This window comes from Spea bombifrons, chromosome 1 (assembly GCF_027358695.1).
Source record: "Spea bombifrons isolate aSpeBom1 chromosome 1, aSpeBom1.2.pri, whole genome shotgun sequence".
Lineage (NCBI taxonomy): Eukaryota > Metazoa > Chordata > Amphibia > Anura > Pelobatidae > Spea > Spea bombifrons.
The window spans coordinates 112,659,484-112,731,572 of NC_071087.1; the positions used below are offsets into that span (position 1 = coordinate 112,659,484).

The 72,089-nt window shown below is 38.6% G+C and overlaps 1 protein-coding gene across 1 annotated transcript; it reads left to right on the forward strand.

Annotated features, from left to right (window-relative positions):
- Positions 1-3,294: 3,294 nt before the first annotated feature.
- Positions 3,295-33,690, forward strand: TBX5 (T-box transcription factor 5). The gene is made up of 9 exons (XM_053457089.1): positions 3,295-3,339; positions 5,619-5,779; positions 7,171-7,265; positions 15,956-16,075; positions 18,359-18,506; positions 28,485-28,637; positions 30,627-30,718; positions 30,951-31,180; positions 32,561-33,690. Exons 2-9 carry the CDS (start codon positions 5,633-5,635, stop codon positions 33,133-33,135), a joined length of 1,560 nt encoding a protein of 519 aa, XP_053313064.1. The 5' UTR covers positions 3,295-3,339; positions 5,619-5,632; the 3' UTR covers positions 33,136-33,690.
- The last annotated feature ends 38,399 nt before the right edge of the window (positions 33,691-72,089 follow it).

Genomic DNA, 72,089 nt, shown 5'->3' on the forward strand with positions numbered 1-72,089 from the left:
TTTCTGCAAGCATCTTCCAAGGGACTATCTAAGAGATAACACTGGGATAATATGAGGAGTTAGCAGATTCTGTACCATCCCTTTTCTCAAGGCAGAGAAAATAGACCAGGGAAGGTGGAATGACGTCACGGACTCCTAGAGGTGCAGTGTCTGGTCCCTCAGACAGCACTATGTACGTCTCTTGCCTTTCTTGTAAGCTGCCCATAAACAGCAATATCTCTTGCTTTCTTTTTTTTTTTTTAACCCAGAGATCTTAAGGCATTTTCCCATTTTTTTTTCAGTTGGATGCTCTATTCTAGCATTTAGATCTCTCTCTCAGAAAAGGCAGATTTGAGACCAGAAAGACGGTGGATATGTGTAGTAGGTGAAGAGAGGTTGGAAGAAGAGAAGCTGATCTCAGGAGCCCAGGGTGGGTGATAATATAGCTGGTGCTGAGCGTGTCATTGGGATCATCCGCACCGCTGTTTAAAGGTAAGGTTTCTGGAAACCAGTTCACCCTTAACACATATACATACATAAAGTAGCTTCATTTATAGCGTCAAATATCAGAGTGTCTATACCATTACATCTTTATAAAAGATAAGTGTATGACCCACCATACAACACATACAGCCTATTCTGAACTTTTGTATTTGCATAACTATCCATTGTACGCATTTAAACAGAGAACATGGACGTATAAATACTATAGGTTTTATGTCTATAGAATGCATTTGGGATTCAGTTGCGCGAATGGTCTGCTGTTCATTTGTGCGCTTTCGTGTAACTACTGCAGTTTATATATTGTATTTTCTATATGAATATGTTTATGTTTAAATCATGCTTGCAATTGTGGACAAAATGATCTGAATGTTGTTGTTGCCGTGTAGCACTGATATGTATATATATATATCGGTTGCAATAATTATCGCATGTATCTATTTATGCACGTTTTTATTTAAATACACATGCCTACCTGGTAATTTTCATTTTATATAAAGTCCAGCTCATGGTAAATATGTACCACTATATAATGCATATTACTGAACACGTTATATTTAATTCAAAAGTTTCAATAAAAGAGAGATTCATGGAGATGTTTTGTTCTCCCCTGCTTCGCAAACTAATTCCCTTGTTTTTTTCTGATTATTTTTCTTGTTACTTGTGTCATATAGTTAAACTTGTGAGTTAACACAGTGATGAGTATACCGGCAGTAAGAGAATCCAGGCAGACAGATAATTCTGTGTGGTACTTGTGTACAACTGCCAATAAAAGCAGATGGACTATTCTCCTATATTTATTGTTTGAGATCCACACACATTAGTCCTGTCAGCATGAGGAATGGAGGCAGAGGCTTCACCTGGGATCCCTCTGGGCTCCTTTCCTATAAATAAATATCCCATACACTGGACCAGATCTGGATTTTAGGTGATAATCCTACAAAAAATACATGGAGCTCTTGTTGTTTTATGTTCCATACCGGCAGTGGCAATAACAAACAGGGCCAGGGCAATTTCTAAAATAAACCTTACACTATTAGCATATATATCAGCCATTTGTAATCTAATGCATATATATATATATATATATATATATATATATACACACACACATATATATATATATATATATATCAAATATTTCGTGATCGAACCTATTACCTATTTTGATGATCAAGTCCCTGCTGCTGCTTTATTATGATTATTGACTACAATTACAATAGGCAGATAATTAATTTGTAAGGAGTATAATGTGTTTTTAAATTTGTGCAACATATTAACACCAAGTCAGAAATCGAGGAGCAAGTGTGCTGGGCATTAATCCTTATCAAAAGAATACACTCTGCTAATCTGTTTCCATTCAGATGGGAGAGTGGCTCTGTTTACCTTGAGCTGACCTGTTCAACTTTACCCTCAAAATAATACATTTGACAAAATAGAAAAGGACAGAGACAGAGGAAGAGACAAAGAGAGAGAAGGAGAAGGAGAGCGATAGAAGGCACCCAGATAAAACCAATCTCCTGTGCGCTATGACGGTTTGATTATTTTATATGAGCCGGACCTGCTTCACTGTATACATTGCACCTTCAACTTAAATCGTTAGTGAATTCCATCGGCTGACATATCTATTTATACATCGTTTGATCTACCATATAGCAGATAGCGCAATAGTTCAAGGAGTTAAAGGGTTGGGGTCATCTGCTTGTGGTTTACATGCCTAAATCATGCGTGTAAACATTGCATCCATTTCCATAATATTTTTTAGAGAGAGCGCTCACAGATCCCATAGCGCTATTACAATAGTGGACAGAAAAAAAAATAACAAAAACATTCAAAACAGACAAAACATGAACACACATGAATTATACTGGCAGAGAAGGAGCAGAGTGTCCTGATCTTGGGAGCTTACAATCTACCCTGCATGTATGTTATAAGTAAAAAAAAAATAAGGCCGGGGAGGGAAATTTTATTTTGTGTTGGTTTTTGATGGAGATCGCTTAAGAGGTCTCTGGCACTGAAAGAGTTAATAATGGCAGGGGACTGATCTTAAAGGAGGACGGTGAATTTTAGCTGCTAGATGGGAAGGACTTAAAAGGAGAGAGGTGGATTAAAAAACAACATCAATGGCAACTGGGATGTACCGAAAGGAATATTCGCTATAAGCGAGGATGAGAGGTGAGTGCGAGTGGAGGCTTACTCGGAGTGGACGTGGGACGCAGTGAGTATGTGTGCAGTGCACGTTCAGCGCTGGTTGGACAGTAAGTAAGCACTTCCAGTGTGTGCCCCATCCACTCCCCTCCCCATCATTACACACAGCTCTGTGCAATAGAACAGCTTGGATTTCTCTATCCAACTCACACTGCCCTCCAGAGAGAGATACAGAGAAAGGAGAGAAACACAAGAGGAAAAAAGAGACACAGCGAGCAAGGCTCTCCGCAGCCCTCAGACACCATCGCCAGGCTGCCCTCTCCATAACCCTATCTCCACCAACGTGTCCCCATCGCTTTGTGGAAGAAGATTCTCCTCCATGCTGCCATAGATAAGAGCTGCCGGATTTATCTCTCCTTCTCTGACAACCTGAGTGTTTGCAGCGATCGGCCGTGGCCAGGACTGAGATCCCAGGCTTTTCTGGCAGCTAAATGTGTAGAGGCAAGAGAAAGGCGCTGCATTCCCCCCCGGCACATATTTAATCCCGATCGCCTTTATTACTGAATGATAGACTCTGATAGGGATTGTGCACTCATTCCATGGGAACGACCCAGGTCGGGGCACCCATTTTTGGGAAATCAAAGGACTGAACAATTATCCTTTCAGGAGGAACGGAGGGCCTTTCCCACAGAGACAGCAGGACATTCCCAGGTATTGTACAGCCTTAAATCCACGATCTCTCCCCTCTCCGGGTGAGACACACGGGAAACAGGGTACAGCTGTGGGCTTTTCTGGGCTTTGGCTTCATCACGATTTCTGCTGGGGGTTTACTGCATTCTAGAAGGGTCCTGTTTACCCCAAATTGCATTATTCCTGCTATCTTTCGTTACAAAGGCCTGTGATCAGGCTCCAGTTGCAAATAACAAATGATTTGCGAGCCTGTGTGTATACTCTTATTGATTATACATATATATATATATATATATATATATATATATATATATATATATATGCACACATTTAACTGTATACACTTACACATAAGTGCATGAATGTATATGTGCATTCACACAAAGATACGCGTTTGTAGGTAAACACAGACTTCTGATCACTGGACGACTATATGTCAGAATATTATTTTATGTATATGTAACACACACCTACACATCGCACACACACACACATATATAAATATGTATATATATATATATATATATATATATATATATATATATATATATATATATATATTGTCCCATACTAATAAATAACTACAAGGCCCAGTTCTTGCAGTTGGGTGCACCTGTAGAATAACAGTAACTCGAAGACCCAGACACATCCTTCTAATGCAGAAACACAATAAACCCGGAAACCAGTTGGATACCTTGCTATTACAATGTTATTATGCTGTGCATGTGATCATGGAAATATACAGTGTATATTTTCATGAAATATGCGCATTTTTTAAGTATATCAATATCACTAGTAAATGCAGGGGAGTTTGTTTAAACTACTTAAATTAAATTCCATCAATACAAAATTTTAATATATTCATGTCATATATAGTATAAACATGGGATTAAAATAAGCAAATACATTCTCTCATTCTCTCTGTATCTCTCTATATATACATATACATTTAAAAGTTTCTTTTTTGTGGTAAAAACGTTAATCGTAAATAGTATCATTGACTTTTTGTTTTGAATAAGTGTATTCCAAATATTAGTATCTTTAGGCACAGACACACACACACTATATATATATATATATATATATATATATATATATATATATATATATATATATATACTATATATATATATATATATATATGTACACACTATATATATACTAAATATATATTGTATATATGTGTGTGCGTAAAAATACTAATATTTGTATATATTTATATATTAGTTTAATACGGTTATGCATAATATTACAGTGTTGATATACAGGTTTAATTTCCTAGACGGCTTAAATGTAAAGATGAAATTATCTTCTATGAAAATATGTGTCGATGCTTTATCTTTTGGGGGGTATGCAGTTGAGTTTTGTCTTGTTCTGGAACAGCGTTAACAGAAGGAGAATCAGGGAGAGGTTAAAGTTGATGGGTTTTTTTCTAACTAAGGATTACTAAGTAACTATTGTGCATATTCAGTGAATCTAAAGAGTTGCAGTTTTTGAAGTGTACTGTGTATGAAGTGAAACTGCCCTCATACTTCATGGTTGGAATGCTAGTTATCTGTACAGAGGCTCATTGGAAGCAATGTCAGCTGGAAATAGTTTGGGATTAATTAGGTCGGGGGAAGTCACTGTGAATGTATATACAGTAGAAAAGTACATACACAATCCATGATGGGTTATTAGTAGTGTCCTAGTGCTTCCAAAAAATCTTATCTTTATTGGTCTTTTCAGAGGAGATAGACACGTTTCTTGTACCATTATCTGCAGTCCTAATTACAAAAATTCACTGTTATTATTACAGTTATTAATGGTAATTATTCTGTGCATTTATGTACGTTTACAGCTACTACGAATTAAATTATATATATATATGTGTGTATATATATATATATATATATATATATATACATATATATGTATACATATATATAGATATCTATATACACACACATACACACACACACACACACACAACTGTATAATGATATGGACATTTAGAAAATATATTTTATGTTTTTAAAGTTTGCATATACATGTTTTTTTTTACCACGAGCAAATACATTGTTTTAGTAAGAAAAGTGATCAGTAGATGCAACAGATAATCGTTAATTTAAATTATATTTATGCCAACACAGACAAGCATTTAATGAAACATGGACCCGGAATACCGAAGATCCGTATAAGGCTTGCACATACATATAACCTGTATCGTATTATATATAGTTCCTTACACTACAGCCTCGACTTTATAGTATGTGCGTGCTGCAGAGCAATATATAACAGGATGGCTTCTTTTCATGCAGGCTTCTAATCTAACATGGCTGACACAGAGGAGGCATATGGGATGCCTGATACCCCAGTGGAGCCAGACCCCAAGGAGCTGCAGTGTGATCCCAAACAGGACAGTCAGGTGGGGGTCAGCAGCAAAACCCCCACCTCTCCGCAAACAACCTTTACCCAGCAGGTAAGACACACATAGGGTAGCATTTGCACATATATAAACATTTGCATGCCTTCAGTGTATTATAAAAGTGGCATATAATGAACATTGCAGGGCATGATGATTTATATACCGATATACAAATATACAAAGTGATACATATATCAAAGCTAAAAGATATATTTACTGTAATGGACACCTTACATATGTTGTATATTAAGCTTCCCTTTACACATGCGTTAAACATCTCTAATTGCAATATTATATTTTAAAGTTCGAAAATTTGATAACCCTATAAAAAAATATACAATATATGATAGACACAAATATGCACTCAATATATATAGGTGGGAGATGTCCTGAAGATGTATACTCACTAACTCACTCATGTGTACTCAGTTATTAGTTTTAAAAACATACAAACTGCAAATATTTGAGACTGAATTAAACACGTGTATTTTAAATAGAAGCTTATTCTATCAGCCAGTCCGAATTCAATCTATGCTCTCCTTGTTTCATTTTATATTTTAATATCCAGTTCGTATTAAATCAGGCTCATTAGTATGTCTATAGATTCCTATATAGTTTGCAGCAATCCTACAAAAAAGAAACATGACTGCAAAAAGGCGAATATTTCCCGGGTAACTTTCCAAGAACATTACCAGATTATCCAAATATTTTACAAATCTCAAACCTGGTTAAACCCACTTAGATAATTTACACAAACCGTCCATAAATTACCTATATGTATAATATAGGCGCGTGTTCTTCAATAAGTACACTTTCATGCCTTTTATATAACGGGAACAGATTTAAAGCTAATTATGCCACCCTTAAAATTTTTAAAATATATATATCTGTTGTTAAAAACAGTTGGAGTATTTTCCTAACATCTGTTTTTATAGGTTCTGGATGTTTTCTTCCATATAACTCATGCGATTTCACACAAACTTAGATGTTATATTTAATATATATTACTTACCAGTATGTACTTTTATTTTTTATTTTCTAATTATATTCAAATTAAGAACATATTTTTATTTTTGGACCTATATTAGAAAAACTTTTCAAAATCTAGAATAGAAATACCTGGTTATTCCACAATAATTAAAACTGCTTTTTATACCAGTTTTATACAGAATAAATTAACTTTGTAAAGTGATTTTTGTACATTGCATAAGTTGCATTCAGGCCTCTAGAACAGCGATTTTTCCCTGGAATTTAATTATAAGATATTAAAATGTGAAATAGCGAATAGACTTGCAATAGCTCTCCTAAAGACATAGTTTATATTAATTGTTTTTAACACACACCCACATTTTTTGAAACATAGGGTTGCTTATTGCAACATCGATTTTCTCTTAATAATACACATTTCTTCACTTGTAACGAACATCTTTACGGCTTTTCATTAGGGTATGGAAGGCATTAAAGTTTTTTTACACGAAAGAGAGCTGTGGATGAAATTTCACGAAGTGGGCACTGAGATGATAATTACTAAAGCTGGAAGGTAAGACGATCGTTTTAGATTGTTAGATCTATTGTTACAATTCTGCCACTTTTAATACCGGGTGCATCCTTTAGAAATCCTTTATTAATCACATGTCCCAGCCAATTATTTTGTTCATTAAACTGGCTGTCAGGATATAATAAATATGAAACTAACTCACAAGGGTCTTTCATATTTCTAACTGTAAATGTAGAAATGTCCCAGGCTGGAATCCAGTGCGGGGAAATGTTTGTAGGGGGGAGAGAAAGTAAGATATAGTAAGAGAGAGAAAGAGGAGGGAGTGGGGAAACTAGTAGGGAACAAAAGCAAATTTGGTGAATAATTATTAGCTGTTGTAAAATAGATCATAAGCTTTCCAGGCTGTCTAGTTCTCTTCTTCAGGCATACTACACAATAAGTAAATATACGATTTAGGAACGAAAATATTGGGAATGAGAGACAAAAGAGACCAAAGATCTATGAAAACAAAGGGAAGAAACAGTAAGGGTATGGAAAGTGTGAGCAAAAAAGATTTAAAATATAGAGCCAGCAAATAATGAAGGGGTGGAAAAAGGGAGTCACTTTATGAAGAAAATAAAAGAATTAATGAATATTAAAAAAAAAAAACAGAAAAAGGAAAGCATTGGAAATTTTAAAAATAATAATTAAACAAACATAATTTGTATGTAATATATAATCTAGTAACCTCTAGGCCAGATGAATTACTGCAAACCATGAAGAGAAGAGGGAAATAGAAAGCATGAGTTAACAGATGAAGGCTCCAGAGCTTATTCTGGATCCTGAAGTCTAAAAGTCTAAAAAAGACTGAGGTCTATCCCAAGAAATTCCAGGACACAGCAGATCGGTGCTGGCAGCTCCTTAGGTTCGTGATAGATAGGATTTATCTAATAAAGATATTTCACTCCACCACTCATTTTACAATGTAAATGAATATATATGTGTGCGTGTGTGTGTATATTTATATATATATATATATATATATATATATATATATATATATATATATATATATATATATATATATATATATATATATATGTGTGTGTGTGTGTGTGTGTGTGTGTGTGTGTGTGTTAATTTACATTGTGAAGAGTGGCAGTGAAATTAGATTAGATAAATGCATGTGCTATATATATATGTATATATATATATATATATATATATATATATCTATATATACACATTAACACTTACATTTATCTTGTAGGTTTAGTAGCAAAAACATCAAACACAAGTTTTAACGTTTACAAAAGAAAACCGTGTGCGGTGTTGACAGAGGTTTAAAAACCAGATAGGTAATTGAAACTAAAGGTTGTATATATTTAATACGGACTGTTGTGATTTCTGTATTTCATTAATACATATAAATTGCAGACTGATGTCTCCTTTGATCTATTTATTATTAACCTATGGCATGGATCACACCTCGGCTCTCATCCACAGTCAGTACGGGAAATCGCGGTTATATACATATGCGAACAAAGATGGATAAATACATATATATATATATCCAATGGATGTATTTATATACATATATACATCCATTCTAATCTATGGAGTTTACGTATAGACTACAATGCATTCCACAATTATATTTTTAATAGTACTATAGACTATTTATTTCCGAGGTAGCAAACCAGTAGTTTGTTGGATTACTGGGACGGCAACTCCTATTATCCACGACTGGGGAGCAATGTATTGCCCCTATAATGAATTTAGTTTAGGCCCCATGAAATATTTAGATTGTACTAATGGATTAATTGTATGCTGTAAAATAGTCACATTATACCAGATTATAATCAAAAAATATGACATTATATATAATCTTTTGGTACTGATAACATATCCTGCTATATCTGTTGGATTTCAGCTGGTGTGCTATCTACTTTATTCATTGGTGTTATAAATATAAAAGAGTAATAATTCTAATAATTAAAGGAAGGTTTAACATTTAACATTGGTAGACCTCTGTAAACATTGTATATATATATATATATATTACACGCGTAGTGTTTGCATGTATTGCTGTGTACATATACATGTGTATAGAGTGTACATGCTTTGGTGTTTGAAGTATGAATATGAATATATTTTTAATATAATATAATATATAATTTTAAAATTATGTTTGAGGTTTCAACGGTAAAGTTTATAAGTGGTTAAAGCGAAATTTCTATTTAAAACTTAAAAGTACATTTCGACGCAAAGGTTGTGTATAAAAGCTCAGGACACTGAAAGCTCAGGTGATAAATTGGACTCTCCAAATACTTAGGCATATCTGGTTTCCTTTGAGGAGGAAAAATAGCTTTTACTGCAGTTTTGTTTAAAAGATAAAATAGCAGTATTACTCTTAAACTCTGTGCCAAAACCCAAAGATATATACAGAGGGACACTAGGGCCTCCTTGTCTAAACAGCGTTAAAAAATTATACCATTCTACTATGCATGCTCGATTATTTTGATTCTTTGAAGTGTGTGCAGGCTGTGTAAAACATTTTAAAGATAGGTACAATAATACGATAATGCATACGATATCACTACCAATCTCTATGCATGTATGTTGTGGATACATGTATGTTGTGGATGCATGCAACACTGTCATTTTTAATATGACATTTAATATTATTATTAACAAATATTTATGTGGGTGATTGGTCCCCATTTATGATGTCATTGTACCACTTTTCCATTCCTAACTTTAATTGGCTGATTCCAGCAAATATACTTGCAAAACAATTTATACATACAGTTACAATGTTTCTAGATTCCCTCCTGCATTTGCACCTGTGATTTCTTTTTAAATTACCTCTAATGAACTGTATATTGAGATGGATTTTAGCACAAGATGGGCATATGCATTCCTCTTTCATGTAGTCAAGGCCACAATGGTTGAAACCTAGGTTAGGGGAACCTAAATAGTAATAATGTATCATAAATCTGAATTGTATTAAATCCCTCCAGTACAGTGTTTATTCTGTAGTTATTGCTTATAATTACTATTACTGATCTCATAGACAAATATGATTCATTTGTGAACATTTGTATATAATATAGCCTCCAAAATACTCATACCACTGTGTGCAAATATTAGAGAATTCTTATGTAGCAGGCTCTGTTAATTTGAGCTTGTCATGGGATTGACTCAAAAGGGACTGTATGATGCATAATGCAATGTGTAAGGAGACTTTGGAGAAATCTGGCTGATTTAACTATACATTATACAGGGCCAGCCAAGCTCTGCCTGCAGCAGAAGCTGAGGAGAATAGCAACATAAGTGACAGGGCCATGTTTAAAAAGCGACTCTGGTGCAAGGTTTGAAAAGCAGTCTTATCACCAATGGTACAATCAGCAAGATTGTTGGTATTGGTTGCTAAGACAATAAAACTACTTTTAAAATTGTGCACCAAAATCATGCCTTGTACAGAACCCCTCATATATCACACAGCATTTCATTTACATTTAACTAATATTTAATACTGATGTTAAAACTTTCACATTTATTTTCTGCTGTGCAAAATCTGAGACTTGCTATTTTGCTATGTACATGGATGTACTGTGAGTATATATATATATATATATATATATATATATATATATATATATACACACACACAACTTTCAACATGAGCATACAGTATCATTCTAATGCAGGCTACTCCGATGGGTCATGAGAAATTTATTCCCTGGGCCCTGTGGCATCTAGTCCAACCATTGGAATAGGGCTCCAACATATAGGTATAATGTATAATGTGCTGGATAGACCAGCACTTTTTAAGTGTATAATGACAATTCATCTTGTTTACTCTCATAAGTGTGTGTGTATATTTATATAAATTTGCAACTTAACAGTTTCTGTATAGTTTACGGTTATTTTCAAAATGCATATAATTGGTAATCATATGTTTATATCTATATTATCAGAAATTGAAATATTTGTTTGTTAAATCAAATGTTGTTTTCACATCTGTAGACTGTATTCATAATGGATCGACCAGATATAGCAATTTGGCAGAATTCTGGTACATTTTAATTGGCATTCTCTCCTAATGTTTACTTATATCCAAATTAAATGAGTACATTGTGGTTTTACCTAATTTAACTAGGCCAGAATAAGTCAAACTTGGGGGAATGGGCAACTAAATTAATTGAAATTAATTGTTATTAGGGGTTAGGCATAGAATGTATAACTTTTTAAAATCTCATTTTTTACTGTGGTCTAATTGAGATTTTATCATATTTCTGGGGGATACATTTTTTATGGTAATAAAATTTGGCCCCAACTTATCTGCCCTTTCTGCAATTAACCTAGGAATCACCTAGATTTGCATTTAAAATATTTTGTCCAGTGTTTCTAATAAATTTGTATATAAACTGTGAATGTAGTAGTGAAGTGGTTCCTGAATCTGCTGAGTTAGGTATGTCAATGGGAAACGTGTAATGTGACTGCTTATATGGTGGAAATCAGAACTGAGAAACTGAGTTATAAGCAGTTGAAAAAACAACTTTGATGGTCAGTTAATTTAACATTTGGTGAATATAACAATATTGTTTTATACCTATGAAGCAGTCTTTATGGGGAATGTTAAAAACAATGATGCACATATTTTTGTGTCCTTTTTGCTATGTTTTAATGTAGACTAGTTCTCTAGAAAATGGGGTTTGCCCCCAGATAATTTGAGATTTTTGTGATCTGGAATTATTGAGGCTTTTTGTTAGCATTTCCAAGACTGTATTGTGTTCATGATTCTTAGAGTAAGATTCACAATAAGCTTACATTGTACCGTACTTGTACATCCTTTTTAAATGTGTACAAGTTATATTTCCTTGACTATGACTTGGAATCCTCAATCAGGCATGTGGGGCAATAAAATAACTAATATTTGGTACAATCCCACTTGTACCAACATGGACTAAGATAACACCAACCAACATGTATGACATGAAAAAACTTGCATCTGTCCAAGGAAGGCATGATCCACAGGTTGTCCTCTTCTTTGCATCAAAAGCAAAATAATCACATCATCACGGCTCCTTTATAAAAATAAATGTATATGTTTGTGCCACTGGCTGGACCAGTCTCATTTTGAATTGCCCAACTACTAATTAGCAATGCCAGCTTGAGATTTTTAATATATATTATTTTATCACTTGGCATCACCTGTTCTTAGCTTATTGACATATCTATAAAGATATGTGGGCTATGCTAATCATTGAACAACGATCACCAACTCACTTTTATGACATCATCTTATAATCTACACTTCTCAACCACCAGTCAGGTGCATATCGCCACTGGTAAACGTGTAATGTTATATCCGTGCCACATTTTCAAGCAGACCTAGCTCATTTGATCCAAATTCACAGAGTGCCTAAGGTGCCAGACAACACACACTTGGTGGCACTGAAAGAGTTAAAGATATATTGCTATTCTTATATGAACGAGTACAGAACATGTTAAGGAATATGTTATGTTGTGTTATTTAGGTGATGATATCAGTATAAATTAAGCTGTCTAAAGTCTAAGTAGGTCTGCCAGAGGCAGTGCTTGTTTGTGATGGAAAACTATTTTTCATCATCATTTCATCAGAGCATTTAGTGAGTGGGATATTTGGAAACTTGAATTCACAGTGGGAAGAAATGAAAGAATAAAAGTTAGTAATAGATAGGACCAAGGGAACAATGTGTCTGCCTTGTTTATCAGTAGTGAGGGTAACATGAAATAGTCCATCTCAAAGCAAAGCACTAAATTAATTCCAGTTGATAATTGTGGTCTAGCTCAACATAGACATGCTTAAGCATGACCGATCATAAAAACATAAGAGGATATCTATTACGTTAATCTTATTTTGATATAATGTCAGACATTTTACAAAAAAAACTAATGATTTTATGGAATGATCAAATAGTCTACAAAATATTTGACCTGGATGAAATGCAAGCTATAACAAAAGAGGCAGTTGGCAGAGATGTAACTGTTCACTTGAATATTTTTCCATTACGATTCTTATTCTTCTTATATTTCTATTTGTGATCCTCACTACCCGCATTAATCCAAGAAAGCACATGGGAGGCATTAGCCCTGTCTTCCGCATCAGCATATGTTCTATTCTGCCCCAAAACAGCGACCGTTTGTCGAACCTTGTATATTTAAGTGAGATATGTTTGTGAATTTGTTTTGAAGCAAACATCTTATCACTCCAATGCAACTCTCAACATCCAAAAAGTCAAATATATTATATCTTTTGCTCGCTCCCATTAATGCATTTCGAGATGTAATTGTCTCTTATTGTTGGCACTATCCAATCATTAATGATATTCTGATATTTTTTTTTCTAAGCATCTTCATAAAAAGCAAACAGTACAAGAGGGCTGATACTTATACCCCTCCATAAAAAAGTTGTTCTTTTGACTCAGGCAGGCTAGTGCCTAATATGATTGCTTGCAAAGAGTCCTTTCCTGACACAGATAAATGGCAGTAATTTGAGCCATGCTAACACTGACAGTACTGAGGCCATGCAGTCAACATCTTCAAAATTCCCTTTCATGGAGATAACGGGTAATACCTTCAACACTGAATAAAGAAGCGATTTATCTATCCCATAGTGTAATGGTAGCCCAAAATACATTTGGGCTTTAAGAAAACTTTGTTTCTGTTGTGCTGAACCCTGCAGTCTAATCTTACCAGTCTTGTGCATCGAGACGTTCATTTGCATCACTGTCGACTGAACAAACCCAGCTGAAATCTTAGAGTCTAGCTAAAATCGTGGTTATGATATATTTTATATAATTAAATATAAACATTATAGGTAATTAAAATTATAGAAATGGCATTATGCGTGGAGGCTGTGGAGCCTCGGGCTGCTATACATGTGAATCTGGGGGACTGTAAAGAACATATGGACAACACGGGGGTCCCAAGCCAAGAAAGCACACAATGAGATCGACGTCTGCAATCCATCAATGCACCAGCCACTGCCCTGTCTGATATATATATATATATATATATATATATATTAAAATACATGTCTTATTTATAATGCGCTACTTTAACAAGTTGACAAGGAACATTATCAAAAAGATATATATATATATCATGGCCTCCTACCTAGTGCTTAGTGCTTCTATTACAAACACTCTACAGGGCACAAAGGCATGTCTCTGTCCACTGATATGGCACTCTAGCTTGTTTAGATTTCTAGATTATCAATGGCATGAAGCGGATGCAGCTAGGGTCAATGCTGAACCCATTTACTGGGCATATTTAATAAATGTTTCCAATGCCTGTGCAAGCAAGCGCTTTATGAGCAGAGACTCAGCACTGCCAGTTGATTAGAGTGCAACATTTCTCAACTAACACTGGATGAGTAGCAGAGAACAGAGATCAGTTAAAGTGTGTATGTCGCTTTTTCAAAACCCTGCTTTTTACAGTCCAGTCCAATAAAACTTATGACATTTTGTTTAGAGCTTAAAATAAGCGTACTTATATGTGTTAGAAACCAACCTTATATGTGTACAACCAGGGCAAGCATCCTAATTTCCTTTTCATGGGGTATATGTGATTACTCTTCACCATTAGATTATCTCTCTTATTGTTAAGTTGTTGATTGGTCCAGGCAGCCTGTGTAAGGCTGGGGAGAGAGGAAGGGAGAGAACTTCAGGACAAGAAGTTGATTAGATATCCTAGTTGTGCCACTTTCGGACGCACATGGCAGTTTTCTCTGTGGTAACACATCTCGAAAACAATCACACTGATGGAAAGACAGAACGGCTATTTAGGTCGTTTTGCTAAATGCATTTATATATACTAAATATTCTGACGGGAACAGGATATTTATATTCCCCATTGAGCAAATTCAGCTACCGTCTATAAGCACTGAACACAACTGCTCCTTTATGGTGGCATGGGTGGGAGCAGTCTTAATGGCCATTTTAGTTATTTTGGTAATTAAACAAATCTATATGCATCTTTACTGTAGTTTAATCACACATTGCTGTGAAGTAAGAGACGTTAGGGAAGGAAAACAAACATAGGGGTTTAGATTCCAAAACAGGTTTGCTGATCTGTAAAAGTTAAGCATACTATGGCTTCTCATTGAAGTGCTTGAGCATAACATTGATTTATGAACTGTAATCAACATCCATAATAATCAGCCTTTGGAAATATGCGTAGTTATACTTGGTACTTTTTTACTTTGCAGTCCATTGCTTTTTTTTCTTCGGTAAAAAACATTCAATGTTATTTCGTGTACATTTAATATAACCATAAAAGATTTGTTGGCATATATGTGTCGTAAATCCACATTGAATCTCCAGCACTGGAATCCTTAATGTTTATTTGTACCATTTCAGAACAATGAATAGTCCATCTGTACCGGTATGGACATTATGGACAGGGAATGAGATCATTATATAGGGAGAATACAGCTGTTTTATTCATGTGTTTTTGGTTGGGCAGTGATGCTATAAGAAATGAAGGGCTAGTAACAGTTTTTATCCTCTGTAGCATACATAGCCTCAAAGGATAATTATGTGCTAAATTGTAAACATCTTACACATTTTGGTTAAGCATTCCACCCAAATCTAAGAACAGCAATCAATATCCATCTCAGTATGTCTTTTATCTTAGTACCTTCCCATCTCTGTTTGCTGATCCAATGCATTCCTATGTGTTTTTTTTTTCTGTAATTCCAGACGTATGTTTCCCAGTTACAAGGTGAAGGTAACTGGTCTCAATCCAAAAACAAAATACATTCTTCTCATGGACATTGTGCCAGCTGATGACCACAGATACAAGTTTGCAGACAACAAATGGTATGTAAATGTCATGAGTGGAAAAAAACACTAATCCTGTGTATTTGAGATGATCATAGTGAACTATTTCCCTCTGACAGGGGTCCTAGTCACTGTGGCAATGTGTGATTTCAAAAGGACAACCATATATGTCTATACATAGAAGGGTAATCTCTAAACAGCACAGTACAGATAGGACACAACATTATGACATGCACATATACAGACATATATAAATACATACATAAAGGTTGTTTGGTTGATTACAGACCATTTCATGACAACTTTATGTGAAATTGTCTTGGAGTGACAGGTGAGCTTACATACATTATTATTACATATAGTACTAAAACCTTATATTTATTTGCTCTGCGTGTTTGCAGGTTTGGAATGGACTATTTTTTTCTACTCTGTAAAATGTGGCTGAATTCAATTCTGTAGCCACTAGCCATAGGGTATAAAATATGCCTGAGTGCAAAAAACAGGCCCCTTTCACATATAGTAATGTTGTTAAACTTACTTTAAACTAATATCAAACTCTTTATACAAATGTTAGTAAGAACATGTAGAAGTTGGGTTTTCTGATCTAGCAGCGTAAATAATTGCAGCATAGGATAAACAGTTAGGGGCAAAACATTCACTCCTTTATTGTTAATACAGTCAGGCTAACTCTTGCTTGTATCATCCCGTAGGTGCCAGGTAGATCAGAAAAGTGAGTGGTAAGGCCACACAGTAAATACAAACTTCCAAAGGGGGGGCATGATTTGTAAGAGAAAAATACTTTGTATGTAATTATCAAGTCTGAAACGTTTAGTCCTAGAAATGCGAACATGGCAATACAATCAATTACAACATAATCCGTAACAAAGTGTTAATGTTCCTTTAAATATCAGCCATGTGTTTGTTTTATATGATAAATTTGCTGCTTAGGTTTGGCTCTAATTTGGTGAGCTTTCCATGCTGCATATTTTGAGTTGAAATAATGCTTTACAGTAGCTGATTACTTGGTTGCTGCTCTGAAAGTTTGCAAACGTGCACTGATACTTAGGATTGTTTTATATTACATCTTGTTCTACTTAAGAGTGGGCGTTCTGAACATAAACCGCAGTTTTAAAGATGTGTTTTTGGCCAAGTAGCAGCAAAACATTTTCTAGAGTAGCTGTTGACGGGGAAAGGCTTCTGAGGGTAACTGTTTACTGTAACTGGTGAGGTCTATAATCAAAATCACACCCCGCGGGCAAAGTGTGCAAAGCAGATTGGGAACACAGGAAACCGGGGCAGAAACAGATGTATGTTTGTTAAAGTGGCATGTATTTATCATGCATGTATTATCCTTTCATTGAGCCCAAACATGCAGATACTTTCTCTTAATTAAGTCTTGCCGCAATGAAACAAAATTCTAGTTTGATGAAAATTAACCGGTATGCTCAATTAAAAATACACTTTGAGAGTTAGTGATTTAAATTGCTTTTACTCTTTACAAATATAAGTAAACATATTCTTTAATAAAGGTGTACGATTGTAATAGAATGGATGACAGAATACCATTATGTAGAATTTATATAAACCACAGAAGTCAATTGGCCTAGCTCAAAGGTGGCGTTACTTTAAAAAATATATATCTTTGACCATAAAGTATACTGTAAAATTCAGTAAACATACCTGGAGATTGCTATTGGAGGCAGTCATGTGGTATGTGAGCGTAAGTCACCACTGATAGCTTTATGACATCGCTTTATCTCCATTTACCTTGATTAGTCAGCCATTAAGATCAAGACACTGAATTATTACCAAAATACAGTGGGTTAAGGACTTAGTGTAGACTGGGACAATAATTCTTCAAACATACATGGAATAAATAAGCAGATGGAAGATGTTTTGTATGTTGCGGAAACTAATTTGAAACGGAATTTTTGAAATATGGTTAAAAGCAGTTTATTAAGTGGTTCTACAAATAATGCATATAGCGGCTAATCCTCTTAGATATTACAATACTAAGGTGTTTTGCCAATAAGTATAGATAGGGGCATTTTAGCACAAGTTAAAAATGGAGTCTTTGGTTGAATCTGATACCTTTTATTGGGTCAACATAGGAAAAGGCTGTAAAGTTACTTATGCTTTTGTGACCTCAGAGATCCTGAAACCGTATGCAACTTTATATCTTTTTCTATGTTGGCCCAATAAACTTCAACTAACTACTCCAAGCTGTTTTGGCCAAATAGCAAACGGCCCAACAAAGCACATCCATTTTTTAAGTAATTGACCACTTTGGTTTTGGGCTTTAGATTTTGCATGTTGTTGCAGGTCAGTTACCGGAAAAGCTGAACCTGCAATGCCAGGCCGTTTGTATGTTCACCCTGACTCCCCTGCTACAGGAGCACATTGGATGAGGCAGCTGGTGTCGTTCCAGAAGCTGAAGCTCACTAATAATCACCTTGATCCATTTGGACACGTAAGTACTTGACTTAATATTTAAGAACATCTACTAGAATACAAAGTACATTTTACCTGCAAAGAAAGTCAACTGTGTGTATAACTTCCTCAAGAAAAAGCAGCTCCTTGGCATTTGTGATATTAGAAATCTACCTGTGTGTCGTGACTGGTATTACTTTCTTTCCTGCTTATATGACATCTTTGCAATATTTGGCTAAGAAGCCCCTATTAAACAAACCGCAAGTCCCTTTGCATGTAAAGTGTTCTTCAGTGAATCCATTTACAGAGCTTATTTGAGGGACATGAAGAAATTATATCCTAAAGACCATAAAACAACACACGTACAACCAAAAGAAAAGGAATAAAACAGCCAGTTATCACGAACAGTCTGATCTTAACAGTTAATTATGACTGTCTTAAGCAGAGTTGTAATATCATAGTTGCATCTATCACTGAAAAGTTTTTATTGAAGCAGCCAATCAGTGGCAAGAAAGCACTCTCATTGAAATTTTCTGCGCATGTGCAAGGGGGTCTGAAAAGACCCCCATCAGCAGCTTACTGGCAGTACGTTTATCACTTGCATGGTATGTTTTTTCTCTCGAAATTGCTGGGGTGGGAAACATGGCCAAATGGATATGGGGATAGCACAAAAATGTATATGGGCCATGCAGGGATTATATGTGTTAAAGTGCAGATGATGGTTGGACTGTCCCTATAACCCGCAACCATATACAGGCATACATTGAGGTTTAAAAATAACATTTCTGCTATCACCGGACCCTTAATTATAAAATACACTTCTCTATTTACACGTGGAATCCCTCTATATTGATATGTGACCGACACTGCCAGTGAGTAGAAATTAATCTTTTAAATAAATTAATTATAGTCACTAAAGCATATGTTTGTTGGATAGTTACAGTTTTACTCATTGGCTTCATTATGCATTACAAATGCACAACATGTTTCTCCTGTAAGAGTTGATTTTGAACAATTACTTTAACAAGTGAGGAGACTTATGACATTTTAGTGAACGGATTAGGCAAATCTAACTCACAGCAGAAATGCACCTTGGTGTTGGCCCTTAATAATGTATACTGAAGCGAGTGAACTGAAATTACACCAGTCTTGTGCAATTTCCAACTTAAGTAAATAAACCCTAAGACTATGCAGTATGTTTGTGATGTTACATTACCAGACCACACAATTAAACGGAAAGCATGTTGCTGCTTTCAAATTTTTTCTGCAAGGGAAATTTACCATACTGGTTGACTATAAAACAAGATCCTGTTTAGGTATTTTGTACTACAAAATAATATAATCCAACAAAAATAACAAAAAGCAACTCTACTGCATAAAAAAAGCTCATAAACTAAATAAATATATAAAAAAGGAAAAAGAAATACAAATATACTGCAAAATAAGGACTTAATTCAAATGGTGATACCCCCCCCCAATAGTCATAGGAGGAGCTGTGGGAATTAGTTATAACTACAGTTATGGATGGAGGAAACCACATGTAAGAGACTTCACTAAAATGATTTGACACTGATATTTATTCAGAGCTTAGCGGATGTGAAATTTCCCATATGAGTTTGAAAGAAGGATAAACGCACAGAATGTTTTCTTTTCACTTGTAAAAGTGGAACTGAAGCTTTAATCGCCCCGTGAAGCAGAACATAGCAATGCAGTGCAAAGGTTCCATCTGGCACCTAAGGGGTTACTCAGATTTATTTTTGTGTAGAAGCCAGGAGGGGAGATGGTAATTGTCAGGAATTACTGTGCAAGCAGCGTGCTGGTCACATCCTTCCATGGCCCAGTGCAGAGAGATTTCAGCAGCCAGCGGGTAAACTTCGTGATCAGACGGTGGTTAACGCAGGTGATGCCAGTAGAGGCAGAGATTAAATCTCACTCATACATCAGTGGATGAATGAACAGGGCTCTTATGCACACACTGCTGTTTGGCAGGACTGTGCTCTGCGGCTTTTCAGGATTGATGGAATGGTTATCTTGGAAAAAAGCAGAAAGAGAAAGTAACTGAGGGGAAACACACAAGGGGAGGGCTTCTGGGATTTAACCATCATGGAAGCTTATATTTATATATGTGGACGGAGCTAGATTTCTGAATCCATTTCTTTTCCTACTGAGAGACCTCCTAAAATAATTTCAGGCGCAGTTCTCAAGTGTCAGCATCCTGTTGTAAAATTTTAATGAATTTATTTATAAAAAAGCTTTTTGGTCACCATGTGATGTTCACCTCTAATTTCAGTTACTACTGAACACACAAATATAGTCAGAGGGCACAAGGAGGCAATTGCCCTCTTAGCCATTTGGATCTGAATATTACAGGCCAGAAGCTCATTTTCTATTAGGGTGCGTATCACTTGAAATGGAGCTACTGAACTATCTACAAAACATGGTTTTAGGCAACATTTATACCCAGACTAGAGCCTTTCTGTGCTATTGTAGATGCTTTATTTTTGGGCCACTTGGATGAGTCGTCATTGTCATTGTTGCGTACCTCATGTCCATAACTATCATTTTGGGGACAAAAATCATCCAAGGGAGCTGGTTACATAATAAATATAAGTTTGTTATATATTTTTTTGCCCATTGTACATCACTATGTAATATAACAGAACTACCGGTATATCACATCAATCAGTAAGCTCGCAAGGGCATGGCCCTCTTTTTCTTTTGTATCAGTTTGTGATTTTCATTTATTTCACTGACTATATAAATAAATGTAATGTGATGTAATAATAATTCAGGCAGATATCAGTTTACTAGTGATACAACACAACATGAAAATACCCTACACTTCTGGTTCTCCTTTGTGTCTACATATGAAGCCAGAACAGGAGCCATTCGAAAACAGAGTAAAAATGTATTTTTTTTTCTTCTTATCAGTATAATATTGCATATACTGCCAATACTACAAATGAATGTCAAACTACTGTCTTTCTTGTCAGTCCCGATACCCACTTTTCCATTATATCACCCCTTTATATCAACTGTTCTCTCATCTGGTCCCGCGTTACAAACTTCTTTGAAGCCCTTGCCCCACGTGACTACTTCTCCTACCATTAACACTTCAACTAGACCAGACCAAACAAGATCTCACACTTTCCATTTTTGCATTAAACTATTGTATGTATATAATAGTTCCTGCCAGCCCGTCACCTTCCTTTTCCTTCAGCTGGACTTTGAACTGTTATACTGGCCAGCCAAATTGGTAAAATTCAGGAAATTGTGAATCACAGTGAGAAAGCATGAATAATTACATCACTCAAAGAGTGTTTATTTTTTTTTAATCTGCTAAGAGTGGCATGGATGGGGGCTGCTAATACTGTCTCTTATCTGCTAAATGCTGCTTGTGAGCACTCTGATAAGGGAGAGTGACTTTGAATGTAACCTTGGAGTTCCTGGGCCTTTCACATGGAGATATCATTTTACATGTACTGAGGACACGCAACACTACACTTAACCCTTCAGCACCTGATTAACCCCTTTACATAAACACTGGATTTTGTTATATATACACAAGGGAGTCCAAAGGAGAGTGACGGTCTGAGGTCATTTCATTAATTAAATGCCTTGATGCCTTCAAAGGGCAAAAAACTTACAAAAGCAGACAAAAGGGACAACTTGCTTACTAAAACACAAAATATTACTTTGCAATAAAACCAGTTGCATAAAACCATAGCATTCATATTAAAGGTTTTTATTAATAGTGAACAGTAATAAAGTCATATAATTTATAATGAGCAAATATGAGGTAAAGAGGGACTTGGAGGCGGAGGTTAAGAAGTCGTAACAGTCATATTTGAAGATATGAGGATGAGTATATTCTGTACACTCAGTAACAGAAGACATTAAAGCCAATAATTATCGCAATAGTCTAGATAGCAGGTCTAGGAATGTCCACGTGCTAACTCATCTGTGGTGCTTAATCCACACACCTAACAATAGATGGACCAAAGACACTAGCATTTTTTACTATCAGCACAGGCAGACAGATATTACATGATACAATTAAGGGAGAAACAACAGGAATCTGGAGAAGGGAAACCATTTAAGCATGGGCACTAGAGAATAGTTTTACTCTTACTTGTTGCCACAATATTTTTTTTTTTTAAATATTCAATATTACAATATTAGATTGTAATGGAAAGGGAATAATGTTTTTCTTAGCTAAGACCTAATACAGCGACAATATAAGTACTACTATGTAGGTGAACTATGTAGGTAACGATTTTAAAAAAATATAAATAAGTTCTATGAAATATTAACATGTCCTGTATTGGAGAATTCCAAGCCCTCCAAGCCCTGTATTGTAGAAATCATTATTTCTTAAATACACATATGTATCCAAATAAATTATGAGCTAGGTTCTATTATCTGCCTTGGCATGTACTTTTTTCCCCAGCGCAAAGTAGCAAATATGGAAGATTCAATTAGCAGGAATTTATCTCGTAATAAGTATGTAGCCCAGCATCTGACCTTTTTAGGTAGCGAATTGTCTAGATAAGGCGATTTTGATCTTGGATCAAATGTTTTATGTCACTGGCAGACAACCTGTGACTTCACAATTACATTAGCATGTTTTTTAAAAACAATTTCGCAGATCCAATTGTTTTAATCACTACATCTTTTTATTATTTTATTAAGATATGGCATATGTGAGGGCAATGAGAGCTGATACCCAATGACAGTACACTGTGACCACTTATGCCCTATGCAAGGATTGCCTGGCCACAAAGAATTTACTAGTCATTAGCGAAACTGTTGCGGGTTTTCCAGTTTATGTGAACTAAAAGATATTACCAGTAACAAACAAAGGATCAGCTCCAGCTCACATCCACCATGGGATAAGGAGTTCCAGAGACAAAGAGATCTAAGCTGGAAGGAGAGCAGAGGGCAAAAAGAGGCCGGATGGAAGTGCAAGCAGCGTCTTCCAAACCTCAGTCTCTCTTGCAGGGGTTAAGTCTCTCTTCAAAGACTTCTCCAGATAAGTCTTGCTTTGAGCTTGTATATTTATCATAAGACAACAGAGTAAATTCTATCAGCATCCGTTAGCAGAGGCTGGAAATTCCATTTTGACATATCTCATCTGCCTTAACCCTTCACAGGTCACGAAGCCCTTTTTTCAGCAATCTTCTATCGCTGACCTTATCGGTCACATGTACCAAGGGAAACCTGGAGCAAATCCAGTGCAAAATATTAGATTTGGATCACAACTTAACGTAATGTTTTGGTTGATTGGAGTTAATCTGCACAAAAACTAACCTACTTTTGCTTTGATATATTTGTGGCTTTTGTGCTAACCATGGGGTAAAACATACTAAACCAAAGTAATTCTGGTAGACATATTGACATTAAAATTGTCAACTACATTAATGTGTTACTGCACTTATTTTCTAAAAATCCCGAAAGATTGTAAAATGGTACCATTATTAGACAGTTTTAATTATAGTTTATGGTTTAATAGGGGATTTTGGATTAAACATAGATTTTATTAATTCCTTCTATGACAAAATAATGCAATGATTGGCGTAGGATAATAGTGATGATAGCCATTGTTTTAAGTTTTAAACTGCAAGATGCTGCAACCAAGATGGTGCAACAAATGGGGCTATGGATACAACTGGGTCTGGTGCAACATTTTAAAGAACATGGTCTTATAATCGTAACAACCAATATAATTTGCCTGCTGATATTTGTTGCTATGATTGTAAGACCTTTTATCAAACGGTACATTTCTTATACATGGCATCCAAAGTGTTTAGGCATTGCTCTCCCACCCTGGGCTCTGGTGATGTTTCCTGTGAAAATATTCAGGACAAGTTCTGCCTCTTACAAGCTATATAATCGCTAGTCTTTAAAAATGTTTATCAATTAATTAATGGAACCAAACATTTGGTATTCATAAATACTATATTGTAGGAATAGACTTTGCACAAAGAGCAATTCTGATGCAAAACGGTAGAAGTGGTGCAACAAAGGCAATATTTATAATTATAATACCATCTTTACCACTCTAAATCAGGGCAGCCCTTTACACATAGCATCATAAATCAGCAATGTCATAGAGCGATAGCCAGGGTTACAGGGTTACCTGTTGGCAGTCTGCATACATTCTGGTTTGGTTATCCATTCTGCAGGGAATGCAGAACGTGGAAACACTTCCCTGCCAAGGTAAGGTATAGTAAGGCGTATGCAGTAACCTTGGTAAAATAACGATAGTTGAAATCACATCTATAAAATTTTCCATGTCACAGGACTATGGTGGATACACACTGTTATGAAATATTTAACCTTTTTCCTATGAGACAATGTCATCAAACCATTGAGATCTATTTTCAATTATTGAAGCAAGCCAAATCTATGCGTATTTTATACTAAGATGTATAATAAATTGGGTTTGCATTTTCTTTTCAATTAAGAACAGAAATCTCTTTTGTGTGAATAGGTAAGATGCAATAACAGTGGCAAATCAAGATAAAATATACCATTCAGAATGCAACATCTATCCAGGCTACATGGAGCCAAAGCGTAATGTAGCGTAAAGTAATTGGAGTAGATGGTGGAAGGCAGAGAGGGAGACTGGGGGTAGGGTAGAGAGAAGGGGCAACAGCCATGCCCCTACTGTGAGCAGAGACTGAGCCAATAAGGCATTATGTCCCCCCAGTCCAAAAGTGCAGCAGTAGCCTCTCAATTAGAGTCTATGTAATGAAATTAAACGCCATTAGATCATTCACCGCTGAGGCCTGCAAGTTACCCACATGTCAAAGGAATTTGGCTAAGCCACAGTGATGAGAGGACCTCGTGAGCAAGGATGTCTCCACTATTGTAAGGGTGGGGTGGGGTCAGCGGGGCTTGACTGTCTCTGACGCCAACTATTTTTGGTACAGAACAAGAAGCTATAGGTGCTCGTACAAATGTGATTAAAGGGAGAAATTAAGTTGTGTGTGTATATGTGTGTGTACTTGTTTGGGCCTTTAAGTTTGCCTCAGCAAGAGTATTTAAAGCTTTGAGAGATTAAATGGAAGGAATGATGACTTAAAATGATTAGGACTGAACAAAGGAGTAACTTGAATGACTGGAGTTTAATGAGCAGAAATTTTGGGGATATCCACGTTGCTGGTTCTGGCTTCTTAAGTTATTCTAAGTGGCGTGCAGCATAAACTGCAGTATAATGATAAACTGACAAAAGTACTGCAAGACAGTTTCGCCTGTGCATGTGAATATTATAATTATTATCATAAAAGGTACCAGTGCAATTACGGCTCTGAAAAAATATGTTAATTTTTAAAATGATTATTAAAGGAATTCGTTCTCAATCTCCATTTTCATGTTAAATGCCTACTGGAATACATTTTGCTTGGACTCACATGCATTTTATCACATGAAAATCACATTCTTTAGATATTGGTGCTCGTTTAGGTCATCCTCCAGCTGCCTCTGCAGGTACCAGGAAGCACTGGTATATATATATACTTCTTGCTCATGATCTGCAGTAGTCCCATTCTAGTCACCCAAAATGGTGATAGCCATTGTGCCACTATAGTGAAATGAAAGATTCCTCAATATAAAAGATAATTAAAGCTATATGACAGCCCTCTATATGATCCACATACCTGTATTTAAAACTCGTTTTAAGTTGGCAGTTGACCTTTAAAGAACACCCAATAAAACTAAGATCAACAAAACTTGTTTATTTTTCTTACAATAGGCATTTTTTTCTGATTAACAATTTTGGACCAGATTTAATGTGACCTCTAAACAGCAAGACCCTCTAGAATATGTTTTCTTATTAGTTATAGTAAATTCCACATACACCTTAGACAAGGTGTGCCTATTTATACATGTTTATAAGTACTAAGTAAAGTTTTCTTGTAACTTGTGTCCTCAGTTTATCACACACATTATATGTGGATGTGTATTATACCTGATAATTTACTGTATACTAATGTTATGTGTGTATCCTGCCCTTCTAAATGTGTGAATAAAGATTAATATTAATAATTATAACAATAATGATTTTATGATCCTTGTTAGAATTTTTCAAATCAAAACCTGTATTTAATTACATTATTACCTCCATAATCATGTATTAACTAATAACACCAGCCCTGTGCCCAAAAGCAAAATACAAATACTTCTGCTTAGCATGTTTTCACTGTGATGCAGGAGGTTTAAAGCTTTCATCATGTTACAGATCAGCGATATGGAAGTGGCAATGCCAGCTGTAGCTCAGCAAAAGCCAAGCCAGACCAGACTCTCTCTTCTGAGACACAGGTCTTTGTGAGGGTTCTTTGAGATTCATGGAAAGGCCCAGTGAAAGAGTAGAGGACACTTAAGCCAACTAGTTGTTTTTCAGTTTCACTGTGGTTTCCTATTGCCAGACTCAGTCAAGCCATGTATTGGACTAGAAACCATCTAGGATGACCACATGAGCCATGTAAAGGGCTTCTTTGCAGTATGTGAAATGTATAGCAGAGTAGATGTCTAATTGTGTGAGTTTATACATCCCACCTATTACAAGGCAGCATTTTACATGTTCTGGTCAACAACATTTGAAATGTATGTATCCAAGAAAACATGGCTGATGTGGTCACCCTAAATCTGACATCAGCTTCACAAGCTATTATGGTGTTTTATAGGTGATGCAGCTAAATACCTTCCATCACATGTAATCGAACTATACAGTTTGAGCTTTGTCTGGCAGTCACTCTCAGGTACACATCAATAATTCACTAGCAACTGTACTAAATCTAAGGCCTTTGTTTTACCACCCTTCTGTACAACGTTGCATTGCATAGAATGAGTTAATGTACACCGAGCACATTAATAGCCACAGAACATTTTTTTATGCATGTGGTACACTATATAACCATCCGACTGGAGGGTGCAAGGCTGGTTTTATGCTGCTGTCTCCGGAACCCTGGCTTCCAGCCTCCCAAAATGATGTTTTCTTCCAGGTTCTGTAAACTTTATGGATTTTCCTATTCAGAAATGGAAATCTTTAAAATTTTAAATCCAGATACTTGGGCCTCATTATGTAACCCCTTTAATGCTTAAATTACAAAGCTTTGTGATAGGAGATTTTAGTGGACAAATATATACTATTTTTTAAATACTTAAAAAAATGTAACATTTCATTTGTTTTATGATTGATCAGAATCAAAACAAATATACATTGTAAAAGTGCAATATTGCTAATGAATTTGTTAAGATGTTTTTCTTTGGGTAAACTTAGCCTTATCCCACTTTACAAATCTCGGGTCAGACATTACCTGCAGTATGTCTAAATCAATCTTTAGAAGGGCACAGGCATTCTAGAGAGAGTTCAGAGAGGTTCATTCTGGAGAGAGTTCAGAGAAGGGCTACTAAACAAGGTGAATCATTTGCAGGAAAAAAATTATTAGGAGACACTAAGGGATCTCAATATGTATAGCTGAGAGGAGAGAAGATTGATAAACATGTGATGACATTTAAATACATAAAGGCATTTTAACAAAGCACAAGAGGAGAAATATTAAAACAAGAGGTCTAAAACTAAGATTAGACGCAATGTAAGGATGTTTTACAATATTGAGTGGTAGATTAAGTGGAACATACTCCCATCAGAAGTTATATAGGTTAATACAGTGTGGGCATTTGAACATACAAGTGGTAGGTCCATGGCTATTCTAAATACAAGAAAAGACCAAGAGTCAAATAAAGAATGGGCAGACTAGATGGACTGAATGGTTATCTATTTCTAAGTTTTGTTGTATGTTTTGTGTGATTTTGTCAGTATATCTATCATATATAATAGGTTATGGCACTATTCAATACTTAATGGTAATAACTTATTTGCCAATATCAGTGCCTACACTGGAACTTCAGAAATATATGTACTGTACATGTATGAGATGTATTTTTAAATGTATCAGACATGCATTTATATATATTTGTCTAAGTAATGTTTTTGTGTTTTTGTTTTTTGCAGATCATCCTAAATTCTATGCACAAGTACCAGCCAAGACTCCACATTGTTAAAGCAGATGAAAATAATGGATTTGGGTCTAAAAACACAGCTTTTTGCACCCATGTGTTCTCAGAGACTGCATTCATAGCTGTAACTTCATATCAGAACCACAAGGTATTGAACAGATCCACAAGCTCAGTGCTTCTCTACCCAGAGACATATCACTTGGGATAGCAGAGGTTCTTTGGTCCTTTATTAAAAAAAAAAGTATTTGACAGTAAACTGTTAGAAGAGCTACTAACAAAATATAATTTTAATATTGGAGGTACTTGGGTATTAGAGCTAATTGGATGAAAGGCTGAGAAACACTTCCCTAACCCACGTATAATAATAATACGCGGGATTATGTCCTTTTGATCTCCAGGTGGTGGCATAAGTGTGCCACCACTCTATGCATTATATTTGTATATAAAGATTAAGTAACAAAGAACAGCCAATCAAGAAGAATACTATCAACTAATACAATTCATGAAACTATAAGATTAAGTTATTAGGATCAATTTTAACATACTCATAAACCTATATAATTTGCCTTTCCTCTATAGGACAACTAAGACTCACCCCTATCAGTAGTATGGCATGTTAGCCCTGCTTGGCCAATCCTGACAAATAGAAGAAAGCACAAAGGACTGGGAAAAAGCTTACATGTATGAATGCTGCCCATAGTGTCTGTGCATGAGCGTCACATTCTCACAGACCTGACACTGCTGAACGACAGGTGTAAGCCAACGAATGGCGATTCCTACTAAAAAGCTGCTTGGATTTCACTGAAATAATGATAAGCAAACAAAGTTTTATTGAGCGATGCTTAAGAAAAGGCATCAGCAACCAAAACACAGACATGGCTAAGGGCGGTAATTTTGTTTTAGGATAAAGGAAACTAAAAAAACATTAGTCTTTGTGCTGTTGAAGTTGACTGCGCCGCATAGTGCAGCGGTGATGGAGTTAAAATAAATCCATCAATCTCTGCTGCCAAACCTTACTCCAACGCATGCACATGTTTTTACTGGTTTCTGGAAATGAACATAGCCAGCCAATCCTTTTTTTCTTTTGTAACATCTGTATTCACATAAAAGCAACATTTCTGCCCATGTGGAGAAACCTTAAAAAAGAAATAAAATAAAAATACAATCAGATGCCTGGAAAAAATTCAGCACCACATTCCCCCCCCCCTTAAATAAAGGGAAAGGAGTTCAATATACGGGATTGCAATAAAATTGTGCTTATTGTCTTTGATTATTATTGCTTCCAGGATAATTTAATGCTGCTGGTGGAAAATATTTATATAAACTATCTATTAATATTCTAATATATCTTTACCAAGCATCAGTGAGGCACACAGTATTTAACCTTAATACAACTAAATGACTTGTGTTTTACTCAGAAACACTGCTTGTTTGGCCTATACTTCTGGCTGTCGGCATAGCGGAGTGTGCAGCATCTGTATCTTTTCAGCATAATGGCACAACAAGTCTGTTAAAAAAAACAGTAACTCACCATCAAATTAACAAAGATGCTGCCGAACGGGGAGTGGGGATAGATTTCTCAATATCTGTCCCCAGCCACGGCAATAATTCACAAACATTCGCAAGCAGTGGTGTATTTAGTGCTGCACTAGGCCTGACCCAGTGCAATGTCCAAGCTGCCCCTTACAACCTACCCCTGTCCACCCTGCTGACCACTGGGATATGACATCACAAGCACTGAACAGCGAGGACAGTGGCTTCAATGGTTGATCCTCCTTATGTCTTCATAATGCACATACTTATTTTCCTATAAATCCAAAAACATGAAAACAGGAAATAAAAGCCAACTGGCCCATGAGGTTTCTCAAACATGCAGAACCGTACATGCTCCTGAATATTTAGGTCAGAGACAATCTTCTTTGTTGTGTCGGAGTACGGTTTGCATTGCACATGGGTTAGCTTTTATAGTGTATCACAGATGTCCGTCGGTCTATCTACAGCATAGTTTGCATTTAGGATTTGTGTATTAAAAAAAACCATAACATTTTGAGTGTGTTACCTGCACCGTTTATTTAGTGCTATGTTTCTATGTATAGAGCACTGCCTTATCCTGACCACAGTCCCATCTTCTCACCAGATCACACAGTTAAAGATTGAGAACAATCCATTTGCAAAAGGATTTAGAGGAAGTGATGACATGGAGCTACACCGCATGTCCAGGATGCAGAGGTAACAATGCCTATATTGTGTCCATCTATTTGGGTGGATTACAGTTTATGGTTTAGATAATGACAATATGGGAGGTATATGAATAAACCACTGCAATTCAAGATTACCTGGGGTCAATTACTATAGTATTGTGAAACTGTTTCTACCAATCACATCTTTCAAAAATGTATACCTTCAATGACTTGGAGACATTCTAAATCAAAATATTCCTTTTCCTGTAATTTTCCTGCAGCAAAGAATATCCAGTAGTGCCTAGAAGTACAGTCAGACAGAAGGTGTCTTCTAACCACAGTCCTTTCACTTCTGAGAGCCGCAACATTTCTGGATCCTCAAACCTCAACTCACAGTTCCAGTGCGAGAACGGCGTCAGCAGCACCTCCCAGGACTTGCTTCCAACATCTAACCCTTACCCAGCTCTGCCCCATGAGCCTGGACCCATATATCACTGCAACAAAAGAAAAGGTAATGAATGAGTCTCAAAACATGGGACCAGAAGGCTAGACAAGCTGGCCAAATTCTGGAAATGAAAGCAAGACAATCAACAAATACAAAACCACAGGTTGCATTTTCCCCCAATTGTTCTTATATGGAACTGATATTAACATCTTCTTTGCTGAGGGTACCCACAAACCTGAGACTTTTTCAGCATTTTTACAGTATGTTTCCTTAACTATGATTCTCCTTTTTAATGTTTGCATTGCGTGCACCCACATCATTATATTTTTCTTTTTCAGGGAAAGATAGAGCTTTTTTTGATACCATTTTAGATGTATAGTCCAACATTTAATATGAACAATACATTAACATAACGAAACATGGTTTTTGAGGTGCCATAGGCCTTTTTTTAAAAACATGTTTTTTGGAAGTTACGGGACACAAAATGCAACACGCCCGTTCTCTTTTCTAACCTTGACATTTTTTAATTTTATTTTGTGAGGCCTGTGTCTCATTTGGGGCTGTTTAGCAGCCCACCAGCTCAAAATACCCCCACAAAAGAATATATTTTTAAAGAGAAGACAAGCTGGTGTAATTCACTCGGAGCATTTGGACACTTATCATGCAACCATGTAGTCACAGATCACTTGCAAAATAGAGCCATATTGTTCATTTTAGTTGCTTTTTTGACCAGACTTTCCATGTTTTTTAGGATTGTTTGCATATGTTAGATGGAACTGCAGAAAAACCCATAAAAATATATTCAGCTACACATCCAGATTACAGAAATACCGCACATACATAGTTTTTTGTATATTTTTTTTAAATCTACAGGGCACACTACATACTACATTTCACTGCACAACAACACACAGAATAGGGTAAGGTAGGCACAAAGAAATGGTTAAATGATAATACACTCTACAAACACAGTTTAGATAACAAGCAACACATTTTCACAAGTGTTTCATTTTTTCGGTTTTCTCATGCACCCATTGGGCAACAGCTCCCATCAACCTCATCATCTGTCTGATTGCCTGGGATTTCTGGTGTAGGGATCATGAATACTGGTTTCTAAGCACTGCCTTATGTGCAAGGCAGTCCCCTACACTGGGAACCCCATGGTGGCAGTATGCGCTCTACTTTCTTCATGGCACTGGTGTTTTGGGGCCACTTTTTTGACAGCATGGAACGTCACACTCATAAGAGCATTGTAGTTTGAAAATGAAAACTGTTATCATGTTTTTCATTTTAATTTACATTAAAAAGGATGGAATATCAACTTGCTTAAGACACAGTCAGGTTGCGTGAGGAATGGAGTCCCGTGTCTCCTAAATGTGGGATCTTAAATATTCTCCCAATAATACAGATCGATTACACTCTTATGTATTAATTTTTTCTCCACAGTGAGCGAGGATTCAACTGAACACTCTTATAAGAAGCCGTACATGGACACATCTCCAAGCGAGGAAGACCCATATTATCGCTCGGGATACCAACAACCTTCATCCTCTTCATCCACTTCCACCTCCTTCCGTACAGAGTCTGCCCAGCGCCAGGCCTGCATGTACGCCAGTTCAGCTCCAGCTACAGAACCTGTGCCCGCATTAGAGGACATTTCCTGCAACAGCTGGCCAAGTGTGCCCTCTTACAGCAGTTGCACAGTAGGCAGTGGGATGCAGCCAATGGAGAGACTGCCCTATCAACATTTCTCTGCTCATTTCACCTCCAGTTCCCTAATGCCCAGACTGGGAAACCACACAGGCACTCAGCCTGGGGATTCCCACTCAATGTTCCAACATCAATCTTCTCATCAGGCCATAGTAAGGCAGTGTGCACCTCAATCAGGGTTACAACAGCCAGCCGCACTCCAGACCTCTGAGTTCATCTACCCTCATGGTGTGCCCCGGACCCTCTCCCCACATCAGTACCATTCTGTCCATGGGGTGGGTATGGTGCCAGACTGGAGTGACAACAGCTAACAGTACAGAGACATAGTGAGAAGGTTGTTGTTAGGCAAAGGACCTTGCAAAGGTGGACATGTGTTGAAAGGATGCCATCATTTGTGTGCTGGAACCTTATTTCCTGATAACCTCAGAAACATTCACCCAATTCTTTTGTATTCTTCCTATCGCTTACCCCAAGAGGAATCACAAATGAGATGGTGATTAACGCTGGGTAGACTATCTTCCTGAAATGAATCGGGACACAAGATTTACTTTAAGATGGCCCTGTAGCTTGGCACTTCATGCAGCGGGCTTATTCCAAAAGTGGCCTACATGTGAAAGGACAAGGACAGCTAAACAAAACAGTGATGCACTTCATGTATTCACCTGCATGGCTCTGCCAAAATATTTGGTGTTTGCAGTGTGTTACACAGTGTGATGTAGGAGGCTGTAACAGTCAGTATAAAATGTGTAGAAGGTCTGGGTTATTGGAGACATGAAGGTTGTGCTGGAGAGGGGCATAGACTGTGTCACATACCAATCCATCCAGGTTCCAGTAGCCCACGTGTGTTCTTTATAAAGCCTTAAAAGAACAGTAAAGAAAAATATAAAATAAACAACTGCAGATAAGTACCTTTAAAATGTTAACTTATAGGTAAATCAATGCCTAGTTTTCAAAAGCTTACAACACTTTGATTTAAGAATATTCTTACATGAGCACAGAAGTCAACCAGAACAACACATGCACTTACTAAACAAAAACATGCACATAAATGGTGATATCCTACTCATGTATTTCCAAGCCACCTAACCATAAGAAACCTACAGTGAACATTTAAATGTCAGCATGCCATTGACCTTGATGCTTAATACCCTGGCAGTAAATTGCCAAATGGATATTCAGATTCAAGGTGAATTTTCATTAATCAGATACAGCATATATCTAAGTTATGATTGTCATAAAGGTAAGCAAGGAACTGCATGTATCGCACACCTGGCACTGAAAGGTTTGTAGAGAACAGATGCATGTATCTGTGTACTTAATGCTGGGCTTTGATGCCGCTCCAGTGTATACAGTTGCAAGCACTTGGCAATTTCACTATTCAATGAATAGCTCAGCTTTGTTGGTATGATAGAGGCTGATTCCCTATTAATGTCAGAAACTCTGTTGGTTAATTGAGTTGGGGACACATTTCTCAGTTTAATTGAGCTTTTAAAGCACTAAACTTGGCAGGATGTCAGGTGTGAAGGGACCCTACTGAACTCAGCCCATGATCAAGGCTGCATACCTCTAAATATTCTCAAACCTGAAGCTAGAAGAAGAGCATGGTTCTGTCTGACAGCATACTGGCCATTCAACAGCAAGCACATTGACTAATAGTGAGCCCATGTGTGCTCAAAAAATAAAAAAAAAACATGGAAAAAATAAAGGCATGGTTGATAAATGCAAAAATTAACAAAATATGCTTCACAATAGATCAAAATGAGCAGAGGGTATAAACGAGTTAGTAAGTGAAATTCAAGTCCCTAACTCCTTTATCCTATAAGGAAGGCTAGATAACCCTCATCTTTGGGACTCAGGTCTACAATTAAAACACTACTACTTTTACCAGTCAAATTCTTTCTAGTAAGTGGAAATAATAGCTTTATAGCAATAACCCCCAACATATCACAATCATATGTGTACTTGGGCCAGCACAACAGTTTGCTTATAAATCTCATATTGGTGCCTGCCCTAGCAGTCAAGTAGACATTTCCATCTGGTAAAAGAAATCTGAATAAACAATGCCACATTGCTGTAGTATCAGAATAGTTTTCTATCTTCCTTCCTGATGTTTCCTTCACCCCATACTAATCTTGCACTTGGAAAGGCTAAACCTTATTCATTCAGCTAACCCAAACTCATGTTATTTTAAAGCAGTGAATCCAAGTCATGCCCCTCTCCACACACAAAAAGATAATGCTAGTTTTGTTGACTGTTGTGTTATTGACATTGTTATATAATAAAAGATAATATATTTTTCCGTGTGGTCTCTCTGTGAAGGGTTCATGGGAAACTCACTATATTTGTTGGGTCATGTATAAAGAACAAAAACCAAGAACATACAAGAAACTCAAATCACTAGACACTGCAGAAGTGTATAGTGACTTATTCCGCCACAAAAACAGCAATCATTTTCTCCTTTTTCCTTGAAGCGCCTTGCCCATGTCATTTTAACAGACCAATTTGCCCAATAACAGCTACCAGGGCTGTAACTTGGGGAGGGAATAAAAAAAGCAGGAAATGGGGTTCCAAAAAGTGCAAGGAGGCAACAAGGAATGGAGTGATAGAGGGGAAAAAAGCAACTCAAGCTTTTAAAATAAACGAAAAATAGCAAAAATAATGAAACTAATACCTAGTCTTGGGACACGTTGTAAAGTGTCACTGGCCAAATATGTATTGGTTAGAAGTACTTGTGGGGGAGCCCTTACTGCATTCATTAAAACACAGCTCTGTGTTTTTCCTTGTTAGTGTTCAAGTTGGAGATCTTCCTCAGCTGCTTAAGTTTGGATATTATTTTCGGCAAAAACTTTCATCACTAGTCTCAAACATGACATAACATCTTAATAAAACAGATTCATTTTTTGTGGAAAGTTTACATTCCAAATGTTTTATTTAATTCTCCTTGAAGTACAAGAACCTCACAGTTAGTGAAGAAGCAATGTAAAGAGGGTGCTGACATCTTTATATTGTAACAATCCCCTGACCGTGCCCTTACCTTTTTGTTTATGGTTTTATCATAAATAAATATACATTTTTATCATAAAATGTAGGACTGGTTTAAAAGCACTTTCCATTTAGCTTGCTCCAAGTATGACGATCCCTAGTTGCAGCTCTGGTGGCTGCACTTGCTTCCTTGCAACCAGATATTGCAGTTCAAACCCTGGCTGCCGACTGCCACCTGTATTGTGCACACGTCCGCCTTCTTTTTTCCAATGCGTGATGTCACAGTCAAAAAAGATGACGAAAGAAACTCTTGCTGCATGTCAATTTATCAATGGTGTTTGATATTATCTTTACATCACTCTTGATCTTTTTCCGAGGCACAATTAGCACAGAAGATTCTGATTCGTAGCAATTTTTCTGGAAATTCCACTCCAGAAATGGTGTAATGTTATGTCCGGAACAGCTGTACTGCAACAGCTTTTGAAATGTACTTTATGAATACAAACTGTTCTTTAAATATACACATATAGTAATAAATCATTCACAAGGGTTTATAGTATAGGCAAACCCAGCACAATTCCCTGGATTAATTATAATGATAATGTATATAAATCCACTAGTGCAAAGGGTTTACTTTGATTTGAGCCATCATACACATCAAAGTATGACATTCCATCCATTTGTGATAAAATGTGCATGTCAGCCACACACACTTACTTAAATACAGTAGCGTACCTAGCGGGGGGCGGGGGGGGCGGTCCGCACCGGGTGCCGCTCATCAGGGGGGTGCCAACTTGCCGGCACCCGGCACCCCTCCAGAGACGGACAGTAATGTCCGCCGCTGGAGGAGCAGGCTCGCAAGAGAGCGGTATCGGAGGTCTTTAACAGACCTCCGGCCCCCTTGAGTGATTTTAAGCCGGTTCCCTTGAACCGGCTTAAAATCACTCAAGGGAGCCGGAGGTCTGTTAAAGACCTCCGATTCTGCTCCCTTGCGATCCGCGCTGCAACTGCTGCTGTGCAGAGGGCACTGTGGGCGCGGCTTCAGTGCCGCCGGGATCTGACAACAAACCCCGGCGGCACTGAAGCCGCGCCCACAGTGCCCTCTGACCCGGAAGAAGACAGAAGAAGAGGAGCGAAGAGGAAGACTGCTGTAAAAAGAAAAGACTGCTGTAAGAAGAAAAGAAGTAGAAAAGAAGGTAGGAAATCATTCATTAAGACTGAGTGACAGTGAGAGTGGATTGGTATGTGTGGAATCTGTGGATTGGTATATGTGTGGATTGGTATATGTGTGGATTGGTATATGTGTGGATTGGTATATGTGTGGATTAGTATGTGTGGAATCTGTGGATTGGTATGTGTGGTATGTGTGGAATCTGGATTGGTATGTGTGGAATCTGTGGATTGGTATATGTGTGGATTGGTATGTGTGGAATCTGTGGATTGGTATATGTGTGGATTGGTATATGTGTGGATTAGTATGTGTGGAATCTGTGGATTGGTATGTGTGGTATGTGTGGAATCTGGATTGGTATGTGTGGAATCTGTGGATTGGTATGTGTGGAATCTGTGGATTGGTAAATGTTGATTGGTAAATGTGTGAGAGTGATGGGTGTTATGCTGTACCATTTCCAATGTCTTTTTCATGATCTAATTATGCTCTAAAAGTACATCATAACTCCCATCACTCTATACTGTTCCGTACAGTGGCAGAGCTGGGAGACAGAGGCCTTGCACCCCCACCGCAGGGTGCTGGTCAGGTTCTATGTGGGCAATGTGGACGCTGGCTTTGAGGTGTGCAATCTGTGATCTATGCCTGTAATTTAGGGTGTTTTATCTATAACTTTAATGCTGAGTTTTTATGTGAATTCCAATTGATCAATACCTGAAAAGCTGGGTTTGTGTGTTAATGTGTTGGTCTATATCTGCTATGCTATGTTTCTATACATTATTTATGTTTACCAGCAAATACAGGATTTGTATGTCTTATTCAGTTGATCAATACCTGGGGTGCTGTTTCCATGTGTTGTTTATTTGATCTATACCTTCAGTGCTGAGTGATTTCCAGTTGATCTATACCTGCAATGCTGGGTTCGTGTGTTCTGTTGATTTATACCTGCAATGCTATGTTTCCATACATTATTTATGTATACCTGTAAATACAGGATATTTATGTCTTATTCAGTTGCACGTGCTGTTTCCATGTGTTGTTTATTTGATCTATACCTGAACTACAGGGAGTAATTAAAAGAGAGTTGTGGTTTAGTGACGTAGGGGACAAATGGACTTTGGGGATGATTACGGGGAGAGGACCTCCCGATGTCACGGTGCAGTCAGAAGAAGGGAAGGCTGTACTGACTCTCACAGTCTTCCCCTGATCTGCAGTTGAGGGCAGTACAACATAATCCCTATCACTATACATCGATCTAGACATTTACAATAATGCAGCATAACCCCTACCACTATATACTAAGCCAGACACTGAAGTGGTAGGCCTACACCACATCAATGGCTTTGTATATAGTGATATGGGTTATGCTGCATTATTGTAAATGTCAGGCTCAAGGTATAGTGATATGGATTACGCTGCCCCTCCGTCAATGTGTGCTCAGTATAAAGTGATAGGTGTTATCCTGTATCACCGGCAATGTGGGCCTCAGTATATATTAACAGTTATGTTGTACCACCGTCAGCGCTTGCCTCAGTATATAATGGAAACAGTTATGTTGTACTACTGTCAGCGCGTGTCTCAGTATATAATGATAGCAGTTGTGCTGCACAACTGTCAATGTCTGCCTCAGTGTATAATGATAGTTATGTTGTACTACTATAAGTGTCTAGCTCAGTATATAAAGATAGCGGTTATGCTGTACCACCATCAATATCTGGCTCAGTTATAGTGATAGGTGTTATGCTGTTCCACTGTAGTATCTGGCTCAGTGTATAGTGATAGGAGTTATGCTGTTTCACTGTAATGTTTGCCTCAATATATAATGAAATTACTTAAGCTGCACCACCGTCAATGTCTGTCTCAGTATAGAGTGATAGGCATTATGCTGTACCACCGTCACTGCCTGGCTCAGTATATAGTGATAGGTGTCATGCTATACCACAGTCAGTGTCTGGTTCATATGGTATATATATATAATCATGAGTCGACATGGCAACACCACTATATATGCAAATGCTTAAATAAAAAGAGAACAATGTTATGGTGACCCCTGATTATAATATCAGAATTTTTTTTAGTTTATAGTGTCTTTAGCTGCTTAGCCAGTACTTAATTTGTAATGTTTGTCACTCATTTGTTAGGTCTTCTTAGAAACTTGTTGTGTTTGTTGTTTTTTTGGGGGGGTTATTAAAGAAAGCACTATTATATGTTCAGTAAATGGTATTTAAGCATATTTATTTTACTTATAAGTTATTAATTTATTTTTTCAGATTTCTTGTTGTTTACAGTTGACATACAGTTTACAAATTGGTGCAATAAATATTCTTGCCAACATAATTTTGTAGATGTCTTTACATTTGGGGGGGGGTGCCACTTACAGGATCCGCCCCGGGTGCCAAATACTCTAGGTACGCCCCTGCTTAAATATATTTTACGTGTGTGTATATATATATATACATGTACAGTCTAAGGTGCAATTCTGGTGCAGTCAACATGTATAGCCGCAACAAACAATTGCTATGGATATCAGACCACTTTCCATATTATATATAACCTTGTTATACATAACCCCGAGGTTTGCTGTGTATAAAGTTCATTTAAACCTAGACAGAATATGCTTTATGCACATGACATAAAAAAACTCAATGTTAGTTAACAGGTACAAAACAGAGTTTATCCCTTTAAATTGCATCTCCGAGCAAGTGGCTAACGACACTTTAGAGCAGCAGGGGGTTAAGGCAGCTTTGCTCAATGCCTCTTTGGGATTCCTAAGTCTGAGCACGCATATGGATGGAGAAACAGGGAAAACCACAACTATCTCTCAGGGGGGCACTCGAAAAGAGAGGCAGCAATGGATCTGCCAACATGAGCTAAGAACAAGGAAGCATGGAATGTATTCTCGATCTTATGAATGCTGTGATGATGAGAGAAAGGCCCAAGCTAACCACAGAGACCCACAACCCCTCCCAGTTTAGGTGCAACCAACAAACCATTGCCTCGTTCAAAAAAAAGGAAGGCGGTTGGGTAACAGGGAATATAGTCTGCATGACATAAACTGCAGAGATATCAGAAGAATACAGCCTTCAGAGCAACGCAGAAGCCGCAGTGTTTGGAAAGGTCAAGCAAGTCCTCTGAAAAGGAGAGAATGGAATACTAAAAAAAATTGTAAAATATAAAAAAGATGGGAAAGCAGAATTAAAAAGCACCATAAAGATACCATCTGAATATAAACAAAACACAAAGGGAATATGGAAGACGGGAATAGGAGACAGGATAAGTGTAAACATGGGGCTACACACCAATTTCTTAAATTAATGTTTGTTTTAATCCCTTAAAAGATATCCTTTAAAATGCTTATGTGGTGGATTATTTAGAAATAGCAATTCTTGTGAAAGCTTGAAACTTTCCAATTTTATATTAATAATATAATATCCTGGTGATTAAGTCTCTAAGAATAAGTGCAGCATGATGGTGATGTAGCACGTTTGTCTATGCAGACAACTATAAAACAATAAGGGGATGTTCTCCAAAATACTACACCTAGACATCAGTGGGGGCTGGACTCACCTCTGAATTGTAATTTCCTTATCCCCAAATAAATGGCCATAATATTCTAGGCTCACGTTTTCTGAGTCCCCCTTTTGCTAAGATGGTTCCTGGACAATGTTTTAAAGGTTGTGCCTGGGGGTATGGCCAGGGTACTGTCAGGGTGTCCAGGTGTGGTTTTACCATTGAGGTGTTTGGTTTAGTACTGGGAACATAGATTCGAGACAATAGAAATAAAATAAAAATGGAAGACAAGACAGAAAGGCGATACGAAAAGAGAATAAGGAAATGTAGAGACAATAAAGGGAAGAAAAATGGCAGAAGAAAAGGGGAACATAGAAAGGAAAAATAGAACAGAAAATATTGGGGGAAAAAAGAGAAAAAGTAAAGGAGAGAGAATGGATAAAAAAAAGAGTAAAAGGGGACTAGAAAAAAACAGAGAGATGGAAATGGGCGAAAAGAGAGAAAGGGAAGAGCAAAAAGAAAGGAGATGAGAGCAAAAAGGTAGGAATAAAAAAGACGAGTGAGGAAAACCTTTCAACCGGCTTAGTGATAACACTTGAACTCACAGACAGCTGCATAAAAAAGTGTCAGTGTCAGTTACTTTCTTCTTTGCACAGTTTGATCCATAGTCTAGAATCCCCAGCACATACTCAGAATTGTTACTCAAACTTCATCCCGTACATCATCATGACCATGCACAGACCATCAACTCTGGCTTGGTCCTGGTTACCCAAACAAGGCTGGCTTGCTTGTGGAAGTGAAGAACATCAAGGTCAAATAATATGATGATATACTCAGTTATAATAGTTATGTTATAGTTATTAACCCGTGGTAATAGCGCATTAGCTCACATTGGTGTGTCTGTGCACTGGAGTGAGTATATGTTAGCGTGTGTGTGTTAGCGTGTATGTGTGTTAGTGATGACAGTCCCTCCCTGCTTAATAGTGTCCCTCCTTCATGCATTCCACTGGGTTCCAGGGCCATGCTGAGTGCACCAATCAGTCATTTGTATGTGTCCAAAGGCTGTCCATTCCACCTCTGTAAAATGTGGAATCATATGGCCAATGGCCCAGCATTTCACAAGACATAGAAAAGTAAATCAAGGATTAGTATTATATCTTTATTCTGGTATTATCATGTGAAACTTGGACAGGTAGCAAGTATACTTCTGGCAGTTATTGCAGAATAAACAAACATTTCACTACTTATACTTGTACATGTATCAAGGATGGATAGGGAGGGAGGGAAAGGCTATCCTGGTCTAGTCTGAGCTAATTCCAAATAACAAGCCATGGAGAGATATTAAAGTTACATAATGCCTTATTGAAGCTGCCAGGTGGACAACAGGGAAGTGTGTAATGATTAGCTCTCTCCACCTAATGTATCGGTTTGTCTTAGTCTGTCAATTCTCGTCTTATCATACCCCTTGAATATATGTATTGTATTAAGCACTGCGTAAATTGTTGGCGCTATATAAATAAAAGATAATAATAAGAAGAAGAATTAGGCATGAGGAGCAAAGAAAACTGATAAAAACAGCCACATTCCTTTTTTATGAAGCAAATGATCCACATACCTAGGTATCAGGTACAGTAAGTAATAATTAACAGTCTCATTACATCCCTATACATTGAAAAACATAAATTATCACTAGTTAAGAGCCATTCGTCCCTTCTAGTATTACCTGTTATGTTGCAATAGAAATAACCTGCAATAATAAGAGTCCCGTGATTTGCAGATATTGTCATGGGATGGCATTATTTACTAATGTTGTTTATGGGGAAGTTTTTGCTCTCAATGAAAGTAAACATACATTTTTATTAATGACTTACACCCAGTCCTCTAAAATCAAGTTTACAATGACAAAATTTACGTGATAAAATAACCAAATTCTGCCATGTAGCGTGTGTGTGGTTAAAGAATTTCTCATGACTGTGCTTTTGGTTAATCAGCTCTTGTCACTGAACATGCGATAAACTGGCACACCCGGGCAACTAACCTGAATATTAGGAGGTTTGCGTTAACCTTCATATAACCGAATTTTAAAATAAAATAGGAAAAAACCTGTTTTTAAACAAAGTTTAAAGCATTTGGATTAAAATATCTTTATACTGAATAAGAACCTATATTTCCTACATTGTAGAAAAAATAGACGGTTTTCTTTGCAATAAAAGCTGAGTGTAAACTGAAAGCTGTAGATTGTCTATGATACTTACTGACTGCACACTACTGGTTCAGTTCAGGTTAAAAGACACACACAAGTCTTTAAAGAACAATGGTGCAACATTGTACAGACCTAAGCTATGTTTGATGATTAGCAGATCCCTCCAGTGGGAAGGTCCAAGGCTTTCTTTCAAGCTCCTGAAGTTACCTAGTGGTTCCCTCCCCTCAGTCTAACTGAACTAGTTCCATATGGGTGTGTGGCTGCAGTATGGGGATCATGATAAATGACAACACACTGCGGACAGCACCAGAAAAAGGAAGCAGTCAGCAATGGTCAATCTTTTAAGAGAAGCACAGGAGAACTTTCAAGAGAAGCAGAAGAGAAAAGAGCAGGAGGGGGTGAAGAGTAAAGGAGAGCGGGGAGGATGTCCATTTTTCTTACTGGCAGAAAGAATTTTTATAAACATCTGCATTGCCTAAAAGACCAGACAGGGGAGTGGATTTTCTTAGTTAAGGAGGAGTAGGAGTGGAGTGTATACAGACCCTCCCAATCATCTAGCTATTATGTCTTTAGTATTATGGGACAGTGATCAATGTCTTCGAATAAAATCAGTAGTTTCCATGTACGTGGCCAATTGTAAATAAACACATGAAACAACATGAAACTTATTTTGTTATATTAATATTGTGAATATTTTAAGTAATAATCAAACATTTTAATGGAAAGTTACTTAATTAGAAAATCACTCACTGATGTATAGGTTAATCTCATACACATTGCATGCAACTTGCAGGACAAGGCAACCTGGCGTTCATCTAGCTAGACATATTAAAAAAAACTGTGCATACAGTATATGGATATGAACAGGCATGGGACTGTTACCCATTAACCCTTCAGGGCAACTGACTGGAGCAAAGTTTAATAAATTAATTGATTTCAAGGTAACATTAAGGGAGTTAATAAATAAGTGGTCATAATTTTTTTTATAGCAAACAGACAAGTCTGGTCTCTCAGAGGAGGCCGATTGTACCTTCTCAAATATAGGCTCCATCAATATAACTATGTATTTTAAGTATGGTGGTATGTGTTTTTTTTTAATTTAGTCTGTCCACCCAGTTTAATTCAAAGAAACTAGGAACTGATAGGAATCCCACAGACCCTAATTTATAACTCCTTTTTAAAAGACCATTCAGGTCATTCTTGGACCAGAAACTGAGGTTCATCCTTCATAATGCCATACACCTCAACATTTTAGGTGTCCAAATCAAGCTAGAAGTGGGCTCGGGTGTGGTCAGGCCAATGCCAGGAAGGAGCATGGTCTTGGACCACATGTCCATCATACTCAAAGAGCCACCTTGGGGCACTCAGCTTCAGAGTGTTGCAAGGTGACCAGATGGGAGTTGCAATGGTGGTCTTTGCTGCAGCAGCACAGAACACCATTGATTTTACAGCCCCTTAGGCCAGTCAGACACCCTTTGATCCCCAATATGTATGGTCTCAAGCTGAGTGACAATGTGACAGAGCTCAAAGTAAGTGCTTCCACATTATGGTAAGTTAAGGGCCGAACATTCACTTTCCCGGGATCTCATCGCTGATGTCACTGGAGAATCCTTCCACTCTGATGGAGATCCAAAGGGTTGGTGAGGAAATGTATGCACAAATATGCCAAGTTAAGTTTGATTCGGTTCATTCAAGGGGTATTTGTCTGTCCTTGTTAGTGCTTTAGTAAAGTACTATAGTTTGTCTTTAGTCAAGATGGGGCACAGAGGTTCTACAGGTAAATAGCAGGACATCAGAGATGGAATATAGGATGTGAGCTCAAGAGCCTCAAAGGTAAGGAGGATTTGCAGGTGATGCGCTGTACATAAGTATATCAATAAGAAGGTACAAGAATGTCACATATTTGCGACATTCAGCCAGAGAATCACACTGGAGCAAGCTCTGCATATGCACTTTCAGAAAACAATATATTCCATATGTCAGGGGGAGTTTTTCTGGTCAGTAGCTATGTTCATCCCCCTCCATCCAATTGCTACTCTCCCACACAGAAAAGTCTTATCACTGCCTTACCGCAATCCAGCTGCAAGGAATTATTGGGGGATTCAGGAGCTGCACGGAACGTGGTGGTGGGGGGAGATTACCAAAAAGGTGCAACAGAAGGGGGAACAGATATACGCAATGTGCTTAAATTCTGGAAAAAAATATTCTGACCCAGCAGGTATGGAGTTAAACAGGTACTAACCAATCAAGTCTGCAGAGGCCAAAAGCTGTGGATGAATAGTACTGATAAATATCATGTTTTAAGTTTTCATTTTATATGTTTATATATGTAGTAGGTCCTAAGCTATATATCATCTTCATTGTTACATATAAAGGTTTACAATGATAACCCTTACGTATGTAAAACATACGTGGATAACACATTTATCGCTTTTGATTATTCATACTATCATCATTTATTTATAACGCAGGGCAGTATTAAATAAAAAGGGTGTGTATACCTTTAAGGATTTTATACCCTGAGCCTGGACCTGTGAAATCCCTGCTCAGAGATTTGAACTCTTACTTTCTTCATGTTCATGTCAGTTACTGCATGTTTTATAATGGAAATTCTCCTTTAAGTTACCATAGAAATATGTGGCTCAAAATACATATTTATATGTATATATACATGTGTGTGTGTGTATATATATATATATATATATATATATATATATATATATATATATATATATATACACATAAGTCCCAACTTCTACATTTGCGAATAGGGACATCAGGGTGGTGGTGAGTTTGGTAGGTAGAGTGTCAATCAAACTAAAAGCGTTATTATGCATGCGCACAATTCTGCATTCGTGCAGTAGGCATTTTCCGGTATCACCAGAGAAGAAAAATCGGGACAGACGTAGAGTGGCAAAGTCAGGACTGTCCCACATTTGGAAGGCATGTACTGTACGGCTAAACCCATTTACATATATATATATGTATATTCATGAAATCATGTATTATAATATTTGGGCTTCTCACAGAGAGAAGATTTGGCAAAGAAGGCCAAATTTGCCTTGAAGCAAGGTCCATAAAGACATGGTTGGATGAGTTTGGTGTGGAAGAACTTGTCTGGCCGCACAGAGCCAACCCCATCCAACACCTTTGGGATGAACTGGAATGGACATTGCAAGTCAGGCCTTCTCGTCCAACAACAGTGCCTGACCTCATAAATGTTCTACTGGATGAATGGGCAAAAAACCCCACAGAAACCCTCCCAGATATATCATTTTTTCAAGGACAGATTTCTTTTGATACCATTTTTAGATGTATAGTGCAACATTTAGTATGAATAATGCATTAACATAATGAAAACTGTTGAAATAAAAACAATAGTTTTTAATTATTTAAAAATAAAAATGGGCTGCAAACCAGTTCAGTTTACCAAAATACCTGGGAATATATTAACGTAAGAGCCTTGAATTTGAAAAAAAAACAGCATGCATAGGTTGTTTTACAACACACCCTTTCCCTTTTCCAAATTTAACATTCACTAGGAGCATTTAGACACTTATGCAACTAGTTGGTCACCAATCTCCATACCTGGGAACTTCTGGGCTCTGGCTACCCAGAGCCTGCCCTTGCAGGAGGCAGCCAGGACGGCCCACAGGGGCAGTCCCGCTGCCATCACTGGGCGGGCCTGCTGACGTCGGGGGTGTTCCTACTGATGTCAGGAGGTGTTCTCACTGACATCGCGGCAAACACCAGCATTTAAAGTGGAAATGGGCGGGCAGTGGGGCAATTCGGGACTGTTGGCAGGTATGCGTAATGTTAATTTTCATTCATTTTCCCACCAATCTTTCCATGTTGTTAGGATTGTTTGCATAGATTACATATAACCATGAAAAACCCCAACAAAACATATTCAGCTGCATCTCCATATTTCGGAAATACCCTACATGAATAGGCCTCTGGATTTTTTTTTAAAATATACAGGACACACTACATAATATACTACATAATACAGTATAAAACCGACAGTTTATACGAAAAATATAAATTTTCACAAGTATCAGCCTTTTTACTTCTCGTGCAACCTATTGTGAGCCACAACTCCCATCATTCTTTTAATGAGCATAGCTGACCATAGGCATTTACCACTGGAGCAGCCACCTTCCTGTTCTGCGAACCTGCATACATTTTTGTCCCCGTTAAGTTACCCCCCCCATCTTGTTAGGATTCTGACTGATGTTTTTTGGTTCAGGTAGCCATTATAAGAGAGAAACAGGACAGGAAACTGCTCAGATAATGCTGACCCTGTCAGAGAAAGAGATCTCAACTTCCAGAAGATTAACTTTTAAACTAAATATCTCCAAAACAATTACAATCACAAACAAAAAGTGGAAGCCACAGGTAACTTCAATTAAAGGATTTACTGTAGTTATGATACAAGCTAAGATGGCAAGAGATCATCTTTACTGTGCTGAGCTTTTCTCGTGTTGTGAGATGTGTAACTGATGCATTTGCCGTGGTATATTTATCAAATGCCAGATTTTTATGTGTCATATGAATTTGGCTGATCTTTCTGCTTTGCGTACTAGAATTTTTCTTAAAACTCACAATTCATCAAGTAAAGAATCTGGAGTCATGAGGTACGACCAGAAGCTTGGAAAGCTAGAAGTTGTGTTATGAGCATATTATTGGTCTCCTTAAACAATATTTTTATGGTTCGCAGTTCAGACAGGTGTGAAAAAATGCTGTAAATTAAAAATAGTTTCAAAATGGGACATGGTACTAGTTTTTTTAATCATTTAACAAAATGCAAGGTAAGTGAACAGAAAAAAAGTCTTGGAGAACGAATCTAAGTTTAGGCAGCCTCAGCTTCTCTCTCTTTTAATCTCAGACAGACTCAATGATGGTGAGATCAGGACTCTGCGGGGGTCATACCATCATTTCCAGGATCCTGTATTCTGCTTTATGGTGAAGACAATCCTTAATGACTTTATGTCATGGCTGTATGTTTGGGGTTGCTGTCATGCGGAATAATACATTTGAGGCCAATCAGATGTCTCCCTGATGATACTGCATGATAGATAAGTATCTGCCTGTACTTTTCAGCATTGAGGAGACCATTATTTCTGACCAAATCCTCAACTCCATTTGCAGAAACACAGCCCCAAGCCCACTACGCTTTACTGTTGTCTGCAGACACCTCTTCTTGTGCTACTCTCCAGTCCTTTGGGGAACAAACTGCCGCCTGCTACAGCCAAATATTTTAAGTTTTGACTCATCAGTTTAGAGAGCACCTGCTGTCATTTTTTGTGCACCCCAGTTCTTATTTTGTGAATTGTGAATAGCTTTCACTTGTTTCCATGATAGAGTTACAGAGTTTGTAGGATTTACGTATGTAACAATGTTTCTCTGCCTCTCTCGCCTCACAACAGAACTGTGAGTAAGAGAGGAGCAGAGCTAACATTCTAAATAGTATTTCTGTGATGCAAGCCCTGTGCTCGCTGTGATGACCAATCACAAAGTCAGAGGTGCATCGAGGCACCCAGCAACAGCAAGAATTGCAGTGATGTCGCGCAAAGTTGATCGCACTGAAGACTTTTACTAACGACATTCCATTCCTTCATGTGGTCGGCATTGCATCGAACTACATGATGGCAGGGGATGTCCTCCAGTCATCAACATGTTAATAAGGTTAATATAATTTGTGTGGGTACACTAAATAAGGAAGAGGGGAATTGCAGCTATACAAGGACATAGTAAAAATTTTGAAAATGCTAATGTCCACAAGTTTAAAAATACGTTAGTTATTATTCCTGCATTTGGGGCCAGCCTGGCCAGGCATAACTTATTCTACAGTGAGTTTTATATATTTTTTCTTGTACTGTTTATTGATTGTCTTTACTTCAGTTATATATTCTTTGGCCATATTAACCCTAGTATTTATAAATTATTTTTTTTGTCTATTATTGTATGTCTTTAATGTTTTTTTTGTTTCAAATGTATTTTTAACATTTATTTTTTACTTGCGTAATATTTGTTTCTTTTCTTTTAATAAATTATATCTATTTATATCTACATATTGTTTGAGCGCTGTCTTTCTTTAGTTAATTTCTTGTCACCATAGGTTTTACCTTGTCAAGAGGAATTCCACACCTCTCCAGGACTAGCTGCTCTGTTTACAAACTTCTACATATTGAATATTAATTATTTCTTCACATTATTTCCACCGATAGCGATAAGATCGGTAATCATCACTGATTTTCACTATTAATAGATTTGTTTTTGAATAATAGAGGGGTCTCCCCTTTTATTCACTTAATACACATTCACTTAATACACATTTTTTACTCAATATATATTTGAGTAAGCCATGCTGTATATACTGCTCCTTCCCAGTATATTGCCTTCTCAAGGACACAATCTGACAAATTTCTTTCTAGATGCATTAGAGTTGGTGCTTCTCTTTTAGAAACGGCTCAGGTAGCCTCTCTCCTTCACCCTATCATCCCCTCAAGGACATATGCCAGCCATTGCGTGTTTTGACAAGGGACAAGCACCTCTGTGGCAAACAGTCTGTCAGGCACCATGTTCATATCACTCTGCATGGCGTGCAACATGCAGATCTGAGCTAAGGCACAGCTAGAGGTCAAGGGTTCCCTCCTCGTTTCCCTCCCCTCTCCCTGATCAATAAGCCATTAATACTAGACATAGACGAGGATATGGGTTTACAACTTTAGACAAATCCCCCTGGAAAAAAGAAAGGCAATTTAGCAACTTTTTGAAATGCTGCAGTGTGATGCATCTCCTCAGAGTCCTGCTAGCCTGTGTACCAGAAGGGTGACTAATGTGCTTTAGGAAGAGCAGAAATATGTGCGTTGACAGAGCTGTGAGATGTGGCCGTGGAATAACTCATGTAAAACAGAGGTGCCACAAGCAGCTGAAACACTGCAATGTAAAACAAAAATCTGTTATCGTCATACAAACCTAGAAAAAAATATTTTTACTGTTATTATTTTAATTCAGATTACATAATCATGATAATCATGGTGGGAACCCAAATTTAGTTTTCTTTTTCCAAATAATACTTCTTTAGCTTTAGGCATGGATGCCTATTCAAAGCCCATACAAGATTCAAACAGTAGGTGGCAGAACAAACGCTTTACGCGTTTTACGCCTTAATTTGGCGCTTACTATAATTTTAGCGTTTTCCTGGTGCTTAAAGCCCACAGGGTAAGCCAAAAAAAAATGTACTTGTTCCTCCTACCGTTAGTGATAGACCAGTATTTTGTATTGTGTTTTTGCAAATGCTTTGTTTGTTTTTGCTCCTGCAAATTGTGGTTACAGGTTAATGTATTTATTGGATATAATGATTTTGGTCTTGTCCTCATCTAGAGCACACCTATGTTATGTGTATTTTCATACTCTTTATAACTGCATACACATATTTGGATTGTTTAGCAGCTATTCCTCAAAACCAAAGAGGTTAATATCACCGCTCTTCCAGCTCACTACTTGGCCTCCCAAGACTCCTTAAGGTCAATAATAACACAGCTGGTCACACGAGGAGGGACCTCTTAGATGCCCATACCAGAGAGCACACAATCAGTCCTATTGATCGGATCAAAATGGGAAACCAGATGTGGTCACTGCTGGTTTTCCACATGCATGATCTCTTAGTCCTTTCCATAGTGAAATGAGTTTAGAGACAAAAAAAGACCAAAGACCCAATAATCAGTCTGTAGAGAAGACTCTGATGTTAGAGTACCTTGGTCAGTTAAAAGCACTGCAAATATCTTCACATGACTTTTATTTATAATACCTGCAGTTACCTGGGTCTCCCTAATACACAATTACAATAGAAATATCTGGGTTTGACCCATAGTCTCTAGGTAAAGCCCTACTTCTACGGTTCGGCTTCTTTTTTTTCCAGTAGGGGAGTGTTGGGAAGCCATGACCACTATCTGCCCGTGATATGCCTACTCCCCACCTACTTCTACTGCTCCCCATCAACTTCAGGCTGTCTAGTGCTAGCCTTTTCCCTGCAAGAAGCAGAGAGATCCAAGCAGACTACACAGGGAATTTTCCAGGTAAGAACAGGTACCATGCACAAAAATAGGCTTTACTAATTCAAACTCTCAAAAACTAATCAAAAAGTTACACAGGAGCTTCTATAGCCCTGAACACATATAATGATTTAATCTCATGTACGTAATAAAAGGACCTTTCAGTTAACATTGCAACTTTTGCCCTAAACAACTTGTGAAAACCAACTTTGCCCCAGGTAGCTTGAGTGCCTTTGCCTGAAGCAGCTTATCAGTGCCATCCTAACCCCCAAACAGCCTGTCTGTGTCATCTTTGCCCCCAAGCATGTCAGTGCCCCCAGATAGCTTATCTGTGCCATAATTGCCCTCAAACAGCTTGTATGTGCCAACATTGGCCCAAACAACTTGTCTGTGCCTTCTTAACCTCTTGTCCCCCCATTCCAAAATACATTCACACATATATAAACACACTTACACATACCCACTTGCAAACATTTATTCTAATACACACCTCATCTCTCCCTACTGACACATACATACTTACACACACAATTACACATCCATGCTCTCTCACACACACACAATTACACATTCATGCTCACACACACAAAATTACACATTCATGCTCACACCACTGCAAGGTCACGTGACGTAATGTTACCCTCATACGTTCCTTTCTCCCCGTGCTGGATCAAAATAGTTTAGAAAGACCTGTAGTCACAATTGTTAAAATTTTTGGTTAACATACATCGAAGCTTAACCCCTGGTACCCTTTTCCTACACCACCATTTGGTGTTTTGATATTCAAAAAGAATGCCAGTATCAGAGTATTCCAGTAATATCACAATAACTATAAAGGGCACTGGTGCATATGACAGCTACATAGTCTCTTAACATTTTTGTGGCCTCCCTTCCGAATGTTCCCCATTTATCCTTGAGCATAAAATATACTGCTACATAAAGTAGTAGGTTAGCACTGGCAGCCAACTAAATACTCAAATTTTCTCCTGGGTTAATGCAGCATTTTTCCTTTTTTATAAGCAAAACAGTTTAGACAACAATGCAGTAGCTCATAAAAAATTGCTTTTTAAAAATTATTCTGGCATGTCTGTTTTTGACAATGTGAGTTTTCAGTATTGTGAAATCAACTGAACACAAGTAAATTATTTGGAGGAGCAGTACAGATGTGTATTTGTCCATTTTGTTTGCTTGACTGTGCAATATATGTCAACATCTAGGAACCCTTCTGCAACACTCAAAAATGTGTAAAAACATCAATATCTTAAGACGTGCAATTCTCAGGAGGGGCATGTAACCACAACCTGGAAAGAAAAGAAAAAAAGCAGACCTACTACGGGATGCTTTAGAGACAAAAGGTACCCCAAAAAATGCTTGAAGATAGTTGTAGGGATACCCTCCTTTTAAATAATTTAAAAACCACATAATATTGACAAGCAAATTAGATTTATAGCAACATACCATAAAGGTCAGGATGTGATTAAATCCACTCTACAATGCTATTTGACTATATTACTTACACATCTTAAAAAAGTTCTGCCACCACAAGCTTCTATAACAGCAAAACATTTAAATAATTTATGAGTTACACAGTCATTTTCTAACACCAAAAGTAACATGGCTAAAAAAAGATAATTCAAATGCAGCCACTGTAATTCCCTTGTCAATTCATAAAACCTACAAAGATACTCTGCAGTTACCTAGCTATACTACAAGCAATATGTTGACTATAAAGTGGTTTTACTGCACTTCCACCTTTATTTACTGACATGCTGTTGCAGTATCCAATATGGGCAAAACCTTCTATCCTTTCAGAAGATAAATCTTAGAACATGTAAGGTCCTTAATAACATTCCTCATTTAAGTTACTGGTTATACTAATAGGGAAATACACAGTGGCAATAAACTAAGTGAACCCTTTGGAATTACCTGGTCTTCTGCATTGTTTACAAAATGTGATCTGATCTACATCTAAGTCACAAGTATAGAGAAAAACAAGTACTTCCAGTATCTCCATATCAGACCTGAACAACATCCAGGAGAAATGTTGGACCATTTGTCCTTACAGAACTGCTTAAGCTCACCCACCTTCATTGGATGTCTGGTGTGAACAGCTCTCTTGGAGCCACTTAAAATTTTAATTTGTTTTGGTTTTGATGTTTAGGGTCCTTTTTCTGCTGCATTACATGACTTCTACTGAGCTTCAACTGGCATACAGCCACCCTGACATGATACCTTGATAAACATTGGAATGTATTGCCCCCTCAATGATTGCAAGCTGTCCAAGCCCTGAGGCAGCAAAGTTTTGGATAAAGTTTTCATGTGGAGTATGTGGTGCCCTTTTTACACCAATCATACTGATGTGTGATTTTCCCGAACAACTTAACCTTGGATTCATCAGTCAAAAAAACATATTCCCAGTAGCGTTGTGGAGTGTGAAGGTGCTCTTTGGCAAACTTCAGTTTTATCGACAGTAAGGTAGTGATGATGGCAAAATGAATAGCTGCGACCCTTTTGCATTGCTATCAATGGGTTTTATTGCATATAAAATTAGTGCATGCATTTTCGGTCTTGTTTTCCTCCTCCTCTGGTTGGCTCTACTAAAACCAAGATATGTATTAAGCAAGCTTCCTGCATATGTAATACCGTACTCCCATGGGAGTAGGAACCCCTAAAAATCTGGAGGGGACAGCATTTTCCCCCCTTCTGATCCCCACATGCATGTATAGATTAACTGAATAAAACATACAAACCCTATATTTACAGGTATATATAAATAATGTATGGAAAAATAGCATAGCAGATATGGATCAACAGAATAACAGATAAACCCAGCTTTGCAGGTATAAATCAACTAGAATTCACATAAAAAGTCAGCATTAAAGATAGAAACCCCCTAAATTACAGGCATAGATCACATGTTGCACACCCCAAAGGCCAGCCCCTGCATCCACATTCCACACATAGAACCTGACCAGCACTCAGATTACACAAACAAATTACAGTCCAGTGTGAGCCAACTCTGTCCCCAAACAGCCCAGTGTGAGCCAACTTTGTCCCCAAACAGCCCAGCGTGAGCCAACTTAGTCTCCAAACAGCCCAGCGTGAGCCAACTTTGTCCCCAAACAGCCCAGCTCACAAATAATTAAAGCAATTCATCCACACATTAATTCATTATTTCACTCATTCACACAATTCATCCACACGTGGATTAATTCATTCTCTTACTCATTCACACAATCCATCCACATATTAATTAATTCATTCACACTCTTCATTTCAATATGCTTACTACCCTTTTGTTACTTTTATCCCCCCTTCTCACACTATGTACCCCCTCTCCCCCTTCTCATACTATGTACCCCCTCCTCATACTTTCTACCTCCCCTTCTCACACTATCTACCCCTTGACCCCTTCTCACACTATCTACCCCCTCTCCCCCTTCTCACACTAGCTACCCTCTCCCTACCCCCTTTTCACTAGCTACCCTCTCCCTACCCCCTTCTCACTAGCTACCCTCTCTCTACCCCCTTCTCACTAGCTACCCTCTCCCTACCCCCCTTTGTAGGTCACTTACCATGCAGTCCTGTGGTGGGAGCGCGAGGCCTCTGTCTCGCTGCTCTGCCGCGATACGTGCGGCTTCAACGCTGATCGGCGGCATATGACATCACATACCGCTGAGCGCCGCGGGGGGTTCTTCATTATCGCCCCCCCGCATGAGTTACTGGGGGGGATCTATCCCCCCCGTCCCCCCAGTTCCTACGCCCATGCACACTCCCAATGAAGCCAATGAAAGCAGTGGAAGCCAAGCTAGCTGAGCAATGCGATTGACTGATACTACTCTACTAACTTCAATGGAAGTACTGCAGTGCATAAGCAAGGAGCTTACTTGAGTACATTTCATGCTTTCAGCAGAGGCAGACAGTGGGAAGAGAAACATGATACAGAAGTCTAATTTTGTAACTCCAATAGCCAAAAATTAATTCACACAGCTAGTAAAATGTGTGGCCAATAAGAGAGATGTTTCAACTCTGGACCAAAGGATTTATACAACTGGTGATGATCCTTCTGCAAATCCAACCTACATGGCTTTCCTATAGCCTTCCACTTTCAAGGAATAGTGTTGCTCTGAAATAATACAGATAAAGATTATGATAAACAAGGTACAACAGGTGTCACTCCTGCCCAAATTAATACAGGAAAACCCTGAATACATTGTGTCGTTAACTATAATCTATTAAATGCAAAAGCATAAAGCAGAATAATAATGGGACAAAAGTCTACAGGACACCAAAAAAATAAAAAAAGAAACCTTAAACCAAGCCACAAATGGGATAGAAGGAGGAAAAGGGGAGCATGGAAAGGGAGGGGGCTTGGCCTTAAAAGGCAAAAGAGGTGTTTTATTGACCCAGAATTTTCTGAAGTTAGCAATTTATGGTGGCTTATAGTACACCTCCCATACCTCCTATTTTAAGCAGGGTAGTCCCAAATTTCCAGGCACTGCAGAGGTGCCCCAATGTCCTGGCCAATAAGCTAGATGGATAGATGTGCCTCAGCTCTAACAGCACCCTCACTCTGCTTCTATCTATGCTCCCCAATGAAGGTGTCTCACTTTTCCATAACACTATTGATGCCAGAGTGGTTTACATCTCTAAAGGACACTCCAGTGCTCCATGTAGCACCACCAATGAAGAAGGCATACTAAAGTACTTTTTAAGGATGAACACTGCAAGCCAAGAAGCTGTGAAGGAGGGTAAGGAAATTGTGCAAATGCATAATGGGGACACTGATAAATCCCTCCGTACATTTGCAAGGAGAAAGTTCTACTTACCGGGAACTTCTTTTTCCTGCCGATCCCTGGTGAAACTACTGATAGACTCCTCCTCCATACCTGAGATAGGGCAGCACTCCAAACATTTAAAAGCCCCTCCCCTCCTGATATCCTCAGTGAATAATAAAGACCACACAGGAAAACAAATCTGATGCAAAAAAATATTGAAAAGGAAGTGAGGGAACAAACGTGTCACCACGGAGGTGAAAAGAAGCACTCGGTAAGTACTGTTTCCCTGCTATCCAAGGGATGGGTATAGATATAACCAAGAAGGGTGGGGAAAAATATTAAGAGGAAAAAAACAGCCTCAAGGACCTTATGGCCAAAAAGCGAGTCTTCCTGCGCCATCTTATAGAGTCTGTAATGTTGGACAAAGGTATGGAGAGTCCCCCAAGTAGCCGTCTTACAGATCTGTTCAGGAGAAATGAGACATCGTTCAGCCCAGGAAGTGAAGACTGCTCGAGTAGAGTGAGCCCGGATCCCAGTAGGTGAAGACTGGCTGAAGTATGCTGATGGTCGAGTATTCAGGCTGATGGCCGACACAATCTACTTAGCAATGGAGCGCTTGGAAATGTTGAAACCTCTGTTGGGGGATGAGGCCAAGCGAGAGGACTTACGCAGAGTCCGTTCCAGATAAATGGTGGGGCATCTCTTAAGGTCTAGAGTATGTAGAGACTCTTCTTCAGCTGATTGGGGAGATGGAAAAAAGGTAGGCAACACAATCTCCTAGTTCTTGTGGAAGTGTACCTTGGGCGTAAATTCCGAAGGCAGTGAGAGTACAACCTTATCTGGGAAGAAACGCAGGAACGATTCTTTCTTAGCCAGAGCCTGAAGTTCACCAATACATCTAGCAGAGGTAATAGGCACCAAAAAGACAGTCTTTAGAGACAACAAGTGTAGAAATACAGACTAAAGAGGCTCAAAAGGCGGCAACATGAGTCTTCGAAGGATGAGATTAAAGTCCCAAGGAACCATCTTGGTGACAGGGCGAGGACCAGGGGCGTAACTAGACGCCTCAGGGCCCGGGTGCGAGAATCTGTTAAGGGCCCCCTCACCCCCCCCAAAAAACATGATTTTTAACCAACAATTTTTTTTCAACAAATTCAATTTACATATTGAATCATATCTGTAAAAAAAATCAAAGAAAAAGGGGCGCATGTACAAAGGGCATAATCCAGGGGGTGTCCAAGTTTTTTCTGCAGTGGGCCACTTCATCAGAATTGTATATGTGCGAGGGCCGCACTCTTTTTTCACTGTGACAAAAAATATGGCCTTTAATAAAATATGCAGATTAAAATAAAGTAAAATGACACAAAACCTTTACTCTTCCTCTCACTGATTTCTGGGCCTAGAAAGTTTTGTGACTACAAATTCAGGATTCCCTAGATTTATTCTAGGGATGAACTAAAATGAAAATTCTGGACCAAAACATTCAGGGTTCACTTAGCCAAAACCGAAAATGACCTCCACCTTTAAAAATAATAATAAAAACTCACATTTTTAATAAAAGTAGGTAACACACAATTGGACAAAATTAGCAATATGACTTGGCATGATAGGAGTGTGATTGCTAACAGCAATCACACTCCTATCATACTCAGGCAACCAGTAAATGCTGGTACAGGGTGGCTGTAAGTGATGTGCAGACCCCATACTGCTGGCAGCATCACTACACAAGGGGGGCAGCTAGCTAGGTTTCAGCATGTACTGGCTGACTTGGCATGATAGGAGTGTGATTGCTAACAGCAATCACAGTCCCATCATGCCTAGGTTCCAGCACTTACACATCCATGCTATCACACACACACACACACACACACTCATTTATTCATATAATCATTCATTCACAGATTCATTCCCTCAATCACACACACTCATTCAAACACCCTCCCCACCCCCTTACCTGCACTGCAGCTCCTCGATGCCGCTCACAGACTTCAGCAGGGGGCGCGGCCTCCCTTTGCCTTCTCTGCTAAAGCACAGAGGAAGTAGGATGTCACGTGAACTCCGCTTCCTCTGTGCAGTCCAGAAGACCCTCCCACAAGTAAGTAGCAGGGCTTGAGGTGCGGCTCAAGGTCCTCGAGGTCTCGCGGGCCGCATTTGGCCCGCGGGCCGCATGTTGGACGCCCCTGCCCGATTTCGGGCGGCCCCTTGGCTTGGGCCCCCTTGCCGCCGGGGCCCGGTCGCAGTCGCGACCCCTGCGACCCCGGTAGTTCCACCACTGGCGAGGACGCATACGGACGATGGCTATGGAAAAACGTCTGACCACTGGAAGTGAGATGAGATCGAATCCCAGTTCTCACGCTCTACCCAGGCTAAAGCGGATCTTATGGTTTTCATCTTGAACGGGACATACTGGAGATGACTGTTTAGGAAATGTAGGTCAATAATCAGACGGAATCCCCCCAACCTTGCTCCAGCGGAAGGACTGAACCAGAGCCTGTAGATCTGCAAACTGCTGAATGGTAGCCAACAGGAAAGCCTGCTTCACCTGGTCTTGAGGAAGGTGGGAAACCAAAAAATGCTCCACAGGCCTGATAAGAAACTGAAGCCGATAACCCTGAGATACGATGGTTCTTACCCAGGGGTCTCGAGTGATGGAGAACCAATTGTCTCTGAAAAAAATGGAGCATCCCTCCCACTGGAATGGAGCTCATGGGGTCCTGGGGCGCTTTGGAGAAGGAGAACTTGTCAGTTCTACCCCTCTCATGAGGGAGTCTGCCCCGGAAACCTTGATCCCGTGAAGAGTGAGAGAACCTCGAACCATAGCCTCTGGACTGGCCTGGGAAGTACGGCCGAAAGGACTGCAGCCAATGCTTATCCCCTGTAGTCTTCTCTAAAAGGGACTCCAGCTCTTTACCAAACAGACTCTTACCCTTAAAGGGGACATTAGGCAGTCTATTCTTTGAGGCATTATCCGCAGGCCAGGCTTTCAGTCACAAGGTGCGTCTAGCCCTGGCTGTCATTCTGATGTTCTCAATCGAAGCATCTCAGAGAAAGTCCACAGCCAATTTAACAGCGGCGACGTTCTTGAGGATAACCTCCCTAGAAGTCTTGTCAGCAATATCCTCCTTAATCTGCGAAAGCGAAATCTTAACTGCTCTGGACACTGAGGCAGATGCGATTCCTGGCTTGAAAACAGAAGCAGAGGACTCAAAAGACTTTTTAACGGCTGCTTTAGCTTTCTTCTTCATAAGGTAAGAGAAATGGAGACCCTCATAACTGTGGTATCCACCAGTGGAGTAGCACAAAACTAGGCAAAGTCCTCATCAAAGGGGAATAAACGCTTCACACGCCTAGACAGGTTAACCCTTCTTTTCCGGTAATGCCATTCCGGCTTAATAATCTCAGACAGCGCAGAGTGAACAGGAAAGGAGGCTAAATGCTTGGAGAAACTGGCAAAGAAGGGGTCACTCTTCTGGGTAGCGGTCTCTTCTAGATGCATAGCCGACCTCACAACAGAGATAAGGGTATCAATTTCCAGGAGAGAGAGATCTTGCACTGCCAGAAGGTGAGGGTAGGAAGGTGCAGGGACAGCTTGATGAAAGGCAGAGAAGGTAGACTGCATCTCCTCTTTAAGCCAGGCCAAAAACTCCCTTCCTCCAGCCACCTCAGAATCCCAACTGATTTCAGTCAAGCACTGCAAAGCTTCTTCCTGGAATCTTGCAAGGCTTTGTGACACCCAGCGCACTGCGCATGTTTGGGTTTCATTAAAGCCTTTTTAGGCTTGTCCTCAACAGAGGGTGGCTTAGAATTATCAGGAGCCGACATGACCACTTCAGATGCAACAGCACCCTAGAAAAAACAAACAGCAAGGAGCAGGAACTTAAAGAGCAAAGTACCTACTCACCCATCCGTATAATCAGGTTGTAAGCCACAACAGTGGCAGATTGACGCCAAAATGTTCAAAATCGGCCTAAAACGAGGCTTGAAATTCACTACCGAAAGTGCGTGATGCTCCCGGCTGGAAGCCAATGGATCGCCATGACGGACGCAGCCGAAATGCCGAACTGCGGTGTCCAAGCAGTCCTGAACTCCTGCCGCGGGGGTGAAGAGGAGCAGGAGCCGAGAGGACACCTCACCAAGGTAAGAATGTGCTGGGTATGGTGTAAAGGCATCCCCCACCAAGGGAGCTTACCCTCGGGAACAGGCTCAACCTACAGCCGAAGAAAAACAACAAACGGGAGACGAGTCCTCCCTACCTGATGTAGGGCAGGAAAAAACACTGAGGATATAAGGAGGGGAGGGGCTTTTAAATGTTTGGAGTCCTGCCCTATCTCAGGTATGGAGGAGGAGTCTATCCGTAGTGTCACCTGGGCAGGGGAAAAAATGTTAATCTTAAGGAGACAGTCAGCTATGAATTAAAGTACCTACACGGTGGCTACAGTTTCCTTTTAAACACTGAGTCATACAGCCAAGCACTGGGTCACAACACCTCTTTGTCAACTGCAACCTTATTTATTTGCATTACAAAGTGCATTAACAACTTTATCAGATTAACTAAGCAAATTCTGCTATGAGGCTGTTCTAGTCCTTTTTCAGAGCTGATCTGAATGAATATACAGTACTTCTCCAGCCTGATAAAAAGGCATGAAATGCATCATGTTTAAAGATGCCAGATCTTCTATGTACAGGCCATATTATGAAACTGTAGTGGAAGAGAATCTCTGCCAGTTATATGCCAACTGAGATTTTTTTTTATTACTGTCATTCACCATTTAGAAGTTGTTTTCTCACAGAGTCATTCAATTAAGCGCAGTATGACAAGCTATTGCATAGATTATGTCTCCGAGCAGTCATATGAAGTAGTGGGGGTTGGGGTCCTATGCGGTAATAAAATTAATTTTGTGGCTTATATATACAGTCTGTCCATCTGTAGAGTTATGTGATGGCTGATCAAAGAGACCCCAGCTTTGGGGCTATCACATTTAGGCCCTTAATGCTTGCATGTCAAAACAAGATTCCTGGGAGAAGCTTTGAGGTGGGCGCCTCAGGGGAGACAGACCCCCCCCCCCTTGCTGTAAAACATATACAGAATGTGGCTATTATAGCTTGCCTTTAATTCCTCATGGACATTAATGTAAACAGTAGAAACATGAGTATTATACAGATGATTCTGAGACCTAAAAAAACACCCTCAGATTCAAATAGATATTTCCAAATCTCATACTTAATGCCCAAGCTCATGTTCTAAACCTTAGCCCTTATAATCATTTTGTCATTTAGCCACAATTACCTCATAGGGGTAACATCCTATTTACGAAAAACAGTTTTTCATCTGTAGGAAGCCTTTTGTATGTAAAGCTGCATTGGGTATCTGTTTTAACAGAATCACCACTAGAATGTGATTTTAAAGATTTTTATTTTATCTCACTCATAGCTATAAAGTATGGTTGACACGGAGCACTGAAAACATTTGTTAAATTGTAACTCTGATTATGCCTCCTGGCACTCATGAGGGTGGCAGGATGCAGAATGCCAAAGCTAAAATGTTGTAATCTGAGTCTTACAATAACAGAGAAAGTAATAGCAGGTTCTCAATCACTCAGCATTACGGTGATATAATGAAACCTTTCTTGCCTAGTTTTCTACAAAGCCTATGGGGAGCTCCCCACGTATCTGAGCAAAATCCTCAAACCAGCTTTTCATACCACTGCAGGTCCACTTCCTGCAACTTATGGCTCCGCATTACAAGAAGGAAGCAGGTCAAGACACCTTCATCTATAGAGATTACCTTACAAAAAATTCATTATTATTTTGGTCAGTTTAATATTCCTGCTGATATCTGCCTATTTCCTTAAATGGTGTGCTATTTTGTTGTACTCTTTTCATTCACTCGAAACCTTTGCACCTCTATTGTTGTATTTGTAAGGGCTCTGCATGACAGGCATGGGAGTGATAGAAATCTCAATGTGTTCTGGCTGGTAAAATATATATATTTTTAAAATGTAACTAAAAACTCTTATTGGGTGTGAGGGTTCAGTTTATTTAGATTTTGTACAGATGAAAATGTCCAGCATCTTTGGAGTTGGCACCACAAGATCTTATAATCCATTGTACTTGGATTTATTGGTCAATTCCCATCTTAGTTGCTCCAGTGAATAAGATGCAGAATAATTCTGAATTGGGCTTTTAACCATTTTTAAAAGTAAATCCAGTGATAACAGGACTAGTTATTCCGCGTCCTGCAACATGTGAAGAGGGTGAGGTTAACAAACCTGATGTGGAGAGGATGTGCATTCTATGCAGAACCCAATTACCGATTGTAAAGTGAGGAAGGAAATGTGACAGTCTGCCCGCTATGGGAAAATGAGGAAGAATAGTAGGTCTTGGCCTTGCACCGAAGAAACTCACCCTCGGAAGGTGCCCCTGGAGAAATGAGTGTGGCCCTGGAACTTGTAGGTTGAAGAATCTGGGAAGTGAGACGTGGTTTCTATGAAGGTGACTCTGCTGTTGGCATGGCTAGGGAGACATTGTAATGGTAAGGATGATGTCCTAGGGCATTTTTAGGGTAACCTGGAGTAAGGAAAAACCTAGGGGAGGGTAGATGTTACTTGTAGGTGGGGGGGAGTAGAAACAAAGCACAGCCCACCGAGGAAAGGCCAAGTCCTAACCACGCAGATCGGAGCCTAAACGGGCCTGGAGACCCTCTGGGACTTAAGGTACAGAAAGGCAGGGGGAAACAGCGGAGAGGACAGCAACTCCGAACAGGGCACCTAAAAGACGTGGCGGGCCTGCGGCTAGGAATGTCTATATATATATATATATATATATATATATATTTTTTTTTTTGTAATAAGACAGTTGTAAGGACAATTATAGAGTGTGCTCAACTGAAGGTTAGCAGCAAAGAAAGAGGAAGGTACGCATGGTCATTACTGTTTTGTTTCTTTGCTGCTGGAGGTTACAATAAAGAAGGTCAATGTAAATATGAAGCCTCCTGTCTTGCTGCAAAATTGCATCATGTCTAGCCTATTAAATAAATACAGCTAACTTTTCATCTTTCTTCAGATCTGTTTTGATATATTTTTTCCTTGATGAAGGTCATTATGGCCGAAACGTTGGCTTAATAAACCTCACATTTATTTAACGTCATGTGCACAGAGCAATTTTATTTCTAAAGCAGGAAACATACCGTACATATGTATGCATGCACTGAAACGCACAACTGTAGTGGGAGTTGAACTCCCACTAAAATAATGCAACGATATACTGTGTTATTCAGTTAGTGACACAAGTCTGTCCTATTATAGAGATGTGGTTGTATAGTCTTGGTAGGCATCAGTGGTAAACAGCAGTGTTACTAAGTGAAAAGCTAGTATTTTACAACAATATAGGATAGGGAAGCAGATACCTTTTGTTTCACTTTTTTAACCAACATCGTACAAAAGCCGTTATATGTTACTAGTGCCTGTCAAAAATGGCATATCAACAAATGTTTTACTTTCATTCTTCTTCTCTTTCTATATAGCAGTCTCCTCCTATGCGCCTGATAACCTTATAATGATGGGCACCGTAGACTATACTTTACGGAGCTCCCCCAAATACCTTTTGACCATGCTATCCTTGACACATAAAGGGCACTAGCCAACAACACCTCACTCTGTTTGTGGTCAGTGGCTAGGGACTAGAACACTTAGAGGGACAGAATCTAATCTTCAACAAGTGCACTGGAGATTTGCTTTAAGCCTTGCCCAGCATGACAAATAATTCCTATTCTGCCAAGACTGAATACATATATAGTCATGCTAAATACATTTCTATAAAATGAACCCATGTTTGCATGGAAAACAATATATCGCCAAAATAAAAGTTGTGTTTGAAGAGTAAGGGAGAAATGTTCACTAATGATGAAATATCACTTGTGGTGTTATTTTTAATGATCCATTATTCTGCTATTCAGATATAGTCTCCAACTGTAACATCACATCTGACTCCCCCAAAGGCACAGCAATATACCTCTCAACATTTCTGGCAGTCCAAACTGGACACTGGGGCGTGGTTCATGATGGGGCTAGAAATGGTGTTTGTGTCCAACTCACAAAAGACAATACCAGTTAATATGTTTAAAATGCATTACATATTGTATATAGGTATAATAATTAGGATTAGAGTATAATCAGAGATAATTTTAGTAGCAGAAGATCTCCCTTTGAATGCTTTCCACACGCTTCTGACATTTTATATCTTATAAATAATGTAGGATAATAAATGCCAGAAGATGAGAAATATGTAATAGAATTCACATTTAGATCTGTTCTTGGAGAAAGTATTCAGTTGTAAATGGAAAGATATCATTGCCATTAAGTTAGGAATTGAAGTGTCTCAAAGAGATAATGAATTCCGTATCAACTCCAGAAAAGTAAATGTGGCTTTGGCGGAGCCTGCCTTGGTAGGGTAATGGAATAGAAGCCGAGACGGCTCTTAAGTGCTCCTTAGTATTGTTCTTTATTATCACAACTAGATGAGACCAGGGCTTGGTTTTATCTGTGGGTTGGTATCTCCTCCTCACTCTCCTGGACAGTTGACCTAAGGGTCACTATTATGAAAGTGAAAATCAACAGGTCCCAGAAAAAGGTTAAAGGGTGAATCACAGCTAGACTTGTAAGCAGTTTTCTCATGGTGGAAAGCTGCAGAAGCAAACCTTCTGTAGGGGACAACACATGTATCTTGGGGCTCCTCTAAAACACACATCATGTACAAATATTGTGATAAACACAGAGCAATACATTTTATTATTACTACCAGTTGTTACAATTTTAGAGTAGTACCTTTTATTTTAGATAATTTTAGAATATGCTTTTTATAGTTTGGGGAACCTTACAACCAGTGGCGTCGCAATTGCCCCCCCCAGGTTATTCCTTGCCCCCCTGCTGAATTTGGAACCACCCAACGGACAGTCCGGCAATGGGACTTTAAATCCCGGGCAGCCTCATTGAAAACGCTGTCTTGTGCTGGGCTGTTTGGGGACAAAGATGGCAAATCCTATGTGTGTTATCTGGGTGCTGGTCAGGTTCTATGAGAGTAGTGTGGATGCCAGGGCTGGCTTTGGGGTGTGCAACCTGTGATCTATGTCTGTAATTTAGTTTTTTTTTTTACCTTTAATGTCATGTTTTTATGTGAATTCCAATTGATCTATAACTGCAAAGCTGGGTTTTTGTGTTATTCTGTAGATCCATATCTGCTATACTATGTTTCCATACATTATTTATGTATACCTGCAAATAAAGGGTTTGTATGTCTTATTCAGCTGATCAATACCTGCAATGCTGTTTCCATGTATTTGATCTATACCCTCAGTGCTGAGTTTACATGTGCTTTCCAGTTGATCTATACCTGCTATGTTTCAATACATTACTGCAAATACAGGATTTGTAAGTCTGCTTCTGATTATTTGATCTATAACTTTAGTACTGATACTGAGTTCACAAGTTAATTTCAATTGATCTATACATGCAATGCTGGGTTTGTGTGTTAATGTGTTGATCTATCGGCAGTGTATATATATATATATATATATATATATATATATCTATATCGGTAGCAAGGTCTAATATTAATATATATCGCCAGCAGGGTCTAATATTAATACATATCGGCAGCAGGATCTAATATTAAAGAAACTGCCGGTTCAGCTGTTATTATGTAGTTAAAAATGCACGTCTTACACGTATATGTGATGGGGTCATCACAAAAATCAATAATAAAGGGGCTTGCTGGGGGGATTAATACAAATAGCGTTGGCTGGAGGCGATCATACAAGGGTGTGGGGGCACCACATTAATCAATACTAAAAGGGTGCTGGCTGAGGCATCAATACACATGGGGCAAAAACACTAAGGGGGTATAAACGACAATGCAGTGTGGAAAATCCATCCTGATGTAGATGTTTGTGTCATAGATAGTGTCCTGCTGTTTGTGTGTTTTTGGTTATTAGTGTAGCAGAGCCTGTGTGTGTATGGGTGTTGGTGTGGCAGTGCCTGCCCTAGTGTGTGTGTTTGGGTGTCGGTGTGGCAGAGCCTGTCCTGGTGTGTGTGTCTGGGTGTCCGTGTGGCAGAGCCTGTCCTGGTGTGTGTGTCTGGGTGTCAGTGTGGCAGATCCTGTCCTAGTGTGTGTGTTCGGGTGTCAGTGTGGTGGAGCCTGTACTGTGTGTGTTTGGGTGTCAGTGTGGCAGAGTCTGTGGTGTGTGTGTTTGGGTGTCGGTGTAGCAGAGCCTGTCCTGGTGTGTGTGTCTGGGTGTCAGTATGGCAGAGCCTCTCCTAGTTTGTGTGTTCGGGTGTCAGTGTGACAGAGCCTGTCCTGTGTGTGTTTGGGTGTCAGTGTGGCAGAGCCTGTCCTGGTGTGTTTTTGGGTATCAGTGTGGCAGAGAATTCCTGGTCTGTGTGTTCGAGTGTCCTTGTGGCAGAGCCTGTCCTGGTGTGTGTGTTTGGGTGTTAGTGTGGCATAGCCGTTTTCTGGTGTGTGTGTGTTTGGGTGTTGGTGTGGCAGAGACTGTCCTGGTGTTTGTTCCTGGCACTTAACTTACAGTATGAACTATTTAATTTTTAGTTATCCAGAGATAAAACACCCCCCTGAATTTGTAGTGATTTCAGGGGACAAAAAAGTGACTTCAGGGCCCTGAAATGATTTAGTGGAAAAGTTAAGGTATTGTGTTATTTACTCTAAAATATGTATTTCAAGGATTGGCTTCAGGCTTGCCATTTTGAATGATTATGTTAGTCCAGTAACAAGTATCATTCCATAGGACATTGTGTTTGGCTGTATAAATATATATATATACATATATATATATATATATATATCCAAACATAATGTGCTATGGAATGATATGTGTGTGTGTGTGTTTTTTCTGTGCTATGATTTAATGGTGCAAATTATTAATGCCCCCCAGTTTTGTGGTATCTTATGTGCCCCCCCCTATATATTGTGTCTAGAGTCGCCACTGCTTAAAACACTCCAGGTTTATAGTACAAGCTGTGTGAATTACACTAAAAACAACATCCCCAAAAAACTTTTTTTTTTAAATCTCCAGCCTTGCTTTGATTACTATTATATTTATGTAGATAGTACTACAGAGTTTTGTACACAGGCAATATCAAGTATAAGTTACAGAATGTGTTGAGTGCTCTAGTTGTTAGCATAGTCCACAAGTGCCAATGAGCTCTTCCACTGACCGTACACAATGTGTATAAATATGTGTATAAATAGCAGTTTTCGTGGAAAGTGGCATAAATTACGCCATCATCATCATAGCCAATGAAATTATTCTCGTTATTGCTCGATTTTTACTGTTTTTGTGTCGGGGGGTTGTTTTATTTTATTTTTTAATAAGAAATGCTCTTTGTACATAACTTCATTTTTGCTCAGAGAAAAAACTCAGTCCAATTCAGTCCTAACCTAAAATTTATTTAAAGGGAAAGTAGGTAAGGAAATGTTTTCAATTTAAAAAAAAGAATACACAAGATAGCAACATTTTACAAACAATTTACAGTAGTTAAGGACCATTTAACTAGGCCTGTATGGTGGTGCCCATAACAGCACTAATAAGACACTTCATGCATCTGCTGTTTCTCATGTTTACAACTTCACTGCATATTATTAGCTATATCTGAAAACTTGTAAGACATTTTTCTCTGCCTTTAGCTAGAAAGTTAAAATATGGTTTCCATCCTGTGCTCAAGGCATATATATACTTTACTTCCTAGAGTAGCAAACATTCTCATTCAAAGGCTGATGGGTAACCGTGAAAACCACCAAGCTTATCTATACCTTTACTCGTACCAGAGAACCGCACACACGTTGACAGTCAAGGGTCTATTTAATAGCTCAGGTGTTGGTTTAAATTTTAAGCTCTGTGATATCACTATGCATTATGAATGACAACAACTCCAGATAATATCTCCTGAAAGAAGGGTGTGGTTTACTCTGCATAATATATTGTTAAACCAATCAGTGATAAATCCCTTATGAATTATGCAATATGCATTACTATCAAGGACCTTCTTGCTGGAGAAGTCCAGTGCTGGTTGGCTGTTTATAAAGAAGAGTGGTAATAATTTACCTTTACTGCGAATTCATGTTAATTAATATCTTCCACCACCACAAGGTGTTAATCCTTGCTAATTATCTCAACTTGCTACCTTTAGATGATGTTGCTGCTACAGAATGTCCATAATCCACCATAGCCTGAATCCTACTGTGCATGGATAAACTTAACCAAATACTAAAGTGACTTTTTGCAGTTGGAAGCAAGCATCAAAAAACCTCCATATATCAAAACTCAATTCCTGCGCCTTCTAAGCATACATCACAATGCATTCAATTGTAAACTTGTTTTTTTGGGCCAGATAGGAGACAACTAGTCAAGTGTTGTAGCACATTTATTTGTTCACATTTTGTTTAGAATTGATTTATTGGCTATAACATTATTTGGTTTCTCAACTCATTGTAGCCAAAATTGTAGCCAGGAGAGCAGCGCAGCTTAGCGGAACAGGCCTTGACAGACCTAGGAGGAGGGCTTTAATGTGTTATCGGGTTGGGATTGGTGACAGTCCTTAGAAGGTGGGGTTTTTGTAAGGTTATAAATGGGCAAACAATTTTGGATAATGGTCACATTTAATTTGAGCAGCTTACCTGCTTTTGTCCTACCCTCCCTCCCTGTATTTGGTTTTCTTTGGCTTCGCTTTGTCACAGCGGCGGGGCTGGATTGGTTACGTGGGGGGTAGAATTGGGATATTTCTGTTGGTTATGGTTGTTTGGTTGGTGTGGTTGGTTCGTTTGGTAGGTTTCGAGCTGGTCAGTGGCTCCGAACCTGGCGGGGGGTAGGGGTGTCACAAAAAAATTTCCTTCTGTGTTACCAAAATATTGAGACTGGGGCTTTATATTAAGACTGAAGTTAATGGGACTAAGTCCAGCATTTAAGATGAAAGTAACTTTCACTCTGCTGAGGGATTTTTGCTGTGTCCTGTATCATCTGATGACATATATCTTCTATTTGTTAAATTAATTTATCAATAAAAGTTATTTTGTATACTTACAGATGGTACATCAGGTTATGTTTTTTCATGCCTGCATGGGATTTTTTTTCTTTCAATTTATTTGCAATATGATGGTTTGAGACACTGTACCCAGGAGGCAGTATTCATTGCTGTGGAGTTGCTGCTCTTCATTTAGAATACATGAACTTAATGGGAGCCCAAATGATTGAGAGTTAAACCAAAACGCACAGTCAATGTATTTACGTATAGTGTAGGTATATTTAACTACGTCAGCAAAAGCAAGAAGAGGAAATGGAAACAAGACAGAAATCTCATTTTGTAACTATAAACAAAATAAAAACAAATGTATGCATCAATGTTGATTCTGTTACGGGCACTGGAGAGCGTGTAAAATGGACATTAATGTGCATTTAAAAAATATGTATTTGTGTCCCTTTAAAAGACAGTGACATGTTTTTTCCTTTACCATATTCTATAACATTTAATATGCAGATTTTACAGCTTACTTTACTTTTGCAAAAATATATTGATATTATAACCTTTTATAATATTTTTGGATATGTGCTACAATTAAATAGCTATAACTTCCTTTATGATATGTTTCAAGAAAGCAATACTTATGCCAAATACACTAAACGTTCTGAATTATTTTTGCACACTGACAGCAAATGTGGTTTTCACACATACTCTACTCTGGATGTTAAAAAGTGCCAGATGCCAGCTGATTCTTTCCAAGTCGGCTATATCCAACTCTCATGACTGGAGGGCAGAAAATTTCTGTTGTACCAATTTCTACTTACTCATTGGGCAAGAGTGTATTGGAGCTGGAACTGATGAGTCTTCTGAATTATGGAAAATATACTTTTAATGTTCTTTAAAACATATACATCAATACAATGCAAGAAATGAAGGAACAGGGTTTGTCGAAGGTCTTTATACTGCTAACACTATGCTTGTTGCAAGATGCAGCCTACTCTTCTCTGGCACCCTATGGTGTAGCCAAACCATGGGCAACCATCCTTGTGATTTAAATTGGACAGGTGCTGGCAAAAAAGACGCTTCTCCCAACCTATAAAAAGACACAATAAACCCCATATCTTTTGTTCTTTTATATGCTCCTGCGGAGGCCAGTCTTTCAAGGATGGCAGTCTTGGTTTGTGGCCATCAGAGGAATAGTGCTCCTAGCTCCTCTTCCCGCATTAAGCAATAGTGGCGGTTCAGGACCTGAACCAGAAGTAACCACATTTTAATAGAAGATGCTGGATAAGTGGCAAGTTCAAAAGTTCTACATCTTAATGGCAGGAATACATTTTAAAAGGATGCTGGTAGTGACTTTTTCCACCCGGTTGTTGGTTTGTTGTTGGTCCTGCTACCCCTGTCTCTGCGATTTTGGCCACATGTGTATCTGTTTTGTGTTATGTCTGAACATACTGTGTATGTCTATTCACTCAGATACTAGCAATTTTGCTGTTTGACTTTTGTACAGCACTTTTATGTCTGCACATACTGTGATATGTCCATTGATTTATGCACTTATCTATCTGCACATATGTCTGTCCATTGAAAGTTCCTATGTATGGTGTTTTGTATTGCTTGGCAACACTGGTGTAACTACAGGGCCAGCTACAGCAGCTGCGACCGGGCCCGTGCCTCTAGGGGGCCCGGTACGGCCTTTGCTTCCTGTCTCCTCGTACCGGTTCAAAATACAATATTTTAGAAATGGCACAGGGGGGCAGAAGCGTATTAGGGGGTCACGTGACCCCGCAGTAAAACAGAGTCTGCTCGCACAGTGTGTGAGCAGCCGAATAGCAAGCTGCAGGAGCGGTGAGAGGTAAGCGGGGGCAGTAGGGAGGGAGGTGGGATATACGTTTGTGTGTGTATGTATGTATGTAAGCATGGATGTGTATGTGTGTGAGCATGGATGTGTGTGTGTTTGAGCATGGATGTGTACTTGTGTGTGTGTGTGTGTGTGTGTGTGAGCATGGATGTGTACTTGTGTGTGTGTGAGCATGGATGTGTACTTGTGTGTGTGTGAGCATGGATGTGTACTTGTGTGTGTGAGAGAGCATGGATGTGTACTTGTGTGTGTGTGTGTGAGATAGCATGGATGTGTACTTTGTGTACTTGTGTGTGTGAGCATGGATGTGTACTTGTGTTAGTGTGTGTGAACATGGATGTGTACTTGTGTGTGTGTGTGAGAGAGAGCATGGATGTGTACTTGTGTCTGTATGAGAGAGCATGGATATGTACTTGTGTGTACTTGTGTGTGTGAGCATGGATGTGTACTTGTGTTAGTGTGTGTGAGCATGGATGTGTACTTGTGTGTGTGCATGGATGTGTACTTGTGTGTGTGTTTGAGCGTGGATGTGTACTTGTGTGTGTGAGCATGGATGTGTACTTGTGTTAGTGTGTGTGAGCATGGATGTGTAATTGTGTGTATGTGTGAGCATGGATGTGTAATTGTGTGTGAGCATGGATTTGCATGTGTGTGTGTGAGCATGGATGTGTACTTGTGTTAGTGTGTGTGAGCATGGATGTGTAATTGTGTGTGAGCATGGATTTGCATGTGTGTGTGTGTGAGCATGGATGAGTAATTATGTGTGTGTGAACATGGATGTGGGGTGGGATAAAGTGTGTGTTAGTGAGTATGAGTAAGTGTGTGTAATTTTGTGTTTTACATTTGTTTTATGTTGGAAGGAGAGGGGGTCAAGGGGCAAAGATGGCACAGAATAGCTGTTGAAGTTGGGGGACCCGGGGGGGTCGCATAAGGGCCTGGTGGTTTCTAGTTACGCCCCTGCTTGGCAATATTTTTCTGAATGTCTGAAGCTCCAGGTCCTGCTCCAGATCATATTCCAGGCCCAGCTCCACCAAGCAGATGAAAAAGAACAAAATTAACTAAGTCCAAGCTTCTGATCTGCAAGGCATGTGATCAGCTTATGCCAGATAAGTATAAACAGAAAATAAGAGAGGCCACAGAAGGTGAGTCGAAAGACAACGTGCAGAAGACACTTTTAGAGACATGGTCGGTGGCTTTTCAAGCTGGAACATTAGCGTATCAAAGAGTTATGAAAATGCCTACCTAGACCAGGGATCAGGATATTGGTTCTTCAGATGAAGACATGGAACAGGACGAACTATCCTGTAGAAGAAGTACCTTTGAGGCAATAAAGAACTTTAAAAAGCCCATCCTTTAATTTAATGCTTGAAGAATGGGCTTCTTAAAGTCAAGGCTCTTTGTGTCTAAGAAGTTTTTGGCCTTGTTTCCTGTTGAGAAAACAGAACATGGCGAAGGTGATGTCAGGATTCCAGCCTGTCAGCCAGTACCCTGTAGGCTAACGAGTCGACCAGCTGCCTCTGCTTACCTAGGTGAAACCCTTCTCACTCTGGAGCACCCAGCCCTAATCATTACATCCAGCTGAGCCTTGTTTCCTGTATTGAAACCTGCCTCTTTAATCCAGCTTTGCCCTTTAGTCAGGGCCTTTGCATTGAAGTTTGTGGAACATTTTGCTTTGGCC

Coding starts and splice junctions, on each gene's coding strand:
- TBX5 (XM_053457089.1), top strand. CDS start 5,633: ATGGCTGACACAGAGGAGGCATATGGGATGCCTGATACCCCAGTGGAG. Junction 7,266..15,955: donor ATAATTACTAAAGCTGGAAG/GTAAGACGATCG, acceptor CTGTAATTCCAG/ACGTATGTTTCCCAGTTACA. Junction 18,507..28,484: donor ACCTTGATCCATTTGGACAC/GTAAGTACTTGA, acceptor TGTTTTTTGCAG/ATCATCCTAAATTCTATGCA.